This window comes from Vigna angularis, chromosome 3, assembly GCF_016808095.1.
Source record: "Vigna angularis cultivar LongXiaoDou No.4 chromosome 3, ASM1680809v1, whole genome shotgun sequence".
In the NCBI taxonomy this organism is placed as follows: Eukaryota; Viridiplantae; Streptophyta; class Magnoliopsida; order Fabales; family Fabaceae; genus Vigna; species Vigna angularis.
Window position 1 is genome coordinate 6,657,162 of NC_068972.1, and position 64,683 is coordinate 6,721,844.

Below are 64,683 nucleotides of genomic sequence, written 5' to 3' on the forward strand. Positions count from 1 at the left end.
GTTTTACAACGACAACAAAAAAATAGAACAAATCAAAGAAAAAGAGCCGAAGCACAAGTTTGTCCAAGAATGAGAGAATTAGAAAAGAGAGACTTACAAAACCAAACCCAGCATCTCTATATTCGGAGCCAGACATAAGATAATTGGATCCGTATTCTTGAAGTTAGAGACGATGATTATGCTCAACCAAAGTAGTTAACTGTCAGATTTTGTGGCTTTATTTTTTTCTTAAATTTTAAAAGCATATATAAGGTACAATTTACTAACATGTAAATTGTCTGTGAAGAAATTTTGGAATAACAGTTTTAAAGCAAACCTGTTTCTGATACACACAGCCAATGGGGTCGAAGCAGTTTCAATTAAAAATTTTAGTATTCTTTTATCTGGTGTGTAATAAAAGAAGTGGTGACAGCATCATTAACTTTGTAATGATAGTTTTAAGGGTTTAAGGGTCACCTCATACACATGGCCCTGCTACAGTAAGCCACCACAACACACTTCACCACATAACACAAACACAACACCATCTACCAAATGCCAATTCCCTTCATGCCTTACTGTAACAATTTTTTCATTTTCTTCTAAATCACCTTTTGGATTAAAACACTTCATCAACGCTCCCAAACTTAGCTCATTATTAACTGCATATTAAATGGTCAGGGTGGGAAACAGAAGCCTGGAATAATGAGATAGAACCTTATGGTGATCGGAATTGTGAACAATTCAACAAAAGCAGGGGTGATTTTGTTCAGAGCTTGGTTTCAAGGTCAGCCTTTTCCTCAGGTGGTAAGGGTCTGCCTCGAAGAGATCACCGATCTCCGTGGGTGTGGTGGGGTCCTCGCCGGCGTACCAAGCGTTCACCTCCGGGCACTACTTGCCAGAGTTCCCAACCTAGACGTAGGGGAGTAAAGGATAGGAACGTGACCTCCTGCACTGATAGACGCGTGAGGTGGGTGCCATGGGAGTAAAGGAGGTCAGTGTACTCACCGGTGATGAAAACGGGGAGCGGGAGATGTTGGTGAAGGGAGAGAAGCTCGCCGTGAAAATGCAGGGAAATTGATCCAGAGAAAAGAAAAAAAAATGACGTGGCAGTAAGCTACCTAAAAATAATTAAGAAAAGAATTAACGCCCATAAAAGATCAAATGAAACAAAATTAAAAAAAATGGACGAAAATAAAAATTATTTGGTAGTTAAAAGATTAAAAAATATTTAACTCCTAAAAATATAAAATTTAAGTAGTTCGAAAATATTTTATTATACAAAAATTTCTATATATATGTAAAATATAAATAATCTAAATTTAAAAGTTTTATTAATAAAAAAAGTTTACTGGAAAACTATACTATGAAATATTACATAATGGTAATAAATAGTTAAAAGTTATTTTAATGATCAAAATCCAAATCAATAATAGTATAAAAGCAACTGAATTATGATTTTTACTTTTTTTTTTCAATTATGTATTTTGAAAAGTAGATAATTTAATGTGAATTTTAAATTGGCTCAATACACACGCACATGTATTATTTAAATTATTTTAATAATATTTCAAATAAATACGTTAGATTTAAGATCTAATCAGACCAAATAAAGTATATCTAAAACATTAATATTAATAATTAATAAAAAATAAAGATTAAGAATTGAGAGATTAAAATTAAAATTTAGTTACGATAAACAACATACGCGACTATTTTTAAACGAGATAAAATAAAATAGAAATTACCAATTAGAAATTAATATTCTAATTAATTTAAATTTGTTATATGTATTTTAATTTGGAAAAAGCTTTAATTATTAATTTCTCATTTATATTATATGTAAGCTATGTCTACCTTTATGTTTTATTAGTTTGAGAAGATTATATTATAGTTACATATTAGCGAAGACGAAAATAAGATAATTCTTATGTTTGTATGCATTGATTTAAAGGAGACATCGAGGATAAATTGGTAAGATTATCACCAACTTTCTTATTAATTAGAGGAGATTTGTGGTTATTTTATGTGTTCTTATCATTTTCTTATTACACAATTTGTTAAAAATACTCTTATGAGTTTTGTGTGGTCTTTTTCACTTATAACCATTAGATGAATTTTTGTGAGATTAATAATGTGCGAGAGATTAAATTGTTAATTTAGTATATATATATATATATATATATATATATATATATATATATATATATATATATATATAAATATATATAAATTAATAATAATAATAATAAACATTGTTTCATATTACTCATAAATATTATTTTATATTACTATTATTATTAAAGACTATTTAATAGTTTTTCATTTTCTATATTTAATTTATTATATCAATCAAATATTTACAAATTTAAATTTCAAATTCATTTTCAATCATTTTTAAAATTTTAAAAAATAACAACGCAAACTTTAATCTCACATCTACTTATTCATCTTCCTTAAATGAACATGACCACGTCTATTCATTCATCTTCCTTAAATGAACATGACGTTGTCGAGAAATCGTTTTTGTGGGTGAAGCAAAAAGTAAGACAATTTTCATTCTCGATACGAGATTGGGGGAAATAAAAAGGAAAATATCCGTATTTTAATAGGCCCATATATAATTTTTCAAACAAAAATTAACAAGCAATTAATATAAATTCTGATTGAGAGACTATTTGAAGAATTTTTTTTCTAACTATATTTTTAGAGAAAAAACTAGACAGAGAAAATATAAACTAAAATAATTTATAACTCAAATTATAAAAATTAGTTTATACATAAAAATAAAGAAAACGATCTTGTTAAATTCTTGCAGTAAAAATACGATCAAATTTCGTTAGGAAGATTTTGGGAAAATTGGAAAGAAAATCTTACGATAAGCAATACTTTTGAGTTGACCATGAATTACAGATAGGATTGTTTGTGAGGGCTGGGCAGAGAGGCATCCATCGTTCGACATTCATCAATTTCTTAAAACAAAAACAGTGTCCCAGAAATGACACAATCCGTGGCAATGGCTTCTTCATCAATGTTGTGTCCGAGTGCTGTGTCGCATACAAAGTTCCGAGCTTTCCATCTCTCTTCAATGTTCACTCCACTGGGTCGAGGCCTTTTCTCGCCGTGGAGTGGTTTAAAGCATTTGGGCATCTCTGCTAAACCAAAACCTCTTCTTCACATAGGTAACAAAACAATTATATCACGTGTGAGGATTTTGTTTTTTCATGTTGCTGCGCTCATTATAGTCATTTGCAGCTAGAAAGGGGTGTAAGGGTATGGTGGTTTACGCTTCTCTCTTTGGGGTTGGAGCTCCTGAAGCTTTGGTGATTGGGGTCGTTGCTTTGTTGGTTTTTGGTCCTAAAGGTCTCGCTGAGGTGAGTTTGATTGAAGGGTATGCAACTCTTCCTCTGTGTCGTTTTTGTGTTGGAAGATCTTTGAATGATTTTGCCTATGTAATTGTTGCTTGGGGTCCTTTGCTGTATGACAACTTGCGAAAACTATGCCTATTATGATTGATTTGAGAATTTTAAATGGCTTTGCTGTTTTGAATTTAGTCTGAGAGATGCCATGGTACCATTAGAAATCTAAGGGTTTTGGCCCTGGACCATTAGTTGAATGAGTTTGATTAAACCAAGGGGGAAAGTTTTCAAATAATAGTACCAAAACCCTTAAATTTCTGAGTATACAATAAAATTTCTCATTATTTCCCATTTTTATGAAATTAGTCTTTCTAAATGTTTGAGCAGCTGAGAGGAGGTTGAGGATGAATTTTAGTAATGTGTTGGAGGATGGATAAAGTACAAGCTGTCAATACCATGTGCTGAAACCTGAAATAGTGAAATTCGATTTCAGTGATGAAAATGGGGGAAGCAAACGATGAAGCTTTTGTCTCTATGTAATGAAGCCTTTGGTGTCTCGAGAAGTAACCAGTGTTCCTAACAGTTTAGTGTGTAGATCCCAGAGTGGTTTTATTATCATAAAACCCACGAAAAATATCCTATCTACTTTGTGAAGGAAAGGAAAAGGATACACATCGGGCTCATCGCTTTACATGAAATAGACATCGGAAAGTTTACCAATCCTAAATCGTTCAAACTCCAAACTGACCAAAATTAACAATCGGTCAATTTTGAAAGAAGCTTTTCTTTGGCTTATCAAATGTCAATACGTCCAATCAACTCAGGCAGAGAAATCCATCATCTTTCTCATTGCTTATTATTATTTCAAAGTTGCATTTATTACTAGAGAAATAGTATATTGATAACATCTATTCAGACACATTACTTGATGTTTACTATTTCTGTGGTTTAAGTGATCAAGAATTAACGCTCCTTTTAATTTGGACAATGTTTTGTCTTAAAAACAATAGAAAAACCTCCAAGAAGCCTGATAATGGCTAGATGCTGATGGAAATAATCACGTGTAAGTCTGTAACATTTATCCAATCTGCTTGAAAGTTAATGTTTTTCATTTTTTATTTGATTCAAACTACTTCAGACTTTACTTTTCTTTCCGCTAAGAAACAGGGAAAGGGGATGCATGTTTAAAAGCCTGCTCTGGTTTTTTCAATATTAACTTGATTCGGTTGAACTGATAGGAGGTTTAGGGCTAAGCTCAATCTTTGTTGAAAGTAGCTATAGCACATGTTCTACAATGCAGATAACCAAAAGGCTTTATTTTTTTCTAAAATGTAGTTCAGCAAAGTGAATGTGTGTAATATAGCATACAGGAGAGTTGAAGAGCCATGTTGTTTCATGTTTTGTAATTGGAGGTTAACATTGGCCATTGCACCAGACCTATTTGCTTATAAGGAGCACCGAGTTTATAATAATCATGCTCTCTGTCAACCATCAGTGGTGCCCTTGTTTCTTGAACAAAAATGTCAAGAGTTACACATCAGCTCAAAGGGGTTTACATAAGTGGAATAAGTAGTTGAGAGATGTATGACAATACTATTTCAGATTATTTTTTTCCCCAAGGTTTGAATTAGTTCCTTAAGTCTTTAATGTAAATGTCAACAAAATTGTGTTTTAACATTATCTGTGATAGGGTAAGGTTTTCTCTTGTTTAAAAGAACTGTGGAATTTACAATGAAACCGTGAAAGGATAATAGGTTGCTCCCTGCCACTTAGGTTGCAAATTTTGTCTACATTCTCTAATGGCTATTATTGAATGAGATTTAAATCAGATAGTTGGAGTTCCATCTTTTACTGGAGATGCCTTATGGGTAAGGATGGCTATCTTTTCTTTTTCTTAACTCCCTGAGCTTCAAATGAATAACAAATGCAGGTTGCTCGAAATCTGGGAAAAACATTGCGTGCGTTTCAACCCACCATTAGAGAGCTTCAGGTTGGTGCTAAAAATATTTAATAGTAAAATTTTATGCAATTCCACTAGATAGTTAGTTTTTTGTTATTGCTTGTCATTTTCCCCCTTTTAGGACGTTTCAAGGGAATTTAAGACTACGCTTGAACGGGAGATTGGTCTTGATGACAATATAAGTCCAACGCAGAACAGATACAACTCTAATGCAAGCAATACCAGATCAACATCATCATCCACAGTTGACCCTAGTGAGTAATCTAGTATCATTTTTTTGTTTTTTTAAATTTATTTGCTATTGAATTTAGAAGTATAATCTGGACAAATGTTTTTATCCTTATACAGTGTGTATGATTGGTCTCCTCATAGAAGTACCATCTTACGCTTGCAAACAATTAAGTTCACATTACAACTACAATGATCTTTATCAACCATATCAGTTATTGAGTTGATAAGAACCAGAAAATAGAACTGATACAAATGCCAAAAAGAAAAAGAAAAGCAAGTAAAAGTAATTTGGAGAAATGACTACTATGTATATTAAGACAATGCTTTATGTAAGGGGACATTTTTTCTTATTTCATAAAGCATTGTCTTAATATACATAGTAGTCATTTCTCCAAATTACTTTTACTTGCTTTTCTTTTTCTTTTTGTAATTATCAGCTGCCAGGTCAGAAAGCTAAGTGGGTTTGGTGACTATTTGTGCCTATTGTGATGACATTGGTTTCTCATGATTTTCCATTTATATCTCTGATAATGCAGACGGAACGCCAGACCCTAAGAATGCATACAGCTCTGAGGAATATCTTAAGATTACAGAGGAACAGCTGAAGGCATCTGCTGCACAACAGCAGGAGCAAACACCTCCCAAGGAACGCGAGGATGAGCCTCAAATCAAGCCACCTGGTCAGTCTTTTATGTAGCATTTTTTTTTTATACTTTTTCTCTCTTTCCACTCTCTTTTTTCTTTGCCTGATTTTGATATGATTGACTTATTCTTGATATCAACAGCTAAGGAAACAGCCACTACTGTGCCTCCACCTCCACCGCAGAAGCCAGAAAGTGAGACGTTGCCTCTGGATTCATAGGGATATAGGGTGTAAAGGTAATTAATTCAATTATCACTTGTGTCCTGAATAAGGCACTACTATTCGTATAAGTGATGGGAAGGGTCACGCAATTTTGTTTCCAGGAAGTCATATTAGAATTATGTAACGGAGAAAACCATTCACAAGTACTGTGTTTCAGTGTATTTGTATTGTAGTTAATCACTAACCATTGCTGGTTATGCGCCATCTTTCTCTTAAAAGTATGACAAATATTTCCTTCATGTTCTTCAAAATGAAATATGATCGAAGTGAAGTTGTTGCAAAAGCAAATATCAATTGAAAATTTTAAATTTTGTTCTTTTTGTATTTTAAAGGGTTAATTTATATTATTGAACTTATATCTTCTATTGACTAATTTGCATTTAAGTCCATGTTATGGACTTATGTTTCACTTTTTTATCAAAATGAAATATGAAAACTATTTTAATTTTTTTAATACCCGTGTGTATACGTTAGCCTTTTGTACACCGCTAGAAATACTACCTTTACCACCCTCAACATCTTTCCTTTATAATTTGAACCTCTTTACTATCATGTAATAAATGTTTGAAAATTTATAGAATAATGCATATGAACATTAACTATGATTTCTCAAGTAATTTTCCGTTAGACACGTAATTTAACTGCTAGCAGTATTTTCTTTGAACTTTGCTTTGGTGATAAATTCGTTAAAGGCTAAAATCCGACTCCCATGACGGTTGTTCTTGTTTTGAAGTGGAGTCATTCATACTCAAACAATGTTTCAATCCACCATTTATTACTCAAAAGCTTTGAACTAAAACTACAATTAAGAAATAAAAAGAGATTCAACAACCCCAAACCAAATCAATTAAATTGGACAAAACATCCTCCATTTGGTTTGAGACTCGTACATCGCGAACCTCACCGTCATGCTCCATCATTGTCACGGGAAGCAAATAAATTGAAATTATATTCTAAGCATTTCATAAAATAATACATGGGAGCTAATTTTACAGTAATCCGACGCATTCTTTTATTCCCCCGGGTTAAACGCAATTGAATCGCCAATGAAAGATTGAATAGATAGAATGATAATTTTTTTTTTCTTCCCATTAATATTGGGGGGGGGGGGGGGGGGGGGGGAATTACAAAATTATCATCAAGCAACTTTATCCTTAAAGTTATGCTACAACATATTCATTTGTCTGTAAGATTCAAAGTCTAGATAGCCTGCAGATGGTGGTCCATGAAACCCGTACATATCCATTACTTTATCATCTGCGGGCAATACAGAGCCTTCACGTCCCTTGAAGCCCTCCAAAGGTGAACCCCAAGGAGCTGGAGTAGAAGGGTTTGAGTTTGATGCATCTTGGTTGACACCAAGTGCAGGTGGGTTCTGCGGTGAATTCCCAGCAGGCCTTCTGTTTGACCCACCTGTCGTCAAAGAAATGGATACTGAATTCTGCTGCTGCATTTGTTGTTGGTTCTTCATTGGTGACTTTGGCCTCAGAGCCTCTATATCAGGAGTAGTCACCACCAGATGAGGTGCCTCCGGAGGTGGATTTCTTCCCCCACCTCCTTGCCAAACTTTCCCATCTTTGTCAGAAAAGCTTTTAACGTATGCCTAAATTTACCCATAGCCAATCAATGTTATTCAGTCAGGAGAACACAAGCAATCAGCATCAAATAACGGAGATAATATTGAGTACAAGCTCTGTTGGAGCCAAAAGATTGTACATCCAACCAAGATAAATAAAATCATAAAGGCTGATAGAAACAGATACAGTCGAGATAAAAACGCATCATTACGAGAACGTTTGGCCAGAAAGTAGCCTAGAAGAATGTTGAAAGTATGAGCTTAATCTTAATGGTTGTCATCTATCCACAAAAGTAACTCGGTTAAAATTTTGGCTACTAGAGTCTGGTTAATTTATTTAATTTAGCCGCCGAACATTCCCAATGTGTTACAATAGTACGACTATTGCGATGGAGGTACGGTATGATAAAGTGGAAGAAAACTTTCCAAGAATTTAACTTTTTACTTAGAAACTTAATTTTCCCTCAACTAATAATGTACATGAAAAACCTAATTCTCTGCTAACTTAATTTTCCCCCAACTGATAATGTGCATGAAAAACCTAATTCTCTGCTACAGCAGAATGAGTAGAATTATATGGTATGAACTTTCTGATATGCACCTCTCGAGCATTGAACCAATGAATTCAATGGGGTTAGAACCACTTTCTCATATGCACCTCTCAAGCATTGAACCAATAAATTCAATGGGGTTAGAGCCGCCACACAAAATAACACAATTAAAAATGGAGGACTAACTGCTTGCACATATTTTCTAGACTTAGACAATAATGTGAAAGCTGTTCTCAGAGCACATTAGGTCACAATATCCTACCTGGAACAAAGATGCTCCCTGATTTACTCAACTTTTAAAGAAAAAAGATTACGCGAACTGTATTAACATAAATTAAAAAACGTAGACAGGAAGGATCAACTAAAATGTCATCATGTACAAATAGTAGCATTTTAAATTGCTTACCTCTTTATTAAAATTTGAAGACGACAACTCTTTACCAACAGTCAGCCAGCCAGCCCGGATATTGTGGTCTTCACCGAATAGTTCTAGTCTCCTCCTTCCAAGGGCAAAGTGCTCAATAATCCTGTACATATCTTCAGGTTTTTGTGTTGAACCTGTTAAATATAAGAAAAAAATTTAAGACTCCATTTTATCTTTTATAACAAAAGCACAACAATTATGAAAGCAAGCGGTTTAAAGAAACCAACCATTTCATCTTAAACAGCTTTTACACGACTTTCGATTTTCCAGTTCAAGTATAACTTCTAAATTTATTGCCAATGGTATGTTATTAACAAGGTGGCCCTAGTCTCTCAGAAGCATAAAAAACAGTATTAATGATCAAGTTCCTAGGAAAGAAGCAAAAAGCACAGTTGCTTTAGGTGATATCTACTAAATTGTATTAATAAGGTCTGTTAGGAAACAGCAAAGGGCGAATTGAATGATTAGTGTGCCATACTGCATGTGCAGCAATGAAGAATTCAAGGGTAACTGAATATTTGTGTATGGAAATAATTGAATGATTTTATACGGCAATTAAAGGGAATTAAGGGAGGAAGTTGAACTATACAAAGGAGTAAGGGAGTGAAAAATAGACAAGAAAAGAGTGAAACTGGACCAGCGAGAGTTCAGTGTCTTTTGAACACAATGTTACCTTTCATTTCTGCAATTCTGCTAACCGGAATTAATTGAAGAGTAACGCAGTAAAATTACCCCAGTTCAGGTGTTCATGATTTGGTCCGGCGAGAAATCTGGTTCATACAATGAGGCAGAGAAGATGAGATGGGAAAAAAGTGAGAAGATGCCAGGAGTTTCGGCATTTGATCCAGGAATTGCCATGAAGAACCCTACGAACCATACGGATGACACAGAAGATGAAGCAATGACAGAGTGGTAACAGAAAAGTCAGGAAGGAGACCCAATCTCGTATTATTAATCTCATATTACTGGGTGAAGATGCATTTAGCTGGATTAAAAGGGTGGAAAGGTATTTCTACCAGAATTCCATGGCAGGAAGAGAACAGGTGTAAGCTGCAACGTTGCCAACAGAGGGGCGTGCGTTAAACATGTTTCAATAATGGGGGTCTCGTGCCACTGAAATCAATTCCAATCTGCTATTATTCAATGTTTCCAACCTGAAAATATTCTCCTCCGTATGCACAGAGGAGGATAGTGAGTTAATGTAAGAAATTTGAGTTGGTGACATGAGTGTTACAGGAAACATAGATAAATGTGCTGAAAAGGGAGATATGGACTGAACTTAAAAGCCACCCCTAGGATGTACTCAACCTTTATGGACTTTGGCCAACTTTTAAGAAAAGAACTGGGTCATTGGAAAAGGTGACCAATTTTGAGCAACAGAACAGATTTGTCAACCAGGCTTCATCATCAACTCGGACAACTGCTACCCATGTTGAGACAAGACCTAATATCTACTTCAACATGAGCAACGGCAGTATTTCGATATGGACCACACTCAAACCTGCCTACAGTAGAAAAAATGGCATGGACAATGTGGGGAGTGCCAGAGAAGATGGGGGATTCAGAAGATTATCCCATGATGAGTTATAAGAGAACATGAAGAGAAGGTCCTGCTTTAGATGCGACAAGTTTAGTAGCACAAAACATGAGGAACAATTTACAATGATGGTGATGGAAACTGAGGAATCGGACGAAGCTCAATGTTGAAGGAAAGAGGTTGACGATAAATCCCTACATTTATTCCATCACATTATGATGGTAATGACATACAAGAAGACCTCAAAATTATTGGGATCAAGTGCTGGATATGCGTATGGATTGTGATTTGCACCAATACTCTTGAAAATTAACAGTACAGAGATTATTACAACTATTATTGTTGTTGTAATTATTATGTAAAGACATGGCATGCTGATTGTGCATGATTCTTTCTATTCAGATTAGGAGGAATAGCACGGTCCTTGCCCTAAATTGGTTGGATGGGTTCGGGGAGACAAGGGTGAAATTTAGAGTGCCAACCATGAAGACTCAGCTGGCAGGTCTAAATGTCAATCTTTAGGGAGATCCTTCCATGTGCTGATTAGTGGCATCTGTAAAAACTATGCATAAGCATAACATTCTACAGGATGGAGACAATCAGGCGACAAGAATACAGGAAAGAGCATACTGTGCCGGTCTAAACTATAAGAGGTCACCCAACTATTGTTTAAGTGAATTTCTGAGAACCGCACAGACTGCCACTTAAGAGAACAAATGGTTGTACCATTATATTGGAAGAGAGAGCTCGAATTACTAATGTCTGACCCTACAGGTTAGACCAAGCATCAATCCCTAGTCCAGTAATGCTGAACAGAAAATAAATAAATAAAAGATGGAGGCTGGAGATTCTGTATTGATTATAGAACCCAAAACATGGCCACTATAGACAAATTATTGGATGGGTCAGTCTGAGACATTATTTTTTCCAGATTGGATCTTTGATAGAACTGGATCATAAATAATAAGAAAATGGAAAATTTATTGAAATTAATCCCATTTTTGCAGTTCAGTAGAGATGGATTCATAGCAGGAGTGGAAAAGATATATTACTAACACAAAATATAACCAAGGTAGAGACTAGAGAGAGAGAGAGAGAGCAAATTCCAGTATGAAGACATCTTTATTTTGTAGGCACGATTGATAAATCACAATACTAACCATACGGAGGTTCTTCAGCTATAATGACATCCGTGTCAATATTGGCATGAATTATATGGCCATCAGTGCTTCTACGAACAGTTCCTTTTATGCCCATCAAGCAGTGTTCCTTTATCATAACAAAACAAAACAGTTTAGGTATATTAACTTAGTGTAAACATAACTATATATAATAAGCTCAAATGGTGATCTGAACCTCCACATTTACTTGAGACTAATTTTAACAGACCTTTGAATGTTGAAATAAAGTATGTGCGTCATGCCGTAATCCTGGAGTTGCATTACTTTTGTTTGTCTTTACCCAACATATATCTTCACACCTACGAAATCCCCACTATAGGAACCCAGCCAAACCAATAAAGAGAAAAACAGACAAGTAATTAAGAAATAGAAGATATAATACGAAAAGAACCAAAAGCATCAATTGATGCTATATCCCATGAAGAACTTATATATTCAGATAGTTTACCTTCTTTAGACATTGACGACCTTGTTCAAGACCTACACCGTCACCCACCCAAAGGAAAATGAAAGAAGGCGTATCTGCTATAGCCTTACAAAGGAACAAGAATAAATGAGATGTCTAATTCAAAAAATAGCAAACTATATCCTTATTCAAGGACACCAAAAAGAAGGGAGTGCCATATATTAATATATAACAGAAACTAATATATTCAAGTAACTGATAAATAACTCTGATGGGATATATGATGGGAAGCACAAAAATGAAATTTATTTGGTCAGCAAAAAAGCTTCAATACTGCACACGCTCTTGCTACTTTACCCTTTTAACATTATTCTTTATTACAGCTAGAGTACTAAATATAATTAGTAATTAGCCCAACTAGTTTACAAGATCATAAAGGTTTTCACTTGCATTTGAAACCTAGGTATGATGGAAATGCTTAGACTGAAACAAGTCTAACAAAGTAATGAATTACACAAACAGAATAATAGCTTACCTCGATCTTGAGATTCATTATTTCTTCAAATGTCCAATACTCCATATGATCAGCGACACCAGGGGCACGGTGCACATACTCCTCCCATGGGGGATCCACAAGAATGACATCAAACTTTGTACCAAAGAACTCATGAGATAGTTCAAACTCTTTCAAATCACTCTTATAATACATAGGAGCAGATGCAGATTTTGCAACAATCTCATCCTTTTTCTGTATAAGCTCTCTAAGCTTAGGATAGTCCTCCACAACATTTGTGAGCTCAAGCTCCCTAATGAAATTCTGTGGCCGCATACCAGTGTCAACAAAGTTTTGAGAATAATCATTCTGTTCACCTCTGGAAGGAGCTTTACCAAGAGCTCCACTACTTTTAGGAGGAGCCCATCCCCCTGGAGTTTTATCAGGTGGGGCTCCTCGACCCATTGATCCTGGGGGATTAAAACCAGAAGTATTGATGTTTGGGGGTATTCCCCTTCCAGGACCTGATTGGTTATAATACATTGCCGGATTTGGTGGGTTCCCCAAATTAGCAGCATTGAATCTTGGACCTGAAGGACCTGGGGGAACAGGAGACACAGGTGGTACACCTATAATATTCATATCAACACCTCGAGCTCCAGGCCAAACAGCAGGAGTAAATGGTGAAAGGAAGACTCCAGGGGACATTGGTGGACCGGGAGCAGGTGATATACCATGTGAAAGAGGCTGCATTGGTCCAGGTGGAGGCATTGCAAGAGGTCCATAGGGTGATCCCATCATTGGCAATGGCATTCCAACCTGCTGATTGTCTCTCCCAGTAGGCCTAATCCTTCCTCCTCTACCAACCCTGTTACCTTTCATTCCTTGTGGACCAGCTCTGTTAAAGGAACCAGACTCCGGATTTCCATATTGAGGCTGTGAGCCACCACTACTAGAACTTTGGCCGCCAGTGGTGCGGGCAGATACACCACCTTTCTGACCTCTTCCTCTTCCCCCATAAAAATCATAGTCATCATCTGTATATCTCTCCTTCAGATCATCACCAGATAAATCATTCTTCCTTCCTCTTTCATCTTGATGATATGCCCAGTCTTCATCATTAACACCAGATTTTGCACTGAACTGCTGATGAGCTTCATTTCTCTTAGTATGGTTGGACATAGATTCTGATTTCCCATAGTCATAAAACTTGGTCTGGATCTCTATCACATCATAATTGTCATTCGAAATCCCAAACTTTGTGGATGTTTTAACAGCTTCCCCCCTACTCACATCTTTTCTACCACCAAACCGTCCATGAGGCCTTTCATTGTCCATCCTCTCATAACCATGTCTAGGTAACTCCCAATCTCTGTTGTCATCAAAAGCACCCTCCTCGTTTTTCTCTTTGTCAGCGCTACTCGGTTGCCTCCTCTTCCAACTTTCTTTTGAACTTTCCCGATCCTTCCTCCTGTCATTCCATGTATCATCTTTCCCTTTGGATCTATCATCCTTAAAGCCATCGCCCTCATGCTCCTTTCTTTTAAAGCTACCACTTCTTTCAAAATCCACATCCGAGTTTTCCAAATCTTGGTGGCGTTTTCCACTCTTCTCAGGTGTCCTCGACCTGTTTGAGTTCCCACTTTCCCTAGCACTCTTATCCCTAACCCGCACATGCCCATCCTCCTCCACATTCAACGACCTATCCCAGGTTTCAGCCCCATCATAACCAGCAGGGGCCCTATGATGCCTGGGCTTCTCAACCCTCTCCTCACGCCCAGCATCCACCGAATCCGACTTCCCCTTACTCTTCCCCCTCTCGGAATCACCCCTTCTCTCCTCCTTACCGCTAGACTTCACAACCCTATCAGCACCAGAGGCTTTACCCTCCCCATGCTCACTCCTAGCAGATCCACTCCTCTCCCTATCCCTAGAACTATCGCGTTTCCCACTCCTGAATTCCCCTTTCTCATCCTGCGACCTCCTCGCACTATTAGCATCAACCTCGTCCCATTTCCTCCTCGAACTCCGGGCCTCATGCCCAACCTTCTCCCGGCCACCACCGCCACCATCCTCCTTACTCACCATACTCTCGTGAAAATCGCCGTCCCCGGCACGCTTCCTCGCGGCCTTGTCGTCCAATTCCCCGTCCTCATACCAACTACTCAACTTCTCCAACGTGCTCTCCTCCGGCCTCTTCTTGGCCCCTTGCTTGGAGCGCGAATCGTAATCGTCGTTATCAGTCCTGCTAGAGCGCTTTCTCCTGGCGCCTCCGTCAGAACCCTCGCCCTCGTCCCCATTGCCACCAAACTTTCTAGACCTATCCTTCCTCTTGTCGCTGAACTCCCAATCCTCGTCATCCCTCTCGCGCTTGGAGTAACCACGACCACTGTCGCTCGAATCCATCCCCAACTACCAAAATCTAAACTCAATGTGATTCTCTACAACTTTCTCGCGGGCGAACATGAATCCGCCCAAACTACTCACTCTGCTGAGGATTTTCTTAATATATGTAATTTGTATGAGAAAATAAATTAAATATTAAGGGGGATTCGATTTCAAAATTTAGACGGGGAAAAAGAGGGGCTTACCGGCGAATGGGAACGGATAGTGTTCTTGTTGTTGACAGTGGGTGGCGAGAGAGTAAAGAGGAAGAAGAAGAAAAGTAGAAAGGGGTTCTTACTACTTGACCAACGATACGGCGTCGGAAGCTGTTTGGGGGAACCCGAAAATTGCAAACCTAGTCTGGGCTGGGCCTAACTATTCTAATATTTTCTTTTGGATTAAAAGTTAAATATAAATAAAACAATATAAGCAAGAGAAATATAAACTAAATAATAATTATAATAATAAATTGTGTTTTATTCAACTTTAAAAAATGCAGAATTTTTTTTAGCTTAAGTATACTTCTTCCTATCCTGTTATTTATTCATTTATTATGTTTGGTCGATCTCTTTCCTAATAAAGAATTTCATTTTAAAAAAAAACAATGTGTGAATACTACTACCAATTAGAAAAAAAATAATTAATAAAAAATATTGACATGTAATGCAATTTATAACACATAGTAACAATGATAAATTTTAATATGTGAAATCATCGCATTGATGCATTTTTTAAGATTAAGAGAATCTATTGAATTCGAAAGAATTATGTTTTCGCATTTTTTAAGATTGAGAGACTTGATTAAATAATAAGATTAGATTAAGAATTGTTTTTTGGTTTGTTAAAAACATTTGTATTGGTTACATAATAAGCAAAGACATGTTATCAATGGCGATTATAACAAGGGATGGGAAGGGTATTGTTTGATTTTGAGGGTAAATTTAATTAACTTATTTACCTGTATAAAATTAAAAAGTTTTTCATAAATTTTAATTTAATTTTTTTGGTGGTGATTTAAATGTTTTATTACATGAAAGTGATATTTTTATGAACATAATTAAAATTCAATTTCAAATGTTTATTTATTATAAATTACTGTTAGCACAATTAATTAATATAATTGTAACTTAAACATAAATTAATATTACTTAAAATTATAGTTTCGTGCCGCAGTCTTCATTTTGGTTGAAAATTGGCACAAAGAATTTTGGTGGATGGAAATAAATTTTGGTTGAAAAGCACTTTTGGTTGGATTCACTGGAATTCGAAATGCGGTGTGGAAGTGATTTATGTTGGATTAACTGGATTTCAAAATGCTTTCCCATTTGGTTTCAAAATTATAACTACCGGATTTAAAAAATAGAAACACACGATCACATCTCACACAGAAAAGAAAGATTACACGTTGATCGTAAGACTAATGGAAATTAACGAGTGCCAATCTATTCAATATTGGAGATAATATTTTCACTATCTTTTACATATTTATTATATTTTTTTTGAATAATTAAAATGAAAATTACATAAATGATTTGTTTTACATATTTCTTTTTAGTCGTATTTATCGTCGGTGTTATATTTTGTTTACTGTGATAATTCCTTTCATACTACAGTGAAAAGCAAGTTCTGATCATATTTTAAATGACATTTATCGAGATTTTTTATGACACTAATCTAATTTAGCATCGACTCGTCTCCTGCTATCGAATACGCAACAATATGGAATAAAATAGTGTGCAAAGACGAGTAAAATAAAATATTGATGCTTTTATATTTTCACAGAAATGTTCAATAACTAAAAACCGAAAACTAAATTGGAAAAACAGTATTTTTGTCTCCACCATTCTCATCACACACCACAACCAGACTGTGCTCTGCCCCTGATTGAGAGAGAGCAACAACACATTGCAAAATGGACCAATGGATATGTGAGACCATTGACATAATTTCACTAAGAACGCACAGAATAACATAACTTTACTAAGAACAGATAAAAAACAAAAGAGTTGTGTAAGATCATGCTGAAGCAGCAATTTTATCAACCTCAGTTTGTTGTCCACCCCATATCTGCATGCGAGCATTTGTTTCTTCCACCTACAATTGAGAAGAGTTAAATGAATGAAAGGATTTAGTATTTCAAAATTCATCCATATATGAAAAGTAAAGCAGTATCACTTTTCTGCAGAACTATAAGTGTTGCTTACCTCTTTCTTCCAATTGGTTTTGTAAAGTATCAACAGGAGTAGCAAGGTCTGAAGAAGAATTCCACACATCATACCACCCCAAAGTCCCTGAATAGGGAAAAAATATCAGAACAAAATTTTAAGCTGGTATCAGTATAGTCATATTCATTTTTCACTCAACAGCAGACAACAGTACAGCAACAAGAAATTTTGCTATTTTTCTTCTCTAAATACAGAAAAGTCAACAGTTTGCACTAAATTTATGAATTTTATCAAAGGAGATTTTGATGGAAATTCAATCAGAGTAGTGGTATATCACCTCAACCCCCAAATTTGCTTTATAACCAAGAAGGAACCCCAGTGGAAGCCCAAATAAGTAGTAACAACCTATGTTGACGTAGGCCACCAGGGCCTGCCACCCACCTCCAACAGCAACGCCTGTAAGAATGATTTCAAAGTTGTAAATAGGGTAAAGGAACTATCTGTTTCCCTTCATGAAGTAAACAAGGAAAATGGTAGTCAATCATACCTGAAATCACTGGTTGAACACTGTTTAGAACCATTGTAATAGCCAGGAGGAATCCTAGCTTCGAAACGGCCTTTTGCAAAACCAGACTGTCAGTAAAAATAACAGCATAATAGTCTTTAGCCACCAAAATAACAGCCATGAAAAAGATTCCCAAGAAAAGTGACTGAAAGATTGTCACGTAGACAGAGTACTTGGCAGTTCTTGGACGTCCGAGTCCAAGTTCATTGGAAACTCTGACACTGAAAATAAGAAAAACACAAACATTAACCACACATATTACATGGCTAACTTGAAAACCCAGCATTTCAAAGTTGCAACCGCTAACAATGAAGTTGTCAACATATTTCCCAGAGTAAACAGACAAAAATCAAACTCACAAGACATTAATTTTGGTTGCATACCTGACAGCTGCATTTATTCCAATGAAGATCATGACTTCCCACCCATTGATATTCATGCTATAAAACATCATTGAAACAATCAGCAAAAAAGTTATCTTACATTCATTATTTGAATAATCATAAACAAATGTAAAACTTGGGACTGTGAATCGGATGGAGGAATAGGTTGTATGAATTCATAGTGTATACAATTCATCCAACAAAATCACTAAAGAGATATTTAACTCAGTCAATATTCCCTAATTTTAAGTTTGACTCTCCTCCCACTCACGGTACACAATCTGGTGTCAGTATAAAAATAGTTTTACGAAAATGACCGATTATTTAGCCTTATATTGACTGCATTTTCATGATAGAATTGACTAGTTAGTTTGGTCGTGTTATGTCAATGAAAGTATGATCTTACCATATAGAGAGGGAATCAACAGCAATCACTGCATTGTCAAGGTGACCAGCAAGAACTATGACACTCATCATATACCAAACTTCAAGGCAAAGCATTATAGCTGATGCAAGAGAGAGCCTTACAAAGGCCCAAATATCCTTAAAAGCCGACCATGACAATCCCTTCCATCCATCCTTACACCAGACCATGACATAAACAAGTTGAGCCGTTGTAATCCCCCAACTCGTGAAATCAAATGCCAAAGCTGCACCAGTTAAGCCTAACTCTAACGTATGAATTAAGAGCCAGAGCAACCCAACATGCACAACCAAAGCTCCCAACCCAATCCATGCAATCACGTTAACCTTACTCTGAGCTTGAAGGAACTTTTGCGTTGGAAAATTAAAGGCAAGTGAAAGAAATTGCGGAATTACTTTAATAGCGAAATTTCCAGCAAGATCAGCTATATCTTTCTGCTGACCAAGAAGCTTCAAAATTGGAGCAGCAAAAATGTATAGTGGCAACAGAAAAATGCTGGTCACAGATAAAATCACCCATGAGCGTTGCATATAAACACCAAGCATATTAACCTGCCCAGCTCCGAAAGCTTGTCCACATAGCGTCTCTGTTGCACTTCCCATCCCAAGCTACAGGATTTTATACAGTGTCGTTAGATTTTGTTCTTAAAAACCAACGTTCCATTAACAAGTACAATTTCTGCAATATTCTTTGCGGGTCCTCTAAAATGAAGACTCGCAACTACCCTCACGATAAATAAATGCTTACGCGACAAATTTTAAAATTGTAATAAAGTAAAACACCAGTATATTTATGCAAAATTCACAAAGTAATTGCATAGGATACAAAGATGAAAAATAAAATTAATCATCCAAAGTAAAGGTACAAGTAAGACGAAGGAAAGATTCAGTTATCGAGGTGAGAACAAAAGAACACCCTTCTACATTCAGAACCAGATAAAACCCGCAATATTGAAATCAGGACAAACCTTTGACTTAAATTTTTTATAACTGGAATTTCACTCTACGATTCCAAATTAAACGTAAACATAATACAAAAGCTCGATTCTAATAGGAGAATTAAGAAACTGAAACTAATTATTATCCTAAAATTAATCATAAAAGAGATTGCATAGTTTCACCAGCACATTTATCTTAAACCCTAAACCCTACACCTACAAAACAAAAGAAAACTGAGAATGACAAAAATCTTTTGAAATTTGACAACAATCTCGATACTCATTAACTGCAAAACAAAATGTTGGTGTACATAGATCGAAAAGTTACGTAGTTCGGGTATTGAAGAGAAGAGAAGGGGCTAACCATGAAACCAAAGGCGAAAGTGCCAATGACGGAGTTGATGAGAGAGATAGCAGAGAGCTCAATGTCGCCGAGGTGTCCGACGAAGATGCTGGTGATAGAGTTTGTACCGTATTGGCACCATATGTTGAAAACAATAGGCAGCGCAATGAGCCACATCTTCTTGCTTTCGATCCAGAACACCTCCTTAACCTTCTTGAACCCCCTCGCCGCCACGTAGTCGCCATCCTGATCCACCAGCGCCGCCCCATCGCCGTTTACGAGCAGGGGAGCATCCATCGTAATTACCAAACACGTCTACACCTCTGATTCAAGGTCAAACTCCGCACAGAACGAGAAGTTCTCAGTTGCATACGTGCCCCGCTCTCAGACTGACGAACTAACTTTAATCCTGCATGCAGAACTAACCAGGAACTGTTAGATAAGCATGCGACGCGTCTATTATCACGAATGAAACTTCGGTTTTGCTCGCTCTTAACTATACAATCCTACCAATGTTTATGAACCTATTTTTTCTTAAATCTGGGGACTACGTTAAATCGACAGTGACCTGCGAACAAGAATTTATTTGCTGCATTTATTGTACAACCACATATGAAGTTGTTCTAGATATTCTCTCAGAATTTTACTCTCTTGTAAAATATCGCATTGTCCTCGGAGCAACTCTCGGTGAAAGTTGAGAATCTCAGTTAATTTTCCAACCATTCTTTTTAATTTCATGCTGCTTCTGTCTATAGATTGTTAAATTCCTCTGATTTCTAATACATAAAAAATAAAAATAAATCGCTCGGGATGATATTTGGTTTGGCACAAAAAGAGTCTCCATATTAAAAACAAAATGAAGAAAACTTGCATGAGTTATCACCGTTTTCTCATCTTCTTTCTAACATACTCTTTGATATGCCGTGTTTGTTAGAGCTTATGTAAAATTTGTTCAATAAAAATGAATCACGTAAGAGAAAAATGTCAAGAGACGTAATTGAAAACGAAATGTGCAAATTTGCGTTGTCTTATTTGTTTGTCGTCCTTCTCCAATTAATCGTTTCTCCTGTCAATTTGAAAAAAGAAAAATAGAATTTTAATCTTTACCTCTTCCAAAATTCTAGCGTTGGACTTTAAAGTTGAACGAATTTTTTTTATATAAAAGTGTTAAACCACATTATAGAAGTGCAATTAAAGCTATAATGAAAAATTAATGTAGTAGGTCTCAAATTTTGTTCTTGTCTTCTTTCTCTTGATCTCATTTTAAGTGTATATTTGGCTAAGCGTGTTATAACGTGACATGAATAATAGAAATATTTAAATATGTAAGCATGGGTCACGTGTACATGTAGATGGTGTGGTGAAGTGAAAACCAAGGAAATAATAGTGTGGTTTGGCAAGAGGAAGGGTGTTTGATGTGCCACGTTACTTGCGTAGTACGATGGAATAATGTGGGTCGGTATTCATTGTAAAGTAACGCTGTCGTGTAGTGTGCTGGGCCGTATAAGGGAAACAGTTATGGAAGGCTGAAAAGGTCTCTTGATTCATGTTCAGAATGCATATCTCACCGCGTTCTTAATTTTCGTGTGTAAAATGAAAAGAAAAAATAAATATGTCGCATTCAGAAGTCTATTTTTCTTTTAATTTTCCAACTCAAATCCGTACAAAAATATATTACTGTATTACTATATTTTCAATTTTGGTAATGTTTTTAAATTAAAAATAGTAAAAACTAGATAGATATTTGTCTTTGTTTCTTTTGGTTGCACTAGTCTTGAGTTCAGTCTGTAATTGTATGAAGCATAAGTTATTGAGTTGCAAACAGTTCGGCATAACAAACTTCACGAAATACCGCATCAGATGGGCAAGTCAGTGCTATCGCGTCAAACTTGAAAAGCTTAAGATTTTATTATTTTAAATATTTTATAATTGCCGTATTTTAATTACGTTATATGTAAGTTGTAATTACCTGAGGTTGACAAAAATGTGTTACCACTGCGGAAGAATATATAAAGCACCATTTCGCAAAACGGTCCACTGGTCCGTATCAACAATTTCTAAAAATAAGTTTTCTTCCATTGATTTTACATAAGTTGAAAAAACTTTAACTAATTTTTAAATAATTTTTTAAAATTATATAAACTTTTAAAAATTGTAACTCATATTTTGATGTCTAAATATTTTAGATAATTATAATTTAATCCTTGATTAATTTTTATTATTTGTAAATTAATTGAAAAATTAAGACCTAACTCGACTTATGTTAGACTTAATCTGATATTGTCTAGGATGGATTTTACTTTTGTTAGTTTTGTGTCAATATCTAAATTAATATTTTTTATTAGAACTTGAATCAATATTAATCTAACTTAATTCAACATGACGTAGACTTAATTCATTTGACCATAATATATTAAGTACATGTATAACTCAATCAAATTTATGCGAGACTCGACTTGACCAACATAAATCCAATCTGATTTGGCAACCTTGCTTAACATAAATCTAATACAATATCTTAACATAAATGATCTCAACTTAATCTGACTTGAATTCAATTACAGTTAACTTGTGTTTTGTTTAATTCGAATCAAACTTAACTCAACTTAATTAACATATATTTTACTTAACATAAACGGGTATCAATTAATTTAAAATGATGTCAACCTAACTTAGCTTTACACAAATTTGACCCAACTTTGTTTATACCAAATTTAAATTTGTATTGAATAAATAGTTTCATACACACAACTTTTTTTTAAAATAATATTTTTCATTTCATTTTTTAAGCAAATTTTTTAATTTAAAATATAACTCATAAGTCGATCTACAATTTTTTTTAACCTGAGGTTGACACATAAAAAGATCCGCGAATTTTTTTCAACCTGCGAATATTCGTTGGATACTCGTTTTCAACCCATAAATATTTAAAATATATATTTTGTGAATTTTTAAATAAGGTTTAAATTAAATTACAAGCTAAAGAGAACAATTTAATATATTTGCTACATATTAAAAAGACACAATATAATTTTAAAACAAATACTGAACAACTTTTGAAAAAAAAAAGATATGAGGAAGAAACACCAACTGAAGTCTCAATTTAGTCACAAGATTAACCCACAAATACCTATCAATGTATCCAAATTCCGAAAACGAACACAATCACAGAAATCTCCAAACCGCGATAACCACTAGGGTCTTCAAAAATTCAATCTACATCAATGAACTAAAATCCAAAAAAACTCAAAACACTCATTCGAATCATAACCCCAAAATCGCATCACCAATCAACAGGGAAGAAATCAAGAAATGAACTCCCAAAACGGGAATCAAAACGTACAAAAGAAACCCCCAAAATCATAAAACAAATAAAATCCTAATTTCAAATCTCAAATCGGAACAAAACCCCAATCAGAACCAAGAGAGAGAGGAAGAGGAAATGGAGCCTACTCCTGCGCGAGCTGAACCAGAAGGAAGAAGAAAAGAGTCATTCGTTAATAGAAAATTTTGTAATGGGATTCTATGTATATGTTTGATATCTCTCTATCAGGGTTAGCTCAAAAGTAATGTAACCCCTTTTTTTCGTTTCTTCTTTTAAAAAAAGGTGATTGAAAGAATCCTAAGTCATTATTATTAAAATTTCCTCTTTTTTAAGAGTAATAAAAAAAGTTTAATTTTAAAAAATATTAATTAAATTTTTATTTTTTTTTTTCAGATGACGGGTATCCGCGGGTTGGATAGTATAATACCCGCATCCGACTCGTTTACAAGTGGATATTAAAATATCCGCTATCAATTACCTGCGAGTAATAAATATCTGCGGATAGTAACTATCCATCGCGAGTTTTATCCGTGGACATCTACATATACAGATTTTTTTTCATCCTAAAGACTATATATATATATATATATCGCATAGTCTTTGATTATGAACATCGTTTATTTTATCATAAAAATTGTAAATTCGCCAATTTTTAAACGACATAGGTCCTATCGCCTAAATCTATCTATAGAGTTGTTTTTGTCCTTACCTATAAAAGAACTTTTAATAATACATTAAGATGTCTTTATTTATAATACAACATTTCTTTTTAAGAAATTCATTAAATATAATTATTTCTTATACATATAATTACAGAATCACTCATGTTCTAATAGCCTACTCAATTAATCTTTTGTTTCTCTTAACAGCTAATTCACCAAATAAATAGAAAAGTAAATTAAGATATACTCTATATTTTTTTTATAATTATTTAATTATAATGTCTAATAATAACTTAAATTATTTTTTAAAATTTCCAAAACTGTGATTATCATGTTTATTCAACAGCGAGAAATAAAGAGAATTAAAAATATTATGGAGCAAATGACCCTAACATTTGTTTGAATTGAGGTGAATGTGAAAAATAAAAGAATGAGTAGAAAGAAAACAAAAAATAAATGTTATTTGAATTAAGGAAAAATTGATAGAGTTAAGTGAAAGAATTGTAATGTAATGTGTGTAATTGATATGATTGATTGTTTTAATTTAATAATATTGTATTGCTAATTTATTTTATTATAATAAATAAAAAATAAACATTAATAATCATGTAAGATTTTCTTCACAAACCTGATTTGATACTGTAAAAGTTAAAATTACAATTTTATCTCAATTGTTATGCTTGTATATTTTTGAATACATTAATTTTATATTTTATTGGTTTCCATCCGTGTGAATAGTAATTTCATCCCATTTAACACTCACCTAATTAAAATATAAGACAACAATACTTTTACTTTTACAATATTTATTTGATAATATTTTAATATTATCTATGTGTTATTTTGTGATTGATTTAAAATTATTTCACAATCAATAATAATAATCATAAATAATAATATAAATCAATTATATAATAATCCATAAATAATATTAAAATATTATTAAAAAAATATTATCAAATATCATTATCTAAAATATAAGGAGAATGACGAATTGCATCAGAGAATAAATGCTAATAATTATTTGTCAACTCCGTTAACTTGAAATTGGTTTTTATTTAATTTGAGATATAAATTCAGCCATCAATATCATTTATATGGAACCGGTGAAATCAGGTGAAACAAGTTAAAATCATGAAGTCATATATCTCTGACAATTAACTGTGCTGTTCTTCTTTTCTGGCGTGGGACCGCCCCACCTACAGCTCACCTGCACATATTACTCAACTTATAGCAAAATTTGGATTGAAATTTCATGCCACTTACAACATACATTGTTTTTCAAATGAATTAATATACAATCATAATTTGTAAGCAAAACAGTGTACCTTTTCTTCAAATGCAAGTTTCAAAAAGATTATAAAAATAGACAAATTGTATTTCCACGATTTATAATCGGTTTTCCGCTAAGGATAATTGATCCTTTGCTTTCAGATTATGGTTTCCTCTTTTCCGGTTTAACAAGATATTCACGCGGTGTAGATTTATTCTTCAAAACTGTTCAGATTCGTTATCCAGCTCTTGGGTTTCAAAATCCGTCTTCTCGCTATAAATTTTCTTTATGAAAAAGAACAAACTTAAGGTGTGTTTATTTTGAAGAAAGGATTAGAGAGAGTAAGGGATTGATTTGAAAAAATGTGAGAGTAAATTGTTTACTGTTTATTTGAGTGAATTTAGAGATGAATAAATATAGATTTGGAAATAAAATTTATGAAGATTGGTGTAAGATTTGATAAACGTATAAAAAAATTGTTTATTAAAGATTATCAAAACACCCTTATTAATAAAAATAATATAAAATTATAATAGTTAATATTATATATAATTATAAAAATTATTATAAAAAGAAAAAATAAAAATTAATTTTTAACACGAAAAAATATATATTATTATTATTATTATCATTTGGATTAGATGGAATGATTTTTTTAAATGTCAATGAATAGTTTTGAAAGAAAAAAATTAATTATTGTAATAGAAAAAATACCATTTATTTGGTATACAAATAAAAATTATATATTTTAATATTAAATATTTATGTAGACAAAAGTCATAAATTATTCTTCTATATCAAATGTAATAAATTATTTAGTTAATAAAGTCACTGAAAACAAAAGTTAAAACAATGTTATTTAAATAAATATGTATTCATTCTTTACAAATCTCTTCGTATAAGAGAGGAACAATCCCGCAAATTCATCCTCGTTTTTCTTTCCAAATCGTTGCATATGAACACCAACAATCCATTTTCTCAATTCTGTCTTAAAATTAAGGCTGTGTTCACATACGAAGAATTTACTGTTTACGAGGACGGATTTGCGAGATGATTCACGTTCACTTGAATGCATAAGCGAAGACGGATTGAAGATGATTTGCGGGATTTTTACTTTTTGAGTAACTTGCACGATTGCGCAGATTTGAAACGTTTTGAGGTAAAATATCAGTTTTGTCCTCAACATTTCTATGGCAGTGAAGAGTTATGTAGTGAACATTTTAATTTAACCCAAATTACTCCCGTGACAATGTAATGGCTATAAATGAAAAATAAACTATGAATATTTTTGGACTCTTTACTGTGTTATGTTGTCAGCAAAAGACATGGTGATTCTAGAATAAAGTGATGAACGAGAGCCCTTTATCATGTTAAATTTTAAAAATAATAATTTAACTTTACTTATTTTTTTTTAATTTTAAAAATTATTTTTTATATAAATTTTTACAATTATATACCATTAACAATTATTATTTTATATTACTTTAATAACTAGGGGCATTTTGGTAATCTTCAATTTCTACCAATTAAACTAATTTTTTAAATCTGTCACATCAATCAAATCCTACACTAATTCTCAGAAACTTTACTTCCAAATCCACTCTGAATTACCCACAAATCCACTCAAAAAAACAATAAAAAAATTACCCTCAAATCAACTCAAATACATTCAAATCATCTTCCCCAAATCATCTCTCTCAAAACCCTACAAAAGAACAAAGCCTAAATGCCTTAATGTGAACACAGTCTTCAAGTTTCCATTTTCTTCTACTCTCGTTTTCTCAATGTCTTTTTTTTGATATATTATTTTATTAAATTATGTTATTCATTATTTTATATTTTCTTTGCTAGTTATCAAATTTTTGAAAATTAAAAAACATTTTTATTGTATTATAGAGACTTGTATAACATATTACGAATAAGTTTTTAAGATAACTATTATAGCTAATAATACTCGAATAAAGAAAATCATATAACTCAACTTAAATGGTGTGTTATTTTTAGTCAAAAGAATAAAATGTGAAATTTTTAAAAAAATTTGTGAGTTGAAACAAACATTAAAATAATGACATGAAAAACTTGATAATATATATATTACTCGATGATTTTACACCCAATGATATCAATAAATGTGTGTATTCTAAATTTGAAATTGGTGAATGGGTCATTATATGTTTGTATATGAATGACATGTTAATCTTTAGCACATATAATGATATTGTCTTTATAACTAAATTATTTATAGGATATAAATTTGAAATGAAAGACATGAGTGAAGCCAATGTGATTTTATGTGTTAGAATCATAAGGAAATAAAATAATATATTACGATCCTAAGTACATTGAGAAACTTCTTAGGAAGTTTAGATATTATGGCTTCAAACCAGTGACTACGATGGTAATTCCAAATTAAAAAAAAAATAGAGGATAATTTATTTCTCAATATCAATATATCCAACTAATTTGGAGCTTACTACATTTAATGAGAATTTATAGACCATACATTGCTTATGCAGTAGGTAGACTGGGTATATACATTTAATGCCCTAATCATGAACATTGAGATGCACATGCAAAACTTATAAGATAATTAAGATATCTAATGGATTATGCCAATAGTGAATTTTCTATTGTACTAGAAAAGTATAGTAATGTTAACTGGATCTCTGATTCAAATGAGACAAAATCCACTAGTAGTTATGTAATTACACTTGGGGGTGGTGTGATTACATGGAGATCAGTCAAATAAACAATTGTTGAAAGATCAACAATAGAATTCGAGTTTGTTTCTCTCGAAATGGCGAGAAATGAGGTTGAGTGGTTAAAAAACTTCTTAGCAAACATTCCACTAAGAATGAAACCAGCCACATATGTTTCAATACATTATGATTATCAATCGACAATAATCACAATTTTAAAAACATTGAAGGGAGTGTGACTTAAGTCACTTGCAAACAAGCAAGTGATGGTAATTCAACTTTTATGATGAGAGATCTCATGAATAAATTTTGCATGGATAAAAACAAGTCATTTGTTAGCTTAAATAAGACTAAATTGATTTTAAATGAATTTTGTCAATTTCTATAGTGTATGTGAAAGTGTTAGAGATTATGTTATTGAGAGGTTAAAGTTTATAATTAAATTTGTTCATGGTATAAGAATTTTAATTGAAACAAAGTTTTTAATGATTTTATATCTTTTACGAATGATGTATGATTTGTAGCATATACTTGATGAAATTACCTATATGAATGTTGAGTAAGATCACTTATACGAGATATTAGTAAGATCTACAAAGCATTCTTGAATACTGGACATACACATGATTTAGTAAACGAAACATAACCTTAATGCATGTGAAGAAGTGAAAAACAAGAAATTCACTTAGTTTCTTTTTGTGGTTTTTCAAACTTTTTTTCTTTTGTTTTTCGTATTATTACTTTATTTCCTCGCTCTCTATCCATCAGTAAAAATAGCATTTGTTAGTCTGGTGTAACATATGAACCTTTTTCAAATCAAACACCCGTACATATATATATATATATATATATATATATATATATATATATTTCTATCGTATTATACCCCACCTGCAAGTGAATGTTAACGTCAATTACTCTGAAAAAACGTGGCTTAAATTAAAACATTTAGTTGCACCAACCAGCAACATTGTGTAAAAGTATTGTAATCTTCCTCAAGATGGACGTGAAAAAATAGTCTCAATGTTTATTTTGGATGCATTTTTCAACCATTTTCTAAAACCATTGACCCTTCTTGATATACAAGGTTCCAGATTGAAAAAATGCTTCTGCAAACCTCAGAACAATTTGCCTCTGCTACTGCAGAAGTATGTTTCACGAAAAGGTTGAGGGTGGCCATGCTATTCACCAAATTCACAGATAAATAAAGCAAATACTGAAAACTCGTTTTTGGCCACAGATAATAAATAAGGTAAAAAATTAATGTTGCATGTTTTCAATAAGATAATAGGCAATGATTAGCAGTGTCAAAAGCATTGATTTTGAAGGCCCATATAAATCAAACACATTTATAGGTCTCTGTCATAAGCAAAGCTTTCAACTAAAAGCAATTTTTTTTCTTCCTGATCTGCTTTGGGGTTTTGAGACTTAAAAGACAAGGGAAATTGTAAGTGAGATGAAACATCAGGTATTTTTTGTTGCATTAAGGAGTAGGACCTTGGAAGATGTTAAAATTGATAGAATAAAAAGTGATTAGGTAGGTTCAATTCTTTTGTTTCCAACTTCTTGCTAAAGGTCCACATCGACCAGCATTACAAATAAAAAAGGGTTATTTATAATATAAATTACAAATGTTTTTTCTCTTCAGAATCATGGAGCCGTGCACTGAAAACATAGCGAACTATTCTTTCGCCTTTTACTAAAGAATACCGTGTTTTCATTGCATAAAGTGGCATTCATTAATTTTTGGAAGAGAATTCCATAGGAAAATCTCTCCAATCTAGTTTGAAGTATTGACTCTACCCTGATGCTGTGTCACATGTCTTTGATATATTGGGCACTTACTTAGGCAACTGATATAAGTATAGCTACTTGTTTCAAATGATCATTGATATAAAATTAGAGTATGTCATCTGATGCAAGAGATGTGGTTGACATAATATGTAGTGTTATGTTTTCTTAAACAGTAATACTTTGTAGAATGTGTGTAGATAGTTTCAATTTTGTTTTCCTTGAAAAAAAGGTCCATTCTCTTATCAAGTCATTGTCATGTTCTTCTCATATTACTATACATATGCTGATACAGTGATGATGGTTCATATATGGTATTATTCTGTTTGGAAATTAAATTGAAGACTAACTTTTATTCTAGTATGTAATATTTAAGTTTCAATTATAAACAATAGAATAAACTGATATTTCAAAGAATTACCTATTCTCTGTAAGGGGAAGACTAGGAAGATTTGAGAGAGTATTTAGAAATTTCCACTAAGTTTGCTGTAAGGGAAAGACTAGAAAGATTTGAGAGAATATTTAGATTGAACGAATTTGTAAAAGTGAGAATCGGGACTCAAACATATAGTTGAGAAGATAGAAGTTCAGACTCACAAGATTATAGGCTTGCAGATATAAGAATATTGTTTTGGAGAGATGAAAATCCTCAATGCATACCTCTTTAGTTCATGATAAATAGTGAATATTGTCACACTATTTCAGCATCTGAACAAAAGCACTATAAAAAAAATGGAGAACCTTTTTTTATAAAGTTATTAAATCAGGTTTCAAAAGCCTAGAGAAGGGTTCTGAGAACCTATTTTGAAACCTATTTTGGCAGGCTCAAAAACATTGATTCTGGAAAAGTAAAGTTTCAACATAGGCTAAATTTCTTGTTCCTTATCTAATCTTTAAGTTGATACAAGGAAACTAAAAGATAGTGAAATAGCGAAACAGCCAACTATTTTTATTTTCCTGATCTAAGAGAAGTTCCACACCGAACATCACAGTGCATATAATGAATTATATGTACTATAAAAACCAAAGTTTCCTGCATCTTAAAACTTACGGAGCCATGTAGTGAATACAAAGCGAACTATTCTTTCGCCTTTTACTAAAGAATACCGTGTGTTCACTACTTATAATGGCATACGATAATTTTTGAAGAGGGCCTGCAGTGCAGGTCCTGCAACTAGTTGAAAATTTCAATCAATATATTGAGCTAATCATGATTTTAGATCTGTATTGTAGGTCTTTAATTTGTCCAAAATTTCATTAAATAACTTGTAGATCATAATTTTAGGTAATGAATGACAACTATTATTTAATTTGAAATCAACACATTAGTGTGTTTAAATAATAATAAGTTTGTACATAATATAAAAATGAAAATTTTTATATTGAGCTAATAATGATTTTAGATCTGTATTGTAGGCCTTTTAATTTGTCCAAAATTTCATTAAGTAACTTGTTGATCATAATTTTAGGTATTGAATGACAACTATTATTTAATTTGAAATCAACACATTAGTTTGTTTAAATAATAATTTGTTTGTACATAATATAAAAATGAAAATTGTTGATAATTTACAGGTTGAAAATTATTTTTATAAATTGTGTCTTTGGTTTGAGTTCAGGTGTAGTAGAAACCCTAAAGACAGATAATAAGAAGGGATTAAAGATATTAATGTTCTATATAAAAAAAAAGGAACATTAATATAGTTTGATGGAAAAATAAGTAAAAGAGGAGTTACTTAAGGGCAGTTGTTTATGTAATATTCCAGTTTTCAATAATTATTGAAGCACCACCAAAAAGACAAAAAAAAGATGTCCACTTCCTCTGATGAAAAAAAAACGAAAAAAAAAACACTAGTCCATATTTTTTTATTATAGAAAAAGTAATATAATAATATTTATTATATCTTTATTATTAAATAATAAAAGTATAACTTTATTTATAAAAATAATTTTAACATTTTATTTTTCCACATATTAATTTAAAGAGATTCATTACTGCAGGATGAACTTGTTAAACAGTTTTTTAAAATAGTTAATTAGAGTAGTTTAATAGGAATTAACATTGACATGTTTGAATAAAATAGAAATTTTATGAAGAGAAAAGTGGATATTACTAAAAAGAGGTTTGGGGTTTGGGGTGACCAAGTACAAGTGATGGAACCTGGAAACAATTTGAAATTAATTATTTATGGCTTTGTGGGCCCTAACTCTAGCTTTATTGACCATAAAAGGTCGGTTACTCCCTTCACCACCACACACGCTCTCTACATCTCTCTATTTTTGTTTTTACCTTTCAATAATATTTAATTTTTAGTTTTAACTTTTATCGACATTTATGAACGGAGCTCGATATCCGTGAACGGATCTCGATATTCGTTAAAGGACAAACAAACGTGTCTTATCCGCTGAACGATTATCTTCTTCTTCTGCACACAAGAAACGCAGGCAACCAACTAGCACAACAAGCATACTACACACATAATGTATATTCAAATACATTAAAATGAAAATCAATCATTACGTCAAGCCCAGTAACAGGCTCTTGAAAGGGAGCAAAAGATGGAGTATACAACTGTAGTTTCACTCGCAGACGAAAATTAGGGTTTCATTTTATTTGCCTCGCTCGCTACTTTCTCTATTCTTCAATTCCGTGAGTACCTACATAATTTGGATGAATTTGATATTGTTTTTAAATTTTATTTTCTTTATTTTTTGCGTTTCTGCTTCTTCTGCGTTGATGCATGATCAATTTGTTACAATTTAGGACTCTTTTCTCTCAAGAATGCTCAAATTCTTAAATGTGAGACCTTTGTTCTTTTAATGTTTCTGAATAATAATCGTTTTCGTGTTAGTTTTTCACCGCCACACCACCAACGCACTACGAACACACTAAGCAGGACCAAAATAGAGAAAAAAGAAGAAATGAAGTGAAAACGGATATGAAAAATGGTAGAAAAAAAATGGATACAAAAAAGAGAGAAACTGAAGAGGGGGTTCAATGAGAATGAATGGTAAAGAATTAGGGTTTTCATATAAAAGTAAAAAAGTAAATGATTAAAGTAAAAAAAGATAATTTGTAACTAAAAAAATTAGAAAGGTATAGAAAGCAGTTGGGATGGTGGAGGGAGCAGCTCTCCCATAGAAAACCCTTTTTCTGGCAAAACAAATTCCTTAAAAAGTGGCATATTTAACATTGCTTCATAACAACCATAAATTTAATAAATTCTAAAATTAGACCATAATCAATCTCTCCAGAGGGCGAAACTCAGGATATGCAAAACTATTTTTGTTTTTTCAATTTTGTTTTCTTCTGCTCATTTTAGGGTTAATTACTTTTAAATTTGAAAATTGATAATTCTATATATAAGAGTTTTATCCCCTCGATAGAATATTAGTAACTTATCTGAAATAGTAGAACATGCAGAATTAATACAAATGTTACATTCAAATTTACCTAAAAATAATTGTTATAATAAGCTTCGGTAATTTTCTTCTAATTGAAGATTGGAACATGCGTAATTTTTCATCTTCTTTTTATCGTTGTACAGAAAAATAAATACGTAGAACTTCTTTTCATTAAAAAAAGCATTCACATTATATAAATAGTGGAGAAAGTCATTTAGATCATCTCAAACGAAAATAGTCAAAAGAATACAATTTTATTTTCTTGAGTGATATAGAAATGAATATTAAGCATGACAGCACAAAAGTAAATTGTTATCGATTTTTTTAACTCATTAAAATAACTTAAACTATTGATTTGTTAACTTTGATTATAAAATACATATGTACTTCTCTATATCAAAGTTGCTAAAGTAAACTGTTATAGAAATTCATTTATTTATTGTTATAAATTATAATATCGTGCATATCACATATTCATAAATTAGTACATAAATAATTGTTTGAGGAGATGCAAATTAACTCATAAATTTTTATTTAATTTATTGTTATGATATGAGCACTTTTATCCTAACTTAAGTGATCAAAACAAACGTTTAAGCATTCAGACTTCAAGTATGATGATAATCAAAGTTAGATTTGACGATGATGAATACGTGGAGAATTTTATGGCATAATACAAAAACGATTAGACAAACTTGAAATTTATGAAAGAATAATGATATTTTAATAATATTTTTTTGACAACATTTTAACATCTACGTGTTATTCTGTGATTGATCCAAAATTACTCCATAATCAATAATAATAATCATAAACACCAACATGAACCAATTACAAAATGATACGTAAATAGTGTTAAAATATTGTTAGAAAAATATTCTCAAAGTATCATTATTATAGATGACAAACATATAGGTATACTATTTATCGTAAAATTGTTTTAATTAATTAAATATTTCAAATTTAATTCTTACACACGTAACTTATTAAATATCTAGGAAAAAAAGTTGCGTCTACAACAATATTATAAAATTCGATTAAGATTATTTTCAATTACAGTAAAAAAAGATGAAATATATTAGGGCGGCACAATTGCCACGTGGCACATTTAATGGGAAGGTGAAGCTGTAGTTCTTCTTATGCCTTTATGTTCTTTCCAGCTGAGTAAAATAAAGGTATTTCCTGAGATTAATAAATTATATGCATAATAATTTTTATACAATATATATCTTGTATGGATGACCTTGATAGATTTTAAATCCTTTATAAATGTGTCACATGTGTATATATATATATATATATATATATATATATATATATATATATATATATATATATATATATATATATATATATATATAATTTAAATCTTTTTTTAATAGCTTAAGGTACATTATTCTGTATATATTTTTGAACATTTCGTAATAATATAGATTTTGAATTCAAAATAAATAAGGTGAATATATTTACTAAACTGTAATATTTTAATTTTTTTATGTGGGTTTTTTCTTCCATGTTTTCAAATAAACATTGAAAATTATATCACGTAAGTAATAAAACTTGATATCAACATATTAATAAGAATTATTCTATAATAGCATCATTAGCAATATCTGAATGACGATCCGTTGTTGTTCTGGAATTGCTAATATTAGTTTATTCTTATCCCTTGAATTTTGTAATTTTTTAAATTGTTGAAATAAAATACACATTTTCGTATTATTAATACATCCATTACCATACACACATATGACGAGTGGGTGATTCACGTAATCATGCTTTTTACGAGGCAATAATCAGAACAACTTTGAAAACAAAATTCAATAATTAAGTCATGACAGAAATTTGAAATTAATTACATTCAAATGTAAATAATAAAAGTATATTTATGATATGTATTTGAAATTTATAACAAATTATAGCTATTTTTGTTGTCATATTTTCTTTCAAAGAAATTACATCGTTTAAAAAATGCTATTTTAATTACCGACAACGGAATATTAATTATTATTATTATTATTAACATTCAAATAATCGCGCTAGTCATAGTTTAATTAATTTAACACAGTAAAACCGTATGTTTTATAAAATAGTAATTGTGTTTAAGTAAGATGTGTAGAACAATTTATTCTATTAAGCTATTCAAATAAATTATTACGTTTTGAAATAAAAATGCTCAACTTGATAATAAAAGGAATTTTATTATAATTGGGTATAGTTTTTATAAAATCCTATTACGCATCACAGTATTTTGTAATCAGTATAAAATATTTGTGCACATCAATAATTATTTTGTAGTAAAGTGTTGTTGACAAAAGCTAAAGAGAAATTTAAGTTTGAATTGATGAAAACACAGAAATATCATTACATTTCTTTTAAATTACTAATAATAATTAAATATTTCAATTTTTGTAAGAAAAGAAAAATAAACCAAAATTTTTTATTTACAAGTTATTAAGAATATTTTGATAAATATTATTTGATGGGTAAAGTTTTAGCACCCCTTGTCAAAATATTCATATTAGCTATTTAACTAGGGTTTAGGAAGGTTTTACTATAACACGTAAATGTAAGAACGAGAATAGTTTAGGTTTAAGTTCAAGAATTAAAAATATGCTTATTTTCTAAAATGGAGTGTATCTTACATATTATGAAGTTTCTTGCAAGTGATAATGTCCTAATAATGCTTAAGTGAGATTTGCATATAGGTGGAAGATAAAAAAAATAGATATTCTAATTAAATTATTTTTATACTTTTATGTATGCAACTTGATCGTTTTGGAAAGATTGAGAGATATGTATTCAATAGGTCAATTTCACGATGACTTAATTATGTATTAGACGAATACTATTAACCATTTTTAATTGATTACAGATATATAATCAAGAATTTGATAAGTAAGTTATTTTAAAATGTCTTTTGACCCGGCCTTCCTAATAGGTTGGGACCATTTTTGCAGTTTTTAATCTACAAATAGTAGTCAAAATAATTTCTATTTAAATAGAACATATTTATAACAAGTTTAATGTAACAAAATTATTTATTATTATTTATATAATCTAAATCGCGGTAATATATATTTTATGGAACATATTAAAATATAAATTTTTTATCATTTTATTATTATTTAATTTCAACAAAACTTAATTTAAAGTATTATGATGGTATAAAATTACAACTTTAGAGTTGAATAGATAAAATCTATTTTATATATAAAATTATTAAGAAGTCAAAGTGACATTATATAATTTAATTTCTCCAGCTACAATATTAAGTTTAATAAGTGGAATTTTATTAACCACTCCAAATAGAGCTTAAGTTTTTCGTTGTAATACATTTCTCATCTCCTGTTCCTTTTCTTTTTCTATCAAAAAGTGTTTTCTTCGTCTTAGTTGATCTATAATAGGTTTTAAAGTCATCAGTATCTCTATCATCCATACCCACTTATACAATAACGTTATATTAAAATCAAGTATACAAATTTTTTTTTCCATTTAAAAAAAAATAGTACCATTTTATACGTGTAACATCCGACAGTACTTGCATAAGATATTTCGATGCAAAGATAATAAACAATCGATCCAAAAAATATTAAATGTGATAATGCATGTATTAGCACTCATACTTTATACTTGTATTTAAATAGTTGTTATGAATTTTTATCTTTTTGATAATCTAATGATTGTCCAATCATATTTTAATTAACATTAATAGATTAATTTGTGGTTATAATTGATTAAATATTAATCTAACCTTATTTTATAATTAATCAATTTTGTCATTTAATTTAATCTTGATAGTTAATCAAAAGATCGACTAAGAATAATAAACTAATAATGATGAATCTAAATATAACCAATAAAAGTTGACTGGCCTAAAGAATGATTCAATGTAGTTATAAAAGATATTTATTTATTAGAAATTTTAGTTATAGAAAGAAGTTTTTACATGTTATATACATAAACCGTGTATACGGTGGGTGGAAGTCAGTTCTCAAATGGTCCCCCTTGAGCTTACATACCGGAACTTAGAAAACTCATTTAATTATATGGTATATGAAGGGGAGAATGAGTTTTTTTTAAGAAATTTCATGTTGATTAGAAAGGAAAATTTGGAGAAAGAATAATAGAGAAAAGTAGAAGAAATATTGATGTGAAAGAGGAAGGAAAGTTTCGATCGAAGGAGAAATATTAGAGAGAAAAGTAATATAATTCTTACTAATACTATTCATAAAGAAAACATGTTTAATAGGAATTCATTATGATATGTTATACAACACAACATGACAGTAAAATGAATTCTTATTGAAGCAGTGTGAAAAAAAAATTCTTACATAATAATGGCAATGAAAAGGTAATTCTTTTGTACTTTAAAAATAAAATAAAAAGTAAAAAAATATGAAAAAATATTTTTATTAATAAAATTATGGTTTGACTTTTAACGAAGAGGGGAAACCTTTTCAACAGGCACAAAAGGACAGGTGGCAGTAGTTTATACGAGGAATAATAGGTTAGTAAATGGTAGGTATAAGTGCAGGCTATTCTTCCTTTGTCATCATCACAATTCATAAATCTAAAAGTACAGTTTTCTAGGTTTTTTTTCTTCTCTCTCATGCTTCCACACTCGTCCTTTGCCACCAAATGAAAGAGAAATAATTAAGAATGATTTGGTTTGACATAAGTCATTTGTAAATAACTTATATATATATATATATATATATATATATATATGTTAATCTAGAAACATATTTATATTAATTTTGAAAATATAATTTATAATTAAAAGATCAAGTGTTAAAAAAGGTTTTATTTTGTATAATATTTTATGTTTTTGGTATTAGAAATTTATTTTCTAATACTTATGTATTTTCGTCCAAAAATCAACCTAATATTCGGATAGAATATTTAAAGATTAATCTCTCAATATCATAATACTTTATATTTAGCTTCAAGAGTTTTTAAGGAGAATAAGTCTGACCTAAAAACGAGACTTGAATGTTTTGTTTTGAGATTGCTTAAACTTTGAAGTGATAACTATTGATTATGGATTTTTTTTTTATAATAATAATTTTCATCTTATTTAAATAATTTCGTTTTTTTTCACTTTAATGTTGTTCTTTTTCGTGTTTTTGTATAAAATCTCTTACTTAGTTTCATTCATAGTATCTAAAGAAAACTTTGGAGGGAAGGGTGCTTTAAGTTGAAAAGGTGTGACTTTATTGCGGTATTCATTGTTCCTTCTTCGGCTTTGACGAAGAGATGGACTTCTCTTCTGCTTTTGGGTGACATGTTGCTCCTTATCAATTCAAACATCAAATCCAATTTTCCACCTTTTATTCTTCCCTCGCCATTTGCTTCTACTCTTTTTACTTTTAATTTAATTCTAATTTTACCCTTTTATTTATTTCACATGCTGTTAAATAATTTAATTAATTATAAACAAATGTAAAATCAATTAGTGAGAAATTTCAGATAAAATGCTTCAATTAACGTATTATTCTCGTGCAACATGTTAAAAAAGTAGATTTTAATAAGATTTTCAATATATCTCCCTCATATCGAGGTATAGATATAGTTCATGAAACTAGACATTAATAAGAAATCACATGTCTAACAAACAAAAAATTGATTTGTAAAATGAGTTTTGCACTCATTTTATATATTATAAATTAATCTTATTTCTAGTCGATGCGAGACTTTCAAAACAAAATATACACTTCCACTCATTATTAATGCATTTAGCTTTTATTGTTCATACCAGGAACACAAATCTAACTTTTTTTTTCATCAATATTTGCTTTCTTTTCATTTTTAGCTCATTGTTCACTATTTAACTCGTGATTAGTATGACTTGATGACAATAAATCCATGGCACAATGGAACTATTTTATTTATGTATTGGAAAGTATTATTTCGATTTACTTAAATTCAAAATATACACAGAGTCAAACTAACAGATGTAAATTGATTTGTTTGGATTAAATTTTGAAAAAAGAAATCCTAACCAAATTAACTCAATTATATTAATTTAATTTAAAGAAATGTTTTTCTAAAAAATATTTATGTATATAAGTTTGGGCCCCAACGAAATATCTAAAAAATGATGTGGGTATATAATAAATAACAGTAAAAGAAAGAGTCTCCACACGGTTAGAGAATTTGCATGAACGTCCTTAGTTTGCTAGAATGAGCAAGGCTTGACGTTGCAAATAGCGAAATATTTGGCAACAGAATTCACGTTGAAACATGTGCACGTGAAGCATCCACCTCTCTAGCTCTGAATATATGCGTATCATAATAATAAGACCTTACTTTATATTAATGGCAAAAATAATTCATCACCCAACTATACTTCTAATGCTTACATAACCAAATAATACATATATAGAGCGAGAGAGCGCATTTATGTCTATATGACATTCAAGTTTTAAAACAATAATGTAAACAATTTATTTAAGCAACTATCCGTTGTATAGTTCGATTTTTGAAAAAAATAATCTAACATCCTAAAACCATGTTAAAATATAAGTTAACATAAATTTAAGAAAATGTTGGCTATTTAACTTTGCGGTCAGAAATGGATGAGTCAAATTAATAATATTAAATTCAAATAATGTTTACATTATTTATATACTAAAAGTGGAGTAAGAAAAAAGGAGTAAACTACTATGCAAAGGATTACAACTATTTAAATTATAATAAAAAATCACATAAAAAAGAGTTAAGAGTGTGTTACGTAAAAAGAAGAAAGACACAGAGAAATTAGAAAGCAGAAAAGCACTGTAGCGAACTGGCAACGTATTGTTTCAGAACTGAAAGTGAAAATGATAAAAGTACATAAAGGAATGATCATATTCATAAATGCTGCAACAAGACACATAAATTTTGTACTTTTTTTATTTACCTGTTTGGTAGAAGGAGGAAATACAATTTTCCAACTCTATGCCTTTGCATAATGTCTAGGTAACATAGAATAACTAACAATGGGTATATAATAACCTTAGAAAATAAAAAAATAAATTAAAAAAAAAAAAGTGAAAAGTTGAGTTGAGCAATTAACACCAAGCAGAAGCCACGGTCAGGGTTCTTCCCATCCACCCAAAGCAAATCCCACCCTTTTCTACTTTTACTGTCACCCGGTTCTCACCACCGAGTCGTTCTTTGATTGACTCAGCGACTCTCTGACTCAGTGGTTTCAACCTGAAACCAGCCATGTCCATGCGCGCGCGCCACTTTCCAAACACCTCGCACCTTTCCACGCGCTCCCTTCCTTCGCATGCCACCGTGTTCGCTATCTTCCGACTCAGTCCCTCCTCCATTTTTATTCGCCACGAGTTTTCCCGTGTCATCGTAGTCTCGAGCGAGTCAAACAGCGCGCCGTAATACGCGCACGACTCGGCCACGCGAGCCACGAAGGGCGCCGTATTGGTGTTTGATTCCTGCTCCACCAGCGTCACCACTCGCGGCGCGAGTGCCTTCACGCGCCGCAAAAGTTCGTCGCGCGGGTTCTCCGTGGAGACACTCTCGTCGGGTATTTTGTAAAGCCTGAATGCGAAGTTCACCGCCAGCGCCTCATCCGCTTCGCAACCCAAAGACTCGCGAGTTAACTCGGCGATTCTCTGAGTCAGCACTTTGAATTCGAAACCAATCCCGAGTTGCTCTGCGAGTCTTCCGAGCATCACGCCCGCGGAACTCATCCTCTCGTCAGCGCTGTTCTCCGTAACGGCGATGATCTTGACGACGGCCGGATAGCCCTTTCGCCGCAAAGAGAGCTCGTGGAGAAGGCTGGCATATTGTTTCCCGTTCCCGATGTCGAAATCCACCACGCATAGTTTGGGGTTCTGTGTTTTATCGTCGAATGCAGATTCGAGGATTGCGATGTTGGCTACCATGAGCGCCACCCTAAAGAAGAGCGAGTGTTCAAATAGCAACTGAGTGGACTCGGCGTGTTCCCTGCCGAACAATTCCTCAACAGGTGGTGGATACTCAGCGTGACTCATTCGCGACTTGAGTGCGGAAACCATGCAATTTACGAAGCGTTGATCCGAATTCTGCGAGAATCGGATCTGCGTGGCGACCTCGAATCTCTCTTCTGAAATCGCTTTCGCGACCTCCGTTAGGGACTGTATGACATTGATGGATTCTACGGAGGAGTTGGACGACGTGGTAGTGGTAGAGGAAGATGGTGATGACGAGGCACGTTTGGGCGGAGTGATTAAGTTCTGTATTGTGTGTGACCATTCAGAGGTGGTAACGACTGAAACGGCGTCGCTTTGGTCATCATCATTGTCTTCTAGAAGTTCTTTTTCCAACTCCTGGAGGCGGTGGTCTATGAAGTTCTTCTCTGATTCAAGGGTCGCGGTTAGCCTGCTTTGAACTGGAGAGAAATTTGTGTGAGACAGGATCGAACTCGTGACAGGTTGTGGGTTAAGAGCGTTAGGGCGAATGTGGTGGAGAAGAGAGGCGCCGTAACGGTGTGACGGTAAGGCAGCTAATTCAGGAGAGAACGTGGGGAATTGGTTGTGTTGAAAAGTTCTGGGCTTTACGGAACGAAATTGATAGTTGGTAAGGAGTTGGTTATTGTTGTTGCTAACAAGAAGGTTGTTGCTGATGGTGTTAGTGAGGTTGTGGGTCTGGAATTCTGCGAGGGTGCGTTTCCCGATGAGAGAGGATGTTTGGTGTTTGGGTATGTTGGAGGAGGGATGAAGCATAATTGAAGGTTGGGATCGGTAGAGAGGGTGGTGAGTTGTGGCGGAGTGGTTGTCGATGGTGGGTGTAACTGCCATGGATTGAGTAGGGAATCCGGTTGCTCCGCCGTAGAAATCGGAGGGTCCAGCAGCAGGGAACCCCGGCGGCGACATCCCAGGTTTTGTGGCGAAGAAATTAAGGAAGGGATTAAAAAGTTAGGATTTTGGAAGAAGGCATGGGAAAGAGAGAGGGGTTGAATTGAAATGTTTGAATGATTCTGGTGAATATAACGACAGACGGGGTTTTAAATTTGATCAAGAAAGCGAGTGAAGACTTTTTTTTCTTTTTTTTTTTTCTGTTCTTTTTTTATTTCCTTGGATCTTTTCTAAGCCTACCTTCTTCTCATTTTAGATTGCATCCTGACCTCACTACCGTTGGATTCGTTTAGATTCTAAATTCCATCTCTTCGACGGACCGTGATCAATTCCATAGGAACCTAGAGGCAGTCGGATCTTATTCAATAATAACAAACTTCAACTCCTGAGTGACAACTTCCTCGACTAACGCAATCCCAATCCTCACGGGCCCTTCCATTACTATTACAACTTCTCATCATTTTATCACCATCAATTTCATCAAATTATTCTCTTGTGCTCTTAACTTTTTCACCTATTAAAAACTTTATTTTATACTTTCTAAGGCTTTAAATGTATTAATTAATTTTTTAAATAGTATTTAATTTTTTAAATAGTATTTAATTTTTATTTTTTTCATTTTAAGATATCGCTCTTTTTATATAGTTATTTTCTTAATTATAGTTAACCAATAATGTTTAGAGTTCCCAAAGAATCTTCACTTTTCATAATGAATTAGTGGCTTATTTTTTTATCATTCATTTGGTTTGTGAACTTTGGTGGCTAACATGTGTTTCAGTGTGTTTTATGAAAATATATTTGAGTTTATTATAAATTTATTTTGGTTATTTTATTAATCCTGTCATTTTTATTTTTACGTTGCAATCCCTGCTCTTGAAAAGTGGAACTTATGATTAAGTACTTTTTACATAACTAAGAAATTCATATTAAATTTCAATAACAATACATATTGAACTAGGTTCAAAGATGATTTTTCCCATGAAAAGTAAAGTAAATGTTAAAAATAAATAGTAAGATTTTGAAGAAAATTGGTACAGAGCATTAACATCTATGATATAAAGAATTAAAAAGTAATCAAATATTAATTAAACTAAACAAGTAATTATTAATTTTGGGCTATGATTGGGGAAAATTATTATTGATTAAATTTGATTGACTGATGGTTTTATTTAATTTTATAATTTTGATTTTTTTTAAACAATAGTTTTTTTGCGCAAAAATTTCCCCACAGCTAGTGTGATTTTTCTTACATTAAGTTTTTTGTGATATTTTTTAACACTACACAACTTGTTACTTTAAAACAATTCAATTTCATTTAAAACTTGATTTAAATTTTAGATATCGATAAAAAATATTTTTATGAGCTAAACTAATTATTTAAATTATGTATTTTTATAACTAGTATTTTAGTTTATGCAGAACACATAATAATTGTTATTTTTATATTTAATAGTTACGACAAAAATAAAATTTTACCTCATACAGAAAAAATATAAATATTAAAATAATAATTGACATTTAAAATATAAAAAAACAAAAAAAAAATAGTATTTTTAAATATTCATTTCAAATAATACTATAAGGTACTGACAATACTGAAGACTGTGTAACAGCTTTTTAATTAGTTTTAACTTTTGAGTTGATTTTCTTTTTGCCGTTATAAGTAATTTCAAATTGTATTTTTGAAAAAAATGTTAGTTGTTATTATACTTTTATTTCTTTTTACTAATATTTCATTTAGTAATATTAAGTTATTAAATAAAATATTATAAAACTAATAAAGCAAAATATAATTAAAAATATATAATATTAATATATTATCTAAAATAATAAACATAATATAATATATATATATATATATACCAAATTATTGATGATACTGAGTTTTAAAAAAAAACAAATTTTTATATATAATAATTACGAGAGTTTACAACTACTTTGTTTATATATATAATTTTTACATACATCATATGACAGTGAACAATATCACGTACATCCTACCAATGATGCTAACACCGTTGCCAATTTAAACATGTAATATCTTTTGGAGTGTATCACTTGAGGAGTGTGATCTCACTATGTGTCTTCTCCTGTTGGTTGAGTAGTAACAACTATAAAGAAGAGAACATGTTTAAAACGATCAAATATGCATGATTATGCACTAGCACATATTAAATTTGACAATTAAAAAACACTGCTTCAACTCATCATAAGTGTACTCCAATACAACTATAATCTTCAAATAATTCTAACATATAGGAAGCTCAACTTCAACAACTTACTTAAATATAACTAAAATGTTTGAAACTTTACTTTGTTGTTAAGTAATGTTTTTATTTTTTATTTTATTGAAAAATATTATCTTTGATCTTAAACTATCTACAATTAATATGATTGAAAATAATTCATAAAAACGTACCTTTTTAATCTTATAAAATTAAAAAATTCAATGAATTTAACATTACTCCTTAACCAATTTGAAATTAAACAAAACATTTTTATATTTAAGGTTTTTTTTTCAGTTTTCAACTAAGTAACAAGCTAATTGTGTGAAACATGTAAAACAAAATCTCCATATTATAAAGTACTAGAAATTAAATGAATTGAGATGTGATGCTGGTTTAAGTTACATCCACATCTAGAATTTGATAAGGTTGTACAGAACGTTCTTAATTATTTAAAAAACATTTCTTTTTTTTTTCCTCTGTTGAAAAAGATTGTTGTGCAAGATTAAAAGGGTAAAAAGAAAGCTAATTTTTTTATTATGTTATTTACTTTGCTGTTCATCAATAGAGTCTTTCAAGCTTAAACATGAGCACAAAGTCTAATAAACTAAATATATTAATTTATTAATTTGAAAATAATGTCTGAACATATATATAATATGTGATACTTGAACGCGTGGGCAAAGTGTATTAAATAAAACATATTAATTCATTAATTTGAAAATAATGTTTGAACACATATATAATCTGTTATACTTGAATGAACGTGTGGGTAGAGTGTATTAAATAAAACATAGTGATGTAAACAGAGTATATACACTAAATAACCTTTCTTAACTTTGACATAAAGTGTACTAAAAATCCTTTGTTTACAAATAATCCTTAAAACTATTGAATCTAAAAAGTCTAACATCTCAATATGATATTTTTCTATGTTCATAATACCTAAAATATTGGGAATATATTGAAACTTGTATTTCTGAATGCATTTACTAAAAGCAATCTTGTAATCAAATTTATTAAGTTGTAATTTTCTTATTAATTCATAAATATATTTTAAGAGATATTTATAATTTATTGGCTAAAATTTTCATTTTTTTATCTTTAATTCTTATAAAAAAATTAATTTAATTTTTAATTTTTATTTGATCCACTTTAATTTTTTATTTTTAAAAATATTCAATTAGATATTTTTTTTATATTAAAGTTATATTTTTATTAAAATTCATATATTAAATTATTTCATCTAAAAAAATAAAATTAATTTATTTAAACATTTAAAATAAAGTGATTTAATGTATAAAGTTTAACTAAAATTTAATACGAATCTAATGAAAAAGAATTATTTAAAAAAATTGAAAGTTAAATTAAATGAAATAAAAATTAAAAATTAAAGGATGAAAAAGAGTTTTAACCTAATTTGTGAATTTGAAAGTTTGGTAAATTTTTGGTGAATAAATTTCCCATTATGCTAAATGAAGATAAACAGATAGAAGTGAGAATGAAAAGGGTGGGTTGTGAGTGTGTGAAAGGCGCGTGGGGAATGTGTCAAAGGAATAACAATATGTTGTGTTGTAATTGTGAAAATAAAATGAACTGGTGTTTATGCTATAAAGGAATTCTAAAAGTGCATACATTCAGTTCAATCCACTATGGTCAAAAAGTCTTTAGCCAATCACGTTAAAATGCGTGGACCAATAAAAACAGGCGGTCAGAAGAACTTTCTTTATCCCTGGTTTCTTTAACATATCTCCAATCTATTCCAAATACCCGTTTATGTTTTTTTACCGACACCAACCAGTTCCTCCTAATACCTTGTTTCTCTGTTTCCTTCCCACGCACAATTGGGCAAAACATTACATTAAATAATTAAGCGAAATTTTTGTCACCTATACAACTATTTTAATCCAATTAACCTAGATATATTGTTATAATTTAATGATTTAACATATTTTCTGATAAAAAAAATGAGAACCAATTTTGTTAGTTACGATAATTTTATCTGACAAATAAAATCATTCTTTCATATAGAAACTTCTTATCTATTTACAAAAACTATTTTAATTATTCTCCTCTTGTGTTTAATGATTTTTTATTGTTGTTTTAATTATTCCTTCCATTGTACTATGTGGTTTGACTTAGATTATGATTCGTAAATAAATAATTAACCATTAAGAACCAGAGTATCTTAACATAATTCGTAAATAGCATATACCTTGTAAAATTATGAGCTAATTTTTGAAGTTGATGAATAACTTTTATACACAATGAGGTTGAAACATAAAAAGTAAATCCTTTGAATCCTATGTGACAACCTTCGAGCGTTTTGAATCCACATGGGTTTATCCAACTCTTAAAGAGGTGAATAGTGTTGGAGTTAAGCTCTTTCTCATGTCAAACTTTTCTTCAACCTCGTCCCAATCATCAAGATCATCTTTGATAGCACCACCTCTTTTTTGTTTCAAAATGTTTTCAGATTAAAAGTCTTAATATATTTGAACTATTACTTTTATTGTTATAAAATTTTTAAAATGTTTATATTGGCTTATGTAAACTATTTAAAATCTACTAATTAATAAAAAATAGTTTACATTTTCTTCAGAACTAAAATAAAACTATCAATATGAAACACTCACTTTTTTATAAAATATTATATATATATATATATATATATATATATATATATATATATATATATATAAAATTTAAACAAGATACTCCTGTCAAAGAAACATATAAATTTATATATTAAACAATTAATAAAAATACTCATTAACACTCTCATAATGTTCTATTAAATTATGATATCACATCGTTATAATGAATAACTTAATTAAATAATAAAGTAAAACTCAAAAATGTTAATTGAGCGAAATTTATTAGGAGTGATTTTTTTACGTACTCGAGTGAAAACATTTAATTTGAGTAAGAAAATACTTTTTTTCTCAAGAAAAATATATTATTCAAAGAACTTTGTGCAACAATTCTAATAACAACTCAAAACATATGAAAATAAAAAAAAAAACATATTCTATCACTAAACATTGTTCTATCAAATTTATATTTCAATCATTTCAACTTAAAAAAATCATTCAAAGTTTGTTAAAACTTGTATTTTGTTTCCTAGTTTTCATTCCGATGTCTTCTTTTACTAGCTAAGTACATCTTTTTCTTTTTCATGCATGTTATAGTTAATTTTGTTTGTTTTTTTCTTTATTGTATTGTGCTTTTTTATTCTTAGTTAATTAATGATGAATTTTATCAAAAGTCAAAGGTCATTGGTAATTATCGATAATTACCAACGATAAGTGGTCAATATCACATGCTATCAATAACTATTGACAGATTTCTCGAAGATTAAAGGTTATCGATAATTATCACAGGCTATAAATCGTCGGTAAATATCGTTGGTAATTACTAATGATCGTTTTAGTAATAATTTTCGACAAGTCTTTTACAGACAAATTTTTAGTTGTTGATAATATGTTAATAATGAATATTTATTGACAACTTTTTTCATTACAGACAGATAAATTTCGTCGATAATTAAATCTCATTTTGTAGTGAGTAAATATTTGTTATAAAAAATACATATTTTCATTTAAACATAAAACTTTCAATTCTAAGACTAGAAACAATGATGCCAAGAATGATGAAGATTAACAAGAAGTTCAACTCACATATCAACAATACCAAGCATTGATACCTTTAATCAAACCTGGAGGTAAAACTAACACCAGTCACAAAGGCAATCACATTATTAGCATTACATCAAACATTGCATGAGTGTCGAATGTTTTGTCTCATGATAAAATTAATGGTGTTTGTGTTAATGTTACTCATAAAGGAGAAATTAGATTGAATAATGGAACTATTCTGCATAATGTCCTCTCTATACTTGATTTTAATTACAATTTGACATCCATCTCCAGATTAATTAAAGACTCTCACGTACATATTATATTTGCTAATGATGGTTGTTTTATTCCAGATCAAACGAGCAAAAGATGATTGGTTCAATTAGCTTTCATAAGGGGTTATACATTCTTTCTTATTTCAATGTCAATTTTATTAGTAGTGAGTAATTTGACATAAAACACTTGACCACTTATCAGATAAGAGGTTGTATCTCCTACGAAACAAACATAACTATATAAAATCTGGAAACGAACATTGTGATGTATGTCATATAGTAAAGCAAAGGAAACTTTCTTTTCCTAATAGTAAATCACGTACTGACAAATGCTTTGATCTTATTTATGTGGACATTTGGGGTTTTCTCCCACCCCTTCTTTCCATGGCCATCTTTATTTATTTATTGTCATGGGTGATTTTAGTAGATTTACCTTATCTATCTCATGCACAATAAATTTGAAACTAGGATGCTTCTTATTGGATGCATCTTATTAGTTTTGTTAATCTTTGTTGAAAATAAGTTTGAAACGAAGATAAAAGTTATCAGAAGTGATAATGACCATGAGTTTAAAAATGAGTGAATTCTATATTTCTAAAAGTATTATACACCAAACTAGTTGTGTGGAGATTCCGAATATAATGGAATTTCTGAAAGAAAACACCAGCACTGAATATAACTAGACCTTTCATTTTTAAATAATTTTTTTTCACATGTTCTGATCATATGCTTTAACTCGTGCCTTTTTAATTAATACAACACCCATTTCTTTTCTTAATAATTGTATTCCGCGTGAAAAAGTATATGCTGATCCTTACAATTACAAAAATCTTAGAATTTTTGGATTTTTATACTTTGTGCAAACCCTATATTCTTAGCGTTCTAAATTTGAGCTACTATTTTTGACATTTTTATTGTAATTAATTAATTAATTAAATTATCAAAATAATAAATTATTTTATAACAATTAATTACAGATTATTTTATTTGTGCTAGAAAGGTATAATTAGCCTACATTAATAAATGTGTTAAATATGTTTTTAGTCTTTTAAAAATTACGCGCTTTTGGGTTTAGTTGCTATTCGAAAGTTTTGTTCATTTTAATTCTCGTAATTTTAAAACTGTTATAAATAGTCCCTAATTTTGGATGAGGTTAACTGTGATTAACGGTGGGGCCACATGTGATGCCAGGTTTCCTTTTTACTCTCTCATTTTTTGTGTTTTTGTTTTTTGTTTTTGTCCCAGAAACAGAAACAGAGACAGAGAAAGAGTGTGTGTGATCGATTGATGAGTTGTGGAGGGAAATAGAAATCGATCGTTCACAATTCCAGACCAGAGACATTAGCCAATAGTGGCAGGAGGAGTGTTGCAGTGGAGCATTTTACCTCAATTGAGGATTGCCCCAAATTTAATTATCTCAACCCCATTTGTGCTAACCTTCTCCCTCCCAATCCTCTTCTTCCTCGCTCCTCGATCCTTCCTCCCAAACCCCACTCTTTACCAATCTCCCCCTTCGATGAACTCGATGACATCAACCTCTTCAATCGCGCCATCACCCTCGCCAATTCCCGCACCTCCACCACCTCCGCCACCAACCCCTCAAAATTCTTCCACCTCTCATCCAAAAACTCCTCTCTCAAAATAGCCTTCTGTTTCCTCATGAACACCGATCTCCACTTCTTCCCCCCTCTGGGACCTTTTCTTCCACGACACCCCCTCCAACCTCTTCAACATCTACATCCACACTGACCCCTCCATCAACATCACGCGCACTCTCTCGCTGCTCTTCGCCAATAAATTCATCCCCTCCAAACGCACACCTTCTGTGCCTCCCCCACCCTCATCTCCGCCACTGCCCTCCTCGACGACCCCGCCAACACCTACTTCGCCCTCCTCTCCCAGCACTGCGTCCCTCTCCACTCCTTCTCCTACATCTACTACTCCCTCCTCGTCTCCCCCACCTTCGACTCCTCCGATCCTGAATCCTCCCGAATCGGCATCTGCCTCAAGTACAAGTTTGATAACCGAAACGGTCGGCTTGAGTTTTCTAGGAACAATTTGGGGGCTCTGTGGCCGGGAGATGGGAAGACGGGTCTGTGGCTGAATTCAATTTCAAGGATGGGAGCAGTGTACAACTTGATTGCAAGGGAAGAAGAGATTTTGATTGAAGAGAAGAGAAGGAAGGTTGGTGGGGTGGTGGTGGATGTGGAGAGAAATGAAGATATTGAGTTGGTGTTGCCGCCAGTGTTTGATGACTGCACAAAGGTTTTGGAGGCGGAAGATCAAATAGTTGCAAGAGATTGGTACTGGGCAGCTGTGTGTGAGAAGGGGCTGGGGAAGGTTGAAGATTTGCTTGTGGGGTGTATAAGCAAAAACCCTTTCGTTGGAGAGCCATCTGTGGTGGTGAGCCAGGTTTGTTTGACAGAGGGAAGGTTTAGGAGAGTGAGAAACATGCAGTGGTCAAACAAAATTAACGAAATCCAAAATTAGAGATTATTTATAGCAGTTTCAAAATTATAAGGATTAAAATGAATAAAATTTTTGAATAAGAACTAAATTAAAAATCACGTAAGGATTAAAGTATTAAAAACATTTAATCCTTAATAAATAATTTGGTATAAACTATTATTATTCAATTTTTATGAATAAAATAATTCATTCACGTGTTTCGTGTTGTTTTAAACCATTAAATAATTAAAGAGTATACTTCTTTTAATTTTTGAGAGATAATTATCAATTTTTAAGGAAGAAGGTCATCTTTATGAGACTCATGGAATAAATAATTGGCAAATCTAGAAGAATTAACAAAATTATTTATTAACAATAAAGTACAAAGGAAAATATTAATTGAATTCGCAAAGGCAACGGTAAGAAATGGAGTGGGTACTAATGTCATTAAATTTCTTTCGAGGGACAATAATGTAAAAGAGTACTAGTTACCGTTGAAACCCATTTCGTTCATATAAAGTGGCTTTTGCTTATACCTATTTGAAAAGTGATCGACAAATAAAAAAAATATAGAGAAAGAAAGCAAGAGCGAATTGTTAGAGAAAGAAGCAGTTAATCCAGAAATCAAAGAACGGAGTTATTTGTAAGTTTTCCTTTCGCTTTGTTGTGAAATTTTCATTTTATTTGCGTGCATGTTTGTTGGAAGATTTTGTTATATGTTTCTCCGTAGTGTGAAAGAAGATCTTGTTTCATTTTTTTTTCTCCGGTAAGTTTAGAAGAAGAAAAATGTGAGGGTTTTATGTTTTTGGATTTTGAAATCTTCGGTTGTTTTTGGGTTGGGGAATTTGAAATCTTGAGTGGGGTTTTCTATTTCTTTTAGTCGAGCGTATGATTTGAGGGCTTGTCTCGTTTCATTCAATTGAGCATTTGCATCGAGCATCACTCGAAATATTGGGATTCAGTTTAAGGACCTTAACGGAGAATATTAGTTTTTATTTTATTTTATTTTATTTTATTTTGGGCCTTGTTTTACTTACTCCAGTTTTGATGAGATGAAGCAACTAGTGAAAATTTGACATTTTGGATGATGAGTAGGTTGATGATTTTTCTCTGAAAATAGAGACAGAAATTTGGTGTAAACATTTGTAGGATGATTTAACCTTCTTACAATATATATGCAGGGCGTTCATTTGAACATTGACAACATTAACAAAAATGGCAGCAAGAACTGGTCGCTTGCTTCAAAACCATAACCTCAATGTCCATGTTAATGGTATGTGGTTCTTTTGGTTTAAATTTCTTCCATCATTAATTGGTTTTCTGGTCGTTTTTTAGTTTTTACTCTGCCTAGGCTTATTCATGATAATGGCGCAGGAGCAGGATCTGTTTCTGAGAAAGCAGATTTACCTGGACAGAGGAAAGGTAGAGCTGGGGGAAGAAAACCACTTGGAGATCTATCCAATGCTGGGAACCTCATCAACCAATTTGATGGAAAGAAAGCCCTTGATGGTTCATTGAACATTGGCAAACCCTCTGTTAATCAGGCGCCCAAGTTGCAGAAGTCTAAGAATCTTGAAACTGAAAAAAGAATCACCAACAAAGCTTCTGGAAAATCGCTTACTGGTAGCAGGAAAGCACTTTCTGACATTTCAAACTCGGGGAAGCCGCAAGGTCCTGAGATTAAAAATAAACACACCCTGAAACCTAGTTTGCTGATAGAGGAATCTCTTCCTCCCAGTGCAATTGCTGAAGAACGGATCTTGCATGATCATAAGAAATGTATAAAATCACAGGTTGAAACTGCAGACGTGCATCACTTTTTCAAGACTGTTGGACTTGAGTATGGTAATTGTTATTGCATTTAAATTATTATTTTTGCTAGTTGAACTTTGTGAATGGAAATGTTTTTCATTTTCGCTGGTAGTTGGCTTTTACTTAATTCTTTTATTTATGATCAGATGCAGATGATCACATGGCAATTTCCTTTGAGCTGCCGGCAATAAGTAAACTGAAGGTTTGTTTTGGTAGTTTTTCTGTTTCTTCTGGTCTTCTTTGTCCTCCCCCCTTCTAACTATTTATTTCTCCATTCTTTCAGTCTGAAAGTGCATACTTGGAATTGGAGGAGGTACCTGAGCGGTTGCCTGAAATGCAGTCTCTATCTGCTACGCATGGTTCCCCAGCAAACTGCAAGACTCCAGGCTTATCAAGTTACCGTACAATGTGGAGTGACTCTACTGTCAACTTCAAGTTGATTGAGACACCAAAAGTGTCCAAAAATTGATTTCTCTTGAAACAATTTAGGACCTGATATGAGTAGGTTTTGCCGCAGATGGTGTTGGCAATTATAGTAGTATTTTTTGTTCATCTTAGATATTTTGTGCCTCAGATGTGTGATTGTTGCGAATTTTAGTAGACATGTTCATATCCGTAATTTTTTTTAAAGGTTTAATGTGTTGGCAATGATAGTAGTATTTTTTGTTCATCTTAGATATGTTGTGCGTCAGATGTGTGATTGTTGCGAATTTTAGTAGACATGTTCATATCCATAATATTTTGTAAAGGTTAAATGTGCTCCCCAAGTCATTCCCGTGAATGTTCTTTTTCTTGGAGATCGGTGTAATGTTGAAGTTCTTATTCTTATAACTGTTTGATAAACCACATCTCTTAACACTAGGTAAATCTTACTCATGTGCACAAAGGAGGTAGTATTTTGCAAGTTTAATAACTTGTATAACCCAATATGAGTTTCACTTTTTCTTAGCCACAGAACGTAACATGCGGTTGTTGTTAGTGCCACCATTAGATTGTCGGATGAAACTAAAAAGTTGTTTCATTTCTCTCAAAATATTGAGTGCCACCAATATGAGTTTTTTTTTGTTTGTTTTATATTAATAATGAAATAACTGTTTGCCATTAGATTGCGGAACATTCAAGCATTAATGTTGTTTGACTCTCTCCTCTTTTTTATGTCATTTTGTAGAAAAAAAGTATATAAAAATTAAAATTAAAATATCAATAGACTCAAAATAAAAACAATTACTTAATCTATTTTTATCTTATATCAACAAAATAGAATAATATTGTACTTAATAGAAAATCAAAACTATTTATTTCTATTTTATTTCTATCAAAATTAAACTAAATATTATTAAACCCAAATTAATAAAATAAGATTTAAATAAAATTATCAATAACTCTTAAAATTTAAGTTTATTTGAGTTCCCGCGGTGTTTGGAATACCTGGGTCATAGAGACTATAATTCTACTCAGGGGATTCATTGTGTTAAATTATCAAACTTTTCATACAGAAATTCATGGTCATTCTTGAATCCTCCACTTTCCTTACAGATCCAAAACCCATAACTACTCTGCCACCACCGGATCACGCGCGGATTGGTTGAAGAGCTTGTGTAATTGGAGAATGAGAACATAGGAGACTGACTACATACGCAAAATTCACAACCCATAATCGATTCAAAAAGTTAAACACCAATACATTGGTCTTGGAGTCATTCTATTACATTTCTTTACCCTATCATATGTTGATTCTGCATATTTTATATTTGTAAATAATATTCAGCCAAGTAAAAGTAAAACATGTGAAGGTGAAGATAGAGTTGCAAGAGTAGAGAGTTTAACACTGCAAACAAGAAGAAAGGTATATGTACTTCCTGCATATGTTGCTATGTTTTTTGTGATTTAATATAATTTTCCATGCCCTGTAGGTATGTTTAAGCCACAAAAGTGAGAGGGAGTAGATGGTGAAAGTAAATTTTGCACCACTTGTATACGATGTACTGTTTAAAAATCTCTAGGACATTGATACTAGGTAGAGCATAACTAGAGGGTTGAGTCAAAGTGGAACAACATGTGCAAGTACTATGGACACAAAGCAGTAAGGAAAAGAAAGCATTTGATGTGGTTCTTCTCATTTCTTGGTCTCTACTGTGGTTCTTTCAGTGTAAAGGAAATTCACTTGGTGTAATCTACTCCACCGATGGTACCTGCCAAGTTATATGTTGAGTAATGATTCTTTTGACACACCTAAATTTTTTACATTTATTTGACACTACTCTTATTCACTTTTTACTCTCTCTCTCTTGAAACAATACAAAAGTTTACACTTTTATGATCATTTTACTTTTGTAGCATGTGTCAAATGAATGTAAAAGTGTGTCATAGTACCGTTACTTTTATATGTTGGATGTCTAACATTCAACACTTCCCGTGATTGTTATGAAATTCCTTTTTTTTAACATTGTGTAGGTTGTGGCTCATCTTGATTTTGATTGCGACAAAAATTACTCGCATAAAAATAGAATACATGATCGAGAAGTAAGATAGTTGATCACAGAGTTCATCCTAGGCCAGCGTGTTACAATTTCACCAAACTAACCACAGTATGCAAAGCAAAACTATCCGTTTTACATAAGATGTACAAACAAAATAATCACTTTTGTACACTGTATTACATAATTGTATTATCCTAAGACTCCCCAAGATGAAGAGGAATCTAGTAACCAAATTAATACACGCAGCATTTATGTATCTCACCAGCTGAAGCTAACTGACTCAAAATGTAGGTCATCTGTCGAACAAGAAGTGCAAATTGATGCTACTTCATGTCTCATTTTTCTTGGGCCACTAACAAGAACTCCAATGCTTGATCCATCACAGCCGGAGAGTATTTCTGCCAAAGAATGAAAAATTTCCTGTTTAAGGTTTTATTTGAACATCCATACCAGTATTTAGTCTTTCTAAAATGTAGCTAGAAACTTGTGTTCACAAGTAAAAATCTCATAATTTTAGTAGCATATCTTTCAATAAGCATTACTTGTTACATCATTAAAGTTTTGGTTTGATGTCATTTAGCTAAAAAGTATTCAATGTAAATATATTTAACTAAGCTTCCAGAAATGTAACCAATTAATTCGAAAAACATGGGACAAAATAAAAAAAAATAATCTTACTTTTTATGTCTGGTGTTTCTCCATAGTGTACGTTAGCTGTTTGGACAAGGGATTGGAGGGGAAGGCTGCCTAATTCTTTGTCAGCATTGTAGTATCCTGAACCCGGAGAAGTTGATTGATCTGATGAGTAAATGTTTTTAATCTGCCCCAAATCCTTGTTCTGTTTTTTGTTCCACAGGAAAGCAGATGTTGCTACAATGGCGATAGATATGCATATGAATAACATGCTTAGACTTGACCTTGACAAATTAGGGTATATCAGGTCCGTATTATGGTCAATTGGATATATGTAGTATCTAGTTAGGATGCCAATAATTAGAAGGAATAATATAAAGGAGGATGAGATGATAATGCTAAGGTAGAGCCAACTGTTTTTTCCTAAAACTTGAGAAACTGGTTCATCTAATAGATTTGCCTTGAACCATGATGTTTGAGTAAGCCTTTTGTCATTCATGTCTGGCTGTTTCTCTCTGGTTACATAGGCTTCAATATGGAGCTGCAAGCGTGAGATATCGAAGGTGGTGCTGGTGGCGGAAACTGGGAGGATGAGGTCTATCATGGAGAGATCAATACACTTCTTGAAGGCACACAGAAGAAGAACTCTTGGAGTTTTGCCACCTTCAGTGTTGGCCTTAAAGACCAGTGATCGGATTATGGAAATGAAAGGAGTAATGCCACTTCCTCCACTTATCAACACAAGCAATTCATGCCTGCATGCATGCATGGAAGGTTTCATCAAGTCCTACCCTGTGAAGTTTAATCTAACACAAATATTCTTTGATTTTGAAATCTTCCCAAGAATTAAATTCATTAAAAAATAATACAGTGGAACAGTTCCTCTAGCAAGTCTCTAGTACCTTGAGTAAAAGGTTGAACCCGGTCCATAGGGTCCTTCGATGGAGACATCAAGGTGGGATAATGGAGATGAAGATGATAGCTTCTGGTACAAAGAATTGGACCAGGTTCCTGAATTTTTTATGACAACGCTTAAGGTGTCAGGATCAGTATCACTGCAGGAGGTGACTGTAAAAGGGTGCCACTGCAACTTGGAAATACTAGGAACATTAATGAAAATGGTGCTTGTGGGGGCATATCTCAGTCCTGTTGTAGCAAAATGAGAGAGAAATAAAAAAATCGGAACTTCAAATAGAATCAGATACACAGTTCATAAAGAACTTCTTAGAGATATTCATTCACCTAGGTTCTTGGAGAAATTTAATTCAACAGCTTCACAAGGCAAAACTCTGGCAGAAACCAACCGAATTTTTTGCTGAGACTGTAGGAATCTCAAGTAGCGGTCGATCATGAATAGGTAAAATCCTGGAAGCACCACGCAAGAGGAGGAAAATCCCAAATGTAGCACATAGAAGATTACAAAGACAATGTAGAGGTAGTGAGTGTAGAAGAAAAGCTCAAAAGCTTTTCGCCTTATGGAAGGTAAGGTAGCAGCCCACATGATTAATCCAGCAAGTAGAGAAATTTCTCCAGCCACATTTGACACTCCAACTTTGTTCCATTTGAATATCTGCATGAAAGTTTGTGGACTGTCTGTTACATTACATAGCTTGAAGATACGTCTCAGTAATTTATGATTGGAAAATGACCAAAGGGCATTGACTTTGAAAAGGTTGGCATTTGCTATTTTAAAGTTGTCTAATATTTATTACCTCTAAGATTTGGTGTGTCTTATACCAAAAAATGATATAACCAAGACCATGGGCTGTGAAGAGGACCATTGCAGTGTGTCCGAGCCATATATGATACTTGATGCTTCCCTCTGAAGTTAGGCCAAGGAACCTCAAAATTGAAGACCCTCTTGAGACTGGAAAGAACAATAAAGCCAAGCAAATATTCCCAACAAGGCCTAAAGCAATGGCTGAATATTCGAGCTTGACTTCCCACCTGTGCAACATGAACTATTCTGTTACTGGAAATACATTAGTATTATCTGAATTCTGTAGTAAATAACTCATTTTTTATGATTTGAAAACTGATGTGAAATTAAGAGTGATGGGTTATTCTCTCACACTTGGTCTCTCTCCTTAGCTGCATCTTGTGCAGCGCTTGCAAACATGCTATGCAAATAGGAGCAAAAGGTCCAAATCAAGAGTAAAACAAACATGATGGCGAAAGAGAGCTCTGTCATGGTGATTATCCCAAGAGGACCTTTTGTAAGCAATGGTCTTTTCCATGATGCCAATCCTAGGAATCTCCCCTTCCTAGAACCAAGAAATTAGCAATGTTAGCGAGTTTTCAATATGAAAGTGAGACAAATGAATGAAATAATATATACCTTTCAGTATTGTGATTCGAAGGTTTTTGCTCCAAATGAAGGTATAAACCCGCTAAAGTGGCAATTAGTAAGATTGGAAATGTGTAAATGAGTATGGTTGTCCCTGTGCAAAGACACATCGTAGATGCAAATAAATTAATAATGCAATTATTTATACCAAATAAATAAAATAAATCTGTTCATATTTCTTCTCATCCAGCTGGTTCACTAAATAATACAAATACCAGCCAATTCGTCTCATTACATACAAATAGTTTGTGAACAATAAAACCAAATTGAAGAACTTGAAAAAACTAGACTAATTTTTCAAATAAATATTAAATATATGTATCATTTCATTCATTTGCCCCAAAAATAAGGAAACAATAAATAGAAGAATATTACTCTCACGTCACGACATTTTTTAACCAATTTGTTTTCTCTTTTTATTTAAATTATAACATTAATTATCTCATTGTATGCTTTTCACTTGGTATCTTTCTCTTAGTTTTAAATATTATAAGAAACTTAAATTTAAATTACATTACTCTCCAGAATTGCATTATAGATACATTTTCTATTCCAATAAAAAATGACAGCACTTTTGTGTGCAATCTGAAACTGTCATGAGAAAAAAAAATTATACGTATTGATAAGTTTTACGATGACTTGATATGAAAGATTTTTACGAATTAACTAGCACAAGTTAATATTAATTTATGAAAAAAGTTAATACAATTTTAATTATCCTACTCTTTGTGTGTGGGTGAGAAAGTGAAGAGGGAAGAAAGTTGAAAGACATGGTTGTAACGTTTGTGACAGTGACAGTGACAAACCTTGTTCTCCGAAGTATACAGAATCTGCCTTTGCTTGAATGTCTGGAAACCATTGTAGATAGAAGATGTTGGTAGGTCTCACAATCCAAACCAATACATACCCAACAAAGATGAACAATGAGAAGCACCATATCCCCACTTGCAAATGCTTCTTCATCTTTCCAGAAATACCTTCATTTACTTCTGACTCTGAATTCATGCTTCCTCTATCACTCTCTTCAGCTTAAGATGATTCTCTTCTCTGAGAAACTTTACTCAACGCACATGCATTTATGTATATTTAAACTCCACATGCATAGGGTGGAATTAAAAAAAAAATAGATTCAGATTGTTCACATGTAAATTATTTCAGTGGTAATATCCTAAAGTCGTGCACACTTGGTGCTTCATTTCGTCCACACATGAGAAAATGGATTTTTCTGATGGAGTTTTATCCCTTTTTAAGAAGAAAAAAAATGATGAGAAACAAAATTTATATTGTTTTTGGGCTCTTTACAGTGCAATTGTCAATTGTGACATATTTAAAGCCACACACCATGGAAGCCTAGCTTGTCTTTATGTTAACATACCACATAAGCAAGTCCCATGTGGGGTTCAAAATTGGAATAGTCATACATCAACTCGCTACTTTTAGGAATAACTTATTAGAAACTTCAAAATATTGATAAAATATTTATGGTAAGAGGCTTTTTTTTTAACACACATACCAATTCTTTCTACTTGCATAAAATTACATATTTGTCATTTTAAATGTATTTAAAGTTCTTCTGATCCCTGTTACCTTATATATATATATATATATATATATATTATGTTAGTTTGAAATACATTGATATTGGAATGTATGTATTATTGAAATTTAAAATAGATTCATGAAGTGGTGTTTATTAAGTATAGAGTTTATTAAAGATCTTACATTACAAATTTACAAAATAAAGTATATATAAGTTCATTTTATAAAATTGAATTAAGTCTAAAATTAAAAAAATATTGTAAAGCCAAAAAAAAATATATAAACTAGTCTACAAGTTTGAAGATCAACAACCATCGTCATAAAAAGTTGTTTTATACGTCACTTAAAGATGAGCTGATTTATTAATATACTTGAAACCAAATTGAATAGAAGGTCAAGAAGGTAAAAGTTTCTTTTGAACTAATTTATTAATATAGTTTAAGTCCAAATTGCATAGAAGGTAAAAGTCTCTTTCGAAAAAGTAACGTCTACTAATACAACATTTTCTTTTAAAGCAATTATGTCACTAAATTCTTCCAATACCAATGAATAAGTTAATATTGAACAATATGTTGAGATGAAGTAAAAGTTTAAAAATGAGTACCTCTATTCCACATTGGAATAAGTACGTAAAGAACCACACTGAATTGTTTGAGTAACAAACAAAGGGAAGAAAAGAGATGGAGATAAAGTGATTCAAAATGGAAAATTCAATAATGAATTTGAAATATCACTTGATAAGTCACTAGTAAAAAAGGAAAACATGAAAAAAAAAATGTTATGAACATGATCACATACTTATAAGATTTTTTTTATTATTATCTGAGGAAAACATGTGATTTATACATATGTAATATGTACAACTTTTTTTCCTTAATTTATATATATACGTGGTTTACATGTGTAATTTGAATTATTATTCAGATAAAGAGTGAATTAAATTATTTATTAAAATATATTAGAAAAAGTTAAGAGGTGTAAATGAATATATATATATATATATATATATATATATATATATATATATATATATATATATATATATATATATATATATATATAAAGAGAAAACAAATTGCAATGGTAAGATAAATGATTATTGTTTTATATGCTACTTCATCGATGATAAATGAAGAGGAGATACTTAAGTGATGTTTTTAATTAAAATGTTCAATCTTATTATTTTAACTATATTTTTAATTAGGACATAAATACTTCCACATGGAATAATACGGTCATAAAACTGCAGCGTAAACTTAGTAAAAAGATGACATGGAAATAACAAGGCCCGTTTAAAGAGTGTGAGACCAAATCCAATGCCAGCATAGCACGTTATTTTTGGGTCTGGGCATCCAGATTGGCACATCATGCCATAAGAAATGTTTCGAACAAGAGAGTTACTCCCTCAACCACACCACCCCAACAACTTTTTATACCTTTCCATCTTTTTTCTTATTCTAAAAATATCTTAGATTAAATTCTTTTAACTTTTACCATTTAACTTTATTTACCTTTTTTTAAAATCCTAATTCTGTAGTTTCCACCACTTGATTTTTCTCTTTCTCTAATACACACAAACCCCATATTCTCATTTTTTTTTCTTTTCTTCTCTTCTTGGAATACACAGAACCCCACCCCTGTCTCTTTCTCTTTGTTTATTCTTCCTTACACATTTTTGTGGTTCAAACTTCCTTCTTTTTGTTCTTTTTGTTCTTTTTGTATATGTGCTATGTAAATGGATGTATGTGGTGTGTTGTGTAAGAAGAAGAAGAGAAACACGGATCTCGTTTAAGCCTTTGCATTTCAACTCTTTTAATTTTTTTTGTTTTTAGTTTATTAATTTTTGTTTGTAGATTTTAATTTCTGAACATTGTAAATGTTTATTTGTGTAGATTTTACATAAGTTAATAATTTTTGTAATGCATGACAAAATGAGAATGGGAAGGTACATGAAACAACCTATGATGGTAGAGGGAGTAACCGTCTTCCAACAATTTCAATATAAAAGAAAAGAGTGATGCTCCCTCCACCACCCCATCTTCTCCCTACACCTTCCCAGTCTTTTTTTTAATTCTAAATTTACTCGTTTTACTTTTACCAATTTTACTTTTTATTTTTTAAAACCCTAATTCCAATCCCCTCTCACTTTCACTTTTCCTTTCACTCCCAGTAGCAAGCCCCCCCTCCCATTGTCACTTTCTCTATTTCTCTTAATTTTCACTTTCGTTAACACAAAATTTGACAGAAAAAACAAATTCTGCATGGTTAAAACATTTAGAACTTCTGATGAGTTTTGAAGTATTATTATTTCATAATATAATCTCCTAAAAATTTCTTCTCCACTTCCTTGTCGTTAAATAACCAAACTTGAAAGTCTATGCTTAAAATTACATTGGTGCTTACAATGGTGCAATGAAAGAGAAATATGTTTGTTGAGTACAAAATAAAAAGTGAATAAAAGAAAAAATAGTTAGTTCAGTTTATCTTCTTATTCATATTGTTCGTGCAGAATTTACTTTTTTTGTCAAATTTTATGTTCACGGAAGTAAAAATTAAGAGAAAGAGAGAAAGTGACAGTGAAGAGTGGGAACTTACTGCTGAGAGTGAAAGGAAAAGTAAAAGTAAAAGTGAGAAGGGATTGAGATTAGGGTTTTAAAAAATAAAAAATAAAAATAAAAAGGATAAATTTATAATTTAAAAAGAAAAATAGGGGAAGTGTAGGGAGAAGATGAGGGAGCATCACTCATCAAAAAGCTCTTCCCAATCCCATAGAAGGAGCCCAAAACGAAAGTAATAGTAAAATAGACTAACTACACACTAATGGCAAAAACCCACGTATACATATTTTATGCATAAGTAAATTTTATAAATTTAAAACGAGTTATAAGTTTCACATTAATTAAAATGAGTAAGATAAATGATATAAAAATAAAAATATTTATAAATTCATTATTTTAATATTTTTAATTAAAAATATTATTTTGGTCTCTTTCATTCATTTTATCAATATCGAATCTTCTAACGTCTCATCATAAAAAACCTCATAATGTGATAATCTGGTAGATGATATGCTTGTGGTGCTTATTATGGACTTTGATAAATTAATTTTTTTTCGTGTACTTTTTTGCTTCTTCTTGGATTGCAGTAATCTTTAAGTAAACTTGAAGCACGTTAAACTTTGCAGAGTCTATGCCAAGCTTTTCGTAAGCTTAAGCTTAAAGGCTGCCTTAAAAAACAAGTATAGATAAGCTAATCACATGGATGTAGTCAAAGAGCATATTAAGAATTCAAACTTATGGTTGAACAAGGACATCAACGGCCGAAAATACTTTTGTTTTTCTTAAATTAGGTTTTTTTTTTTTAAGAAAAAGATTAACATAAGAGTAGTGGACATGTGACCTTTTAGTACCAAGCAGGTGCCTGAAAGCAAAAGTAGTGGCAGAATATGCGCAAGGGTCTTTTGGAATAAGCGACAACATAAACCACTGCACTAATCAACGTGAACCATACAAAAAACAATGGTCCATACATGCATGCATACAGCCAGTGTAAAAAGCCAAAAGGGTTAATTAATATTTTTCAGCTTCTACTTTTTAACTATTTCATTCTATACAATTTGCAAATGCTTTTTTTCTTTCTCTCTCTCTTTTAATTATTCTAATAATTGTACTAATAATGATGTCATTTTGAGTAATGCTGAGCTATGGCTTCAAGCAACCGTATTTCCCTTTGTGCCGACATGTGAAAAATGACCTTAATTTCTACAAAATAGACTAATGCATGTGGGAGGAAAAAATCTAGTGCTGTTGACCGAGGCCATGTGATGTGTGACAAGAAGATTTATAATTTCCACTAAGTTGTGAGGATCGTATTAAGAGGTGCAAAGAATAAATTAATCAGCACTGTTTAGTAAAGCTGGCATGCACTATACATGCATATGCCCTTTTGCACTGGAAGACATTAACAATATAATTTGCTTTCTACTACATCATAAGATAAGGTTCCAGAGACGCGTGCAAACAATATGTGGTTTCCAATTGGAGATTCCAGTCTGAAACCTACATAATCTGACCCCTTATCAACAAATTTGTCAAATACCTATCTTTTCACACCCTACGTGAATCCAAGGTGTTTGAAAAAAAGGGATACATATATAATTGTTTATGCAGTCTTTCATGGCACAAAATCTGATAACGAATTAGAAGGATACATTGAGAGAGATATAAGAGAAAGTAGAACACTGTATAAAGGTAAAAGACTCATTAATTCATTGTTTTAAGGTTTTGAATAAAGAACAGTGTGAATACTTTATCCGGTTGAGTTCCAATGTCTTTTGTGTTTGTGTCTTAGGTGAACTTCTTCCTTAATTTAAAGTATTTCTGAGAAAGGATATTTAGGTTATTTATTGAACATATATGTTTATATGATACTATAAATATGTTTTCTTTTCTTGCAGAAATTTAGTCCTGTATATACAAATCTTAGATTACGTGCATTTTATACAAACGATTGAAGACGATGCTACACTTTTGTCGTTTTTATAGATTTTTTTTCCATGTAAAACTATCTTTGCTTGTAACCTTTTAAAAGTATCTCCTATAAGTTACCAAAAGTATTCATTAACCTTTTGTTCCAACTGTTGCTTGTTTAACTCACCTGTAAACGTTTTCCACTCATTAAATTTTTCTTTTGCGCTACGATGTCACAGCTATGTTCACTACAGGTAATTCTGTTCCCACATCAATATTCGAATTTGTGCCCAGAAGTTTAGATGAAACAACCTGTATCAGTATTTTAGATCTGCATGCGACTAACATTGTAATTCGTTAAAATCAACCGTTATATGAAGTGGAGCGCTGAGAAAACTAATGCAGATTTGTGAGAAACGTCCAAAAATGTTGAGTTTCAAATCAACTAACCATAAAAAGCAAATGCAAGAGTAGGTGTTATCCTTTGACTTGTGCTTACCAAATTCATGTACTATATATCATATCTTCCTTCTCAAATCTTCGCTGGGACTTAAGTCGCTGTCTCTCTGTGTGTCTGTTGTCTTCTTGTTGCAGTTCTGTCCACACATCACACTTCCCTTTTGCATCCTCAAACTAGATACTACTCATGGCATGTGTTTTCCTCCGCGTGACACACTCTTGAAGGAATCGAAAGGCCAAAATCAAAACTTTCTTCAATGAACACCGTATTCCTCATACCCTCTATCCTTCTCCTTCTCCTTCTCACACCCTTCTCACTTTCATTCTCTCCCACAGATAACTTCCTTCTCAGTTGTGGATCACACAACAATGCTTCCCTCTTCAACAGAGTCTTCACGGGCGATTCCACCAACCCAGGTTCCAATTTTCTCTCTTCAGGTGATTCTGTTTCACTCGCATATCAAAAGCCACCTCAGAATTTGCCCACTTTGTACCATACAGCAAGAGTTTTCAGCAGCAGTGGGAGCTACAGGTTCAATATGAAGAAAAACGGCACCCACTTTGTTCGTTTTCATTTCTCCCCCTTCAAGGCTCAA

At 32.0% G+C, this 64,683-nt stretch overlaps 8 protein-coding genes and 2 non-coding genes across 16 annotated transcripts in view; 6 read left to right on the forward strand and 4 right to left on the reverse strand.

Annotated features, from left to right (window-relative positions):
• The first annotated feature begins 2,808 nt into the window (after nt 1-2,808).
• Nucleotides 2,809-6,645, forward strand: LOC108324095 (sec-independent protein translocase protein TATB, chloroplastic). Of its 2 annotated transcripts, none has more exons than XR_008247861.1 (6): nt 2,809-3,161; nt 3,235-3,353; nt 5,269-5,328; nt 5,420-5,552; nt 5,647-5,973; nt 6,066-6,203. XR_008247861.1 is itself a non-coding variant. In XM_017556915.2 (6 exons), the coding sequence occupies exons 1-6, from the start codon at nt 2,978-2,980 to the stop codon at nt 6,389-6,391; spliced, it is 717 nt and encodes a 238-aa protein (XP_017412404.1). In that variant the 5' UTR covers nt 2,822-2,977; the 3' UTR covers nt 6,392-6,645. The 2 variants fall into 2 exon arrangements, 1 of the variants encoding a protein (XP_017412404.1); XM_017556915.2 differs by lacking the exon at nt 5,647-5,973 and adding an exon at nt 6,315-6,645 and having other exon boundaries at nt 2,822-3,161; nt 6,066-6,209.
• A 578-nt stretch (nt 6,646-7,223) lies between these two features.
• LOC108325982 (N6-adenosine-methyltransferase non-catalytic subunit MTB) lies at nt 7,224-15,295 on the reverse strand. 3 transcript variants are annotated; one of them, XR_008247863.1, is made up of 7 exons: nt 12,605-15,295; nt 12,112-12,195; nt 11,872-11,976; nt 11,643-11,751; nt 9,962-10,099; nt 9,678-9,811; nt 8,940-9,079 (listed from the first exon to the last, which is right to left on the reverse strand). XR_008247863.1 is itself a non-coding variant. In XM_017559168.2 (6 exons), exons 1-6 carry the CDS (start codon nt 14,966-14,968, stop codon nt 7,560-7,562), a joined length of 3,252 nt encoding a protein of 1,083 aa, XP_017414657.1. In that variant the 5' UTR covers nt 14,969-15,293; the 3' UTR covers nt 7,224-7,559. The 3 variants fall into 3 exon arrangements, 1 of the variants encoding a protein (XP_017414657.1); XM_017559168.2 differs by lacking the exons at nt 9,678-9,811; nt 9,962-10,099 and adding an exon at nt 7,224-7,997 and having other exon boundaries at nt 8,928-9,079; nt 12,605-15,293; XR_008247862.1 differs by having other exon boundaries at nt 9,678-10,099.
• A 1,399-nt stretch (nt 15,296-16,694) lies between these two features.
• LOC108324871 (protein DETOXIFICATION 35) lies at nt 16,695-20,323 on the reverse strand. Its single transcript, XM_017557807.2, has 7 exons — nt 19,786-20,323; nt 18,467-19,092; nt 18,061-18,117; nt 17,660-17,898; nt 17,450-17,568; nt 17,152-17,238; nt 16,695-17,041 (listed from the first exon to the last, which is right to left on the reverse strand). The coding sequence occupies exons 1-7, from the start codon at nt 20,059-20,061 to the stop codon at nt 16,964-16,966; spliced, it is 1,482 nt and encodes a 493-aa protein (XP_017413296.1). The 5' UTR covers nt 20,062-20,323; the 3' UTR covers nt 16,695-16,963.
• Nucleotides 20,324-29,379: 9,056 nt separating this feature from the next.
• On the forward strand, nt 29,380-29,496 carry LOC128196050 (U5 spliceosomal RNA). The gene has a single exon (XR_008248150.1). It is a non-coding gene; the product is annotated as a U5 spliceosomal RNA (small nuclear RNA).
• Nucleotides 29,497-30,567: 1,071 nt separating this feature from the next.
• LOC128196049 (U5 spliceosomal RNA) lies at nt 30,568-30,684 on the forward strand. The gene has a single exon (XR_008248149.1). It is a non-coding gene; the product is annotated as a U5 spliceosomal RNA (small nuclear RNA).
• A 9,108-nt stretch (nt 30,685-39,792) lies between these two features.
• LOC108324931 (scarecrow-like protein 8) lies at nt 39,793-41,997 on the reverse strand. The gene has a single exon (XM_017557884.2). The coding sequence runs from the start codon at nt 41,778-41,780 to the stop codon at nt 39,975-39,977; it is 1,806 nt and encodes a 601-aa protein (XP_017413373.1). The 5' UTR covers nt 41,781-41,997; the 3' UTR covers nt 39,793-39,974.
• A 7,703-nt stretch (nt 41,998-49,700) lies between these two features.
• Nucleotides 49,701-50,544, forward strand: LOC108324750 (uncharacterized; the record flags this gene model as incomplete). Its single annotated transcript, XM_017557681.2, has 1 exon — nt 49,701-50,544. A coding segment is annotated over one exon (690 nt), but the record flags the coding sequence as incomplete, so codon positions are not given.
• A 193-nt stretch (nt 50,545-50,737) lies between these two features.
• Nucleotides 50,738-52,927, forward strand: LOC108325365 (protein PATRONUS 2). Of its 2 annotated transcripts, none has more exons than XM_052875008.1 (5): nt 50,738-50,991; nt 51,530-51,621; nt 51,729-52,193; nt 52,307-52,362; nt 52,444-52,927. In XM_052875008.1, the coding sequence occupies exons 2-5, from the start codon at nt 51,564-51,566 to the stop codon at nt 52,627-52,629; spliced, it is 765 nt and encodes a 254-aa protein (XP_052730968.1). In that variant the 5' UTR covers nt 50,738-50,991; nt 51,530-51,563; the 3' UTR covers nt 52,630-52,927. The 2 variants fall into 2 exon arrangements, with proteins under 2 accessions (XP_052730968.1, XP_017413918.1); XM_017558429.2 differs by having other exon boundaries at nt 50,747-50,991; nt 51,723-52,193.
• A 1,762-nt stretch (nt 52,928-54,689) lies between these two features.
• On the reverse strand, nt 54,690-58,758 carry LOC108324902 (ferric reduction oxidase 2). Its single transcript, XM_017557844.2, has 8 exons — nt 58,427-58,758; nt 57,612-57,714; nt 57,346-57,537; nt 56,986-57,220; nt 56,516-56,843; nt 56,176-56,419; nt 55,319-56,028; nt 54,690-55,038 (listed from the first exon to the last, which is right to left on the reverse strand). The coding sequence occupies exons 1-8, from the start codon at nt 58,623-58,625 to the stop codon at nt 54,899-54,901; spliced, it is 2,151 nt and encodes a 716-aa protein (XP_017413333.1). The 5' UTR covers nt 58,626-58,758; the 3' UTR covers nt 54,690-54,898.
• A 4,437-nt stretch (nt 58,759-63,195) lies between these two features.
• Nucleotides 63,196-64,683, forward strand: part of LOC108326584 (probable receptor-like protein kinase At5g24010) — a 3,792-nt gene continuing 2,304 nt past the window's right edge. Inside the window, exons 1-2 of one of the 3 annotated variants that reach the window (XM_052875009.1) lie at nt 63,196-63,409; nt 64,223-64,683. The exon at nt 64,223-64,683 is cut by the window's right edge and continues 2,304 nt beyond it. In XM_052875009.1, the coding sequence (XP_052730969.1) occupies nt 64,345-64,683 (339 nt within the window). In that variant the 5' untranslated portion in view covers nt 63,196-63,409; nt 64,223-64,344. The other 2 variants (XM_017560169.2, XM_017560167.2) reach the window with 2 other exon arrangements.

Bases quoted from the DNA above. Each gene is read 5' to 3' on its own strand.
- LOC108324095 (XM_017556915.2), top strand. From the start codon at position 2,978: ATGACACAATCCGTGGCAATGGCTTCTTCATCAATGTTGTGTCCGAGT. The intron at 3,354-5,268 runs GTGAGTTTGATT...TAACAAATGCAG, and splicing joins GTCCTAAAGGTCTCGCTGAG to GTTGCTCGAAATCTGGGAAA. The intron at 5,553-6,065 runs GTGAGTAATCTA...CTGATAATGCAG, and splicing joins ATCATCCACAGTTGACCCTA to ACGGAACGCCAGACCCTAAG.
- LOC108325982 (XM_017559168.2), bottom strand. From the start codon at position 14,968: ATGGATTCGAGCGACAGTGGTCGTGGTTACTCCAAGCGCGAGAGGGAT. The intron at 11,752-11,871 runs GTCTGTTAAAAT...GTTATGATAAAG, and splicing joins CTTTATTTCAACATTCAAAG to GAACACTGCTTGATGGGCAT. The intron at 7,998-8,927 runs GTAAGCAATTTA...GGGTAAATTTAG, and splicing joins CTTCAAATTTTAATAAAGAG to GCATACGTTAAAAGCTTTTC.
- LOC108324871 (XM_017557807.2), bottom strand. From the start codon at position 20,061: ATGGATGCTCCCCTGCTCGTAAACGGCGATGGGGCGGCGCTGGTGGAT. The intron at 19,093-19,785 runs GTTAGCCCCTTC...AAAATCCTGTAG, and splicing joins CTTTCGCCTTTGGTTTCATG to CTTGGGATGGGAAGTGCAAC. The intron at 17,899-18,060 runs GTATGCAACCAA...TCTTATTTTCAG, and splicing joins GGAATAAATGCAGCTGTCAG to TGTCAGAGTTTCCAATGAAC.
- LOC108324931 (XM_017557884.2), bottom strand. From the start codon at position 41,780: ATGTCGCCGCCGGGGTTCCCTGCTGCTGGACCCTCCGATTTCTACGGC.
- LOC108325365 (XM_017558429.2), top strand. From the start codon at position 51,564: ATGGCAGCAAGAACTGGTCGCTTGCTTCAAAACCATAACCTCAATGTC. The intron at 52,194-52,306 runs GTAATTGTTATT...ATTTATGATCAG, and splicing joins GACTGTTGGACTTGAGTATG to ATGCAGATGATCACATGGCA. The intron at 52,363-52,443 runs GTTTGTTTTGGT...CCATTCTTTCAG, and splicing joins CGGCAATAAGTAAACTGAAG to TCTGAAAGTGCATACTTGGA.
- LOC108324902 (XM_017557844.2), bottom strand. From the start codon at position 58,625: ATGAATTCAGAGTCAGAAGTAAATGAAGGTATTTCTGGAAAGATGAAG. The intron at 57,538-57,611 runs GTATATATTATT...TCTTGGTTCTAG, and splicing joins TCGAATCACAATACTGAAAG to GAAGGGGAGATTCCTAGGAT. The intron at 56,844-56,985 runs GTAATAAATATT...ACTTTCATGCAG, and splicing joins AGACACACCAAATCTTAGAG to ATATTCAAATGGAACAAAGT.